General features: G+C 36.7%; 2 protein-coding genes and 1 long non-coding RNA gene across 5 annotated transcripts; all 3 read left to right on the forward strand.

The window, feature by feature from the left end:
- The first annotated feature begins 22,363 nt into the window (after positions 1-22,363).
- On the forward strand, positions 22,364-35,761 carry LOC107810824 (putative ethanolamine kinase). The gene is made up of 11 exons (XM_016635653.2): positions 22,364-22,523; positions 24,111-24,202; positions 24,409-24,515; positions 27,183-27,288; positions 32,497-32,619; positions 32,769-32,860; positions 33,640-33,724; positions 34,371-34,476; positions 34,603-34,669; positions 35,228-35,320; positions 35,411-35,761. Exons 1-11 carry the CDS (start codon positions 22,390-22,392, stop codon positions 35,537-35,539), a joined length of 1,134 nt encoding a protein of 377 aa, XP_016491139.1. The 5' UTR covers positions 22,364-22,389; the 3' UTR covers positions 35,540-35,761.
- Positions 35,762-50,808: 15,047 nt separating this feature from the next.
- LOC107814780 (protein PGR) lies at positions 50,809-55,063 on the forward strand. The gene is made up of 5 exons (XM_016640242.2): positions 50,809-51,071; positions 51,156-51,269; positions 52,925-53,147; positions 53,512-53,760; positions 54,849-55,063. The coding sequence occupies exons 1-5, from the start codon at positions 50,926-50,928 to the stop codon at positions 54,978-54,980; spliced, it is 864 nt and encodes a 287-aa protein (XP_016495728.1). The 5' UTR covers positions 50,809-50,925; the 3' UTR covers positions 54,981-55,063.
- Positions 55,064-68,211: 13,148 nt separating this feature from the next.
- On the forward strand, positions 68,212-71,384 carry LOC107804249 (uncharacterized). Of its 3 annotated transcripts, XR_001652226.2 has the most exons (3): positions 68,242-68,569; positions 69,425-70,470; positions 71,182-71,384. It is a non-coding gene; the product is annotated as an uncharacterized LOC107804249 (long non-coding RNA). The 3 variants fall into 3 exon arrangements; XR_012696680.1 differs by having other exon boundaries at positions 68,212-68,569; positions 69,363-71,384; XR_001652225.2 differs by having other exon boundaries at positions 68,212-68,569; positions 69,425-71,384.
- Positions 71,385-72,089: the final 705 nt, after the last annotated feature.

Raw genomic sequence — 72,089 nt, forward strand, 5'->3', positions numbered from 1 at the left:
AGGGGCAACACTCTGGTTCGAGCAAGAAGAACAAAAATAAATGAGAGAGTCTTATGGGTGAAAACCCTCACGGGCACAGTAAGGCGACGGGAGCTGAGAGAAAAATAAATGAGAGAGCCGTGTTGGTGAAAACCTTTACGGGCACCTCAAGGCGAAGGTGAGATAAGAAATGGAAAACTGAGAAAGGTCTGTTGATAGAAACCGTTTCGCGGTACCGCAGGGAAACAAGGTTAAGGTCGGGATAAATCAAACAAGTGATGGAAGTTCTGGGCAATGAGGTACGGCAATTGAGAGTTGTTTGGTTGGACGGATTGGGCTGATTAATCCAAAATGCATGTCATGACCATTGGTACTAGTTTGTCTCGCTCAGATAAGTTTCTTTTCCTTCTCTTTTCAAACAGTCATCTGGTTTTGGATTCTTCTTATCCTTAACTCAAGAATCATGGCATTTCATTTTCTTTTGAGGGTTTTATCTAGCTGAGATGTTTCAGTGCCAGTTTTTTCAATACAAGCAGAAAGGACTTCAAAGTTCACTACCAGCTTCTAGAATTGTAAAGCACAACGTGGTCAGAGCATGTCAAAAATAACTTGATGTCAAGTGGAATACAGGGAATTAACGGAAGTTTCATCGGTGAAATGATTGGGGAATGTCGTGGGAAAGGCGAAAGCTCAAACAAAAAGGTCAGAAAAGTGAAATAACAGCAGGGGTGTAAAACATTTAGGTCGCCAGAGGTTGGGAAATTTAAAAGTTGGTCAGAAAGTCAAGCGGTTCAGGGTCAGTGCATGGAAATTAGTCAACACAAAGCAAGGCAGTGGAAGGATTTTTCAGCAAGAATGCCATCAACTAACCACCGTTTCAAACTAACAAAATTTTCTTTGATTGAGCAGGGGGAGAAAAGTTAGTTGTTGAAGAGGAATTCTCCAGGAGGGAAAAACAAGCACTAATCAGGATAAATGCAAGTTGTCAGGAGTCCGCCTGGAGAACAGAGACCTACTTTTCAAGTTTGACGTCAGGAGTCCGCCTGAAGAACGGAGACATACAGTTTAAATTTCAAAAGTCAGGAGTCCGCCTGGAGAATAGAGACATTCAATTTCAAATTTAGCAATCAGGAGTCCGCCTGGAGAATAGAGACGTACTTTTCAAGTTTGACGTCAGGAGTCCGCCTGAAGAACGGAGACATACAGCTTAAATTTTAAAAGTCAGGAGTCCGCCTGGAGAACAGAGACATACTTTTCAAGTTTGATGTCAGGAGTCCGCCTGAAGAACAGAGACACACAGTTTAAATTTTAAAAGTCAGAAGTCTACCTGGAGAATAGAGATATTCCATTTCAAAGTTAGCAATTGGGAGCCCGCCCAGATAATAGAGGCATACATTTCAGTCTTTACATTTCAAGAGTTGAAGTTGGGAGCCCGCCTGAAGAGAGGAATGGCGCTTATTTTTAAAAGTTGTTGTTGATGTTGGGAGCCCGCCCAGATAACAGAGGCATACATTTCAGTCTTTACATTTCAGTTGTTGAAGTTGGGAGCCCGCCCATAGAACAGAGGCATACATTCAGTCTTTACATTTCAAGCATTGAAGTTGGGAGCCCGCCCAGATAACAGAGGCATACATTTCAGTATTTATATTTCAAGCGTCGAAGTTGGGAGCCCGCCCAGATAACAGAGGCATACATTTCAGTCTTTAATTTTCAAGTGTTGAAGTTGGGAGCCCGCCCAGATAACAGAGGCTTACATTTCAGTCTTTACATTTCAAGCATTGAAGTTGGGAGCCCGCCCAGATAACAGAGGCATACATTTCAGTCTTTAATTTTCAAGTATTGAAGTTGGGAGCCCGCCCATACAACAGAGGCATACATTTTAAGATCAAGTCAGAGGACAATAAAACAGAGGGTTACAATAGGAATCCCCAGCAGGAAACAATAAAAATCCCCAGCACCGGGAAGCAGAAGGTTGCAACAAGAGTTCATAGCACAAACTCAAGCGCATGTGTCAAAAAGAAGAAAAGCACCGGAGGAAACACAAGCCGACAAGAAAGCAAGGCAATAAGAACAAATTTCAGTCTAGCCTAGCTTCTTATTTTATTTTAAGCACGGTGTAACAAGGAGATCGGTAAGCAGTGATAACAGCATGCAACAGCAGTAACATTTTAGTCCTACGGTAGTCCCAGCTATCAAAACTTCCCGAACTACATTGACCTGATTCCTGTTTAGCCCAGGATATGTAGGAAACCTTTGAAGCAAAGGTTCGGTCAAATCTTTTTCAAAAAAAAATGTTTCACACGGAGTAGTCGGATGGGCAAAAATCGCTCGCTTTATCTTTGCACGAAAACCCTTCGTGTCTTCGGGCAAAGAGGGGCAGCTGTAAGCACGTGATTTTTTCCCTATATGAGAATTACTCCCAAAAAATTCAAAAATAAAATGATTTTTCTTTGGTGTGCAATTTTGTGATATTTTGAATAATTATTTGTATTTGTCTGTGCGTGTTTATTTGCTAAATTAATAAAAAATACAAAAATATGTCGCATTTTGCATGTAGGATTTAATTCTACAATTGTTAGTAATTAAATTTGTTTTACAAAAATTAAAATTACAAAAATAGGCATCGTTTGCATTTTTAGCATTTAATGTCCAAATATACAATTTTATGCTTAATTATTACTTAATTGTGCGTTAATTATTATTGGGGGTTAATTTGAGCTTTTATAACTTAATTTAATTCTTAATAATAGTTTAAGTATTTTTATAATTTAGTTTTAGAGAAATAAAAGAAGAAAGAGAGCGAAAATATAAAGAAAGTCGGAATTGGGCCTCTTTTTCGATTTCAAGCCATAGGCCCAAAAAATGGCCCAATCTTCCCTACAACCCAATCCATTTCGAACTGGGTCGACCCAGTCCATAACCCAACACCCCTATTATTTTACAAACAAAATAAAAAAAAATAAAAATAAAAAACCTAAAAATGACCTAAGTCATCCCCCCCCCACACTTTTGCTTCTTTCTTCTCCAAACTCTAAAACACACATCCATGGCTGCCATGGCTAAGCTCCAGTAGCTTCGTCTCCTTCGACACAACGTCACCACCATCCACGTCGACCTCCCCGTTGCATCGCCGGAAAACCCTCAACCAAAGAACTAGGAAACCCACCGTTGCCCGCTTCATCCCCGTCGTCTCTGAGCTTCGCCATCAACATCCATGGTTGTCCAAACTCAGTCACGTCCAAACAACCCCGTCGCGACCAGCCCGTTCCTCCATGGACGTCGTCGACCAGCTGCTCCTGTTCTGCGAGCTTCATCTGCTCCGAGTTGCTGCTCCGTTCCGTCGAGTTCGTCGTCGACCAGCTGCTCCTATTCTGTGAGCTTCATCTTCTCCGAGCTTCATCTGCTCCGAGCTTCTGCTCCGTTCCGTCGTCACGTCGTCGACCTCCGATAGCCCCACGCGTGCACAGTTTCTGCGTCACCTCCGAGCTACTGCTGTCCGCCATCGTCTTCTTCCCCAGCTGCCTTGTTCCTTCACTTTTGCCGCGACAACTGCTGCTGCTGCTTCGGCGCGGCTTCAGTTGACTTCTTAAGTTCGTTCGTCGTCGTGTGGTCGAGCTTTGGTCGAGGGTCGTCGAAACAGTCCGTATGTATGTTGTACGATTCGGTTAGTAGATCTTTTTTTGAGTTTTATTTTGTCCGTATTTTGTTTTGATATTTTTCGAATCTAAAATCGGCGAATGTTTGTTTTGTTCATGTCTATGGTTAGATATTTGATTTTTGGTTTTGTTCATGTTCATGTGCTTTGTTAAATTAATTTTCAGATTTCAAAATAGAAGTTTAATTAGTTGTTTTCATATTCATTTCATGTTTGTATTATTGTTTAAGTGAATATTTGTTAGTTTGATGTTTGTTAGATTCAAATTGAAATTTAATTAACTATTTCTTCAATTTGTTTCATGTGTTTATGTATTGTTAGAAATTGTTAATATTGTTAAGTTCAAGCTTAAGTTCATAATTGTTTATTCGTCGATCTTGTTATTTGTCTAAAAAGAATTTAGTTGTGTTAAAGGAAATATATTGATTTAATCGTTTTAATCTGTCATGTTTGTTGTGTTAAAATAGATTCATTCATATTCATACTTTGTTTGGATGATCTTGAATCCGAATTTTGTATAGTTTGATTTCTTGTTTATCATTTATGATTATTTCTTGAATTTGTCTCATAATCTTGTTTAAGTTTAATATAGGAATTGGTTGTTGTAATGTTGTTAGAGTAGTTGATTTTAAGTTCAATATTATTGAATTTAGAAATCTAAATATACTTGTTTGTTGTTGTTGTTGAATCCGAAAATAGGATTGTTTGTTGCTAAAATATTGTTCAATCAAATTTTAGTTGTTCTTCGTTGTTCAATTTGTGTTCATATGATTTGTTGTTGAAATGTTGAAGAAATCATGTTCATGAAATTTGTTGTTTGAACATTGTTAGAAATTAATCATATTGTCTATATTTTGGTTAAGTTTGATTAATTGATGTGTTATAGCTGATGGGTAGTTTGGTAATTTATAGTACTTTCGGGGGTAAAATAGTAATTTGCAATAGGGTCGGAGGGGTAGTTTAGGAATTGTACATTTTGTAATTGTTTATATGAAGCATGGGGGACAAAATGAAATGGGGTGGGTTGTGATATAGTTGTTTAATATAAAGGGAGACAAGACAAAATTTAGTGGGGGGAATCTTGTATTATTTTATGTTAGGCATGGGGGACAAAATATAATAAGGTGGTGTGATATGTTTATTTAATGTAATGGGGAGGAGTGGGAAGATAATAGGTTGGGTAGAGAAAAAGTATTGATTTTAATTAATTGAAAGATTTATGGGATGGGTTATAAGAAGTCTTGAAATCAGAATGGACAGATACGAGAGAAAATAGAAGAAAAAGAACGAATCTGAACAGAAAGAAAATAAGAGAGAGAGAGAGAGAGAGAGAGAGAGAGAGAGAGAGAGAGAGAAAGGCTGAACATTTAAGAGAGAGAAAATTCTGAAAAATATTTAAACTTTCAAAAAAAACTAAAAAAAAAATCTTTTGCTTTCTTTCATTGTTTGAAATCAGAATTAATTGTTGTTTCATCAAAGCTTGAAGCTTTTGTTTTTGGGATTACTACTTCACCGATTTGCAAATCCGGTTCCTGGGTTATTGTTGCTGGACTGTTTGTTGCTTCATTGTATTGTCATTACTACTGCTGATTCTTATCTTCATTTTCTTTTGCTTCCAATATCAGGTACACAACTGACACGCTGGTTATTGTAATCCGAAATATGAAGCATGAATACAAATGAAGAATAGAGTGTTAAATTTTTAATTTAGTTTTAATTTTTTTTTGTATTGTATTTAGATTATTCATGTATTATTATTCTGTCAATCACTGTCATTTGGCATAATTAGACATGTTATAGCGATATATTAAATAACGCCTTAACCGGATTATTAGGAAATATATTCAAGACGGATTACTAATTAAAACTGTTTAATAATCAAAATAGAAGAAATAACGTAAAAAATGGCGTTATTGAATCAGTTTGGCAAAAATTGATTAATTCCTTATTCATAAGGTTTTTTGTCAACATTAAGTTAATCGGAATCATGTAGTTAATTTCAGTTAAAACATGAATTAGTTTGTGAATCAAGTATTAGGACATGATGTGAATTAAAACAAGGTTAGTTAAGTTTAAATTGTTTAACTTTTAGAAATATGGTTTAGTAATCAAATTTTTTTTTTAATTTTCAGTATTTGTAAATAATTAATTTCAATAAGCTTAAGTCATACTAACAATATGAATTTTAATCCAACTATGGGATAATTAGTTTTTATTTTTATTTTTGACAATTCCATGTTGTTTGAAATTATAATTTTAGTAATATTACTTTCCATTAGTATTTGTTTTAAATTAGTAATTAATATGTTATTTTTAAGTATGTAGAGATTGACTTCATAATTATAGACAAACTTAGTAATAATAAAGACGTAGTCATTAAAGAGTATTCGTAAAATAAGGGAGGATCTCGCTAAAAAATAAATAAATATAAATAATACAAAAAATTGCAGTCCTCCAATCTTATTATTTTTTTTTTTAATATAAGAAAATATCTAGATTCTGAGATGGACGATTTAGTAAAATTCACAGTGTAAGCACGTGATTTTTGCCCTATATGAGAATTACTCCCAAAAAATTCAAAAAAATAAAATAATTTTTCTTGGTGTGCAATTTTTGTGATATTTTGTGTAACTATTTGTATGTTTGTCTATGCATGTTTATTTGTTAAATTAATAAAAAATACAAAAATAGGCATCTTTTGCATTTTTAGCATTTAATGTCCAAATGAACAATTTTATGCTTAATTATTACTTAATTGTGCGTTAATTGTTATTGGAAGTTAATTTGCGCTTTTATAACTTAATTTAGTTCTTAATAATAATTTAAGTACTTTTATAATTTAGTTTTAGAAAAATAAAAAAAGAAAAGAGAACAAAAATACAAAGAAAAATCGGATTGGGCCACTTCTTCAATTTCAAACCACAGGCCCAAATAATTGCCCAACTTTCCCCATGACCCGGTCCGTTTCAAACCAACTACATTTCTGGACTGAGGTGTTGAAGCTACTGTGTTGGGTTTTCTGCTGCTGTATGTTGCTGTGTTATATACTACTCTCCTACTTCTTTTCTTCTTGTACTGCCATTTCCAGGTACACATTTGTACACTCTTGGCTTGAAGCGAAAAAATGAAATATTAATCAGGCTTTGTTTCTGTTGAATTCCTCCTGTTTAGATTTGTGTTTGAATATTAATTTTCCTCTCTTTGTATAAAAATGTAGTTGATTGATTAATGAGTAATAAGGTTACATATGTATAACTTCTTCATATAATAATGTTAGTTTAAATTAATCGAAAAATAGTTAATCTGTTTTGATATTATGGTGTGTCAATCTCATGTTCTAGTATTATTGAATAAAAGAATATAGAATGAAAGCAGTTTTTCTTTGAACAAACTCGATCGCAATTTTCCATTCGCATTAACCGTAAACTAATAACTAATAAGTTACATCTTTTCAGCATGTAATTAATTGAGGTATTTTCTTTTGTTTTAGAGACAAACTTAATAGAAAAAATATAGTCACTGTAGGTTTATCCTTAAAAATAAAAATGAGATGAGCCTCGCCGAAAAATACAAAAATCGCGGGGCCCTCAGTAAATATTTGCTTTAAAATTACTTAGACTTCGGGATGGACCGTTTAACAAAATTCCACGGCCTTCCTAAAATAATGATACGCTAGTCACTTTAGGCGCGTATTTAATAAAGTTATCTCTTTAAACTCGGGTGCACATTGATGTGACCCAAATCCAAATCTCAACGGAGTCGAGATATGTCAATAACCACGGGTGCATTGATGTAACGTGGTTCGAGATATGTTTTCACGACGTTGCAATTCTCGTAAAATAATAATTATGAAATTGGTAAAAAGATAAAATTTGCACATAAGTTCACATTTGTATAAAATCAGATAATCAAGCCGAATATGACAGTTGAGCGACCGTGCTAGAACCACGGAACTCGGGAATGCCTAACACCTTCTCCCGGGTTAACAGAATTCCTTATCCAGATTTCTGGTACGCAGACCGTAATATAGAGTCATTCTTTTCCTCGATTCGGGATTAAATTGGTGACTTGGGACACCCTAAATCTCCCAAGTGGCGACTCTAAAATAAATAAATAAATCCCGTTTCGATTGTCCTTTAATTGGAAAAACTCCCTTGTACCCTCGCGGGTGCGGAAAAAGGAGGTGCGACAGCTCTGACGACTCTGCTGGGGATCAACACCCAGAACCACTGGTTCAGGGTTAGAAATTCGAGCTTAGATAAATTGTTATATTTGGCTTTATCTGATTTTTACATGTTTGAGCCTAATGTGCTAAATGTTGCTTTTACCACTTTGATATTATTTGAACTGTACATATAAACTGCGCCGAAACCTTTCTCTTCTTACCTCCGGGGAGAAGCTCGCTGGTCGAGACTCCCTATTCTGTTAGTGTCATACCCAAGTAGAAAGAGGCTCGGATAAGTTACAAAGCCGGACGACCCCGCGGGTCCCCGGTACGTAGCCCCCTCCTCGACTCGAGTTGTCCGCTCGGGTACACAGTCTAGAACAAATACCCATGTTATGAACCTAGAATAACTCAGCTTCAAACCGTTCTTGCCGAAATAGCCTTAGAGTATCTTTCAGTTGTCGAAAGGCTATTTTCGTAAAAGAACGGACAAGTTTGTAAAGTGTCATAAAATAATCCTCCCCGACCTCAAAATTCATGTGAAATTTGGAAGGGGCCACATTTGCAAAAATAACCATTTGGTTGCATTTGACAAACGGGGAAAGGAAGCTGGCCGTTTGTTTTTGAGTTTGTAAATCTTTTGATTAGAATATGCGGGTTGTTTGATTTTCAAGTTTGTAGGTCATCTTTAAACCTTTGAAACCCAGTTTGTTTTAATATGAAAATTAAAAAAAATAAAATGTTGAGTATTGTTTATCTTTATTGGTCCGAACTACGCAAGGTCTGATTCATGCGGGGTCATGATACGTAGGCAATCTCCATAAGATTCAACCACAAAAAAAATGAAAAAAAAAGACAGAAAAAAGAGAATGAAAAAAAAACGAAAAAAAAATGAAAAAATGAAAAATGAAAAATAGAAAAAAAAAGAAAAATGAAAAAATTTGAAGAAAAAAAAGATGTTGTCAATAATGAGGACCGACTGAGTCCATTCTAACCTGTTTTGTTTTGAATCACAAAGTTAAGGTGGTTGGTTTGTGGTAAGCCGGACAATGACACCCAGAACATCGCGAAGAATCCTATTGGGAACTTGTTGACGGGTGATGATATTGAAGTTGGCAACGGTCTGGCAATACTGATGCAAAGCAAAATGGCTAAGATGCCAGTTTCGCTAAGTGGGAGGACGCTCCGTTCCTTGGTTAACAAGAAAGAAGCAGTTGGTGGCTTATTTTGTTGTCATTTCTGTTTGTTCGGATTATTAGGATTGTAATTCGGATTTTGTTTTGTGTCAATATCTTTCCGCTTATCTTTCCGTTTTGTCATAGCGGTTTGTTTAAGTTTTGTCCAGGTTGTTTAGGATTTTATTTCGTTTGTTTTGTTATTCAAACCATTTCACCGGTAGTCTAGCACAAAATCCAGTCTTTTATTATTTCCATTCATCTTTTTGTTTAGTCTTTTTATCATTTTGTTCAGCGCCGATTCTAGTGATATGACATGCGCACACAATTTTGGGCCTAATCTTTAAAGTTAATCATAAAACCCCGAAAAGGTGATCAGAACATTTAAAGGAAATAAGAACGGTTTGAGATTATTCGGAGCTCGAGTCATGTGGAACTGGGGTAAGTAAAACATAAAGAAAACCGTTAAAGGCAAGATTCGCCAAATTGACATAAGGGTCTTCATGATAATGAGAAGTGAGAGTGTCGCCCAATGGTGCTTTAGAAATGGCAAATGAAAAAGCAAACGTGTGAATATAATTGTCAAGTCCAGCATCATCGGAAGAGACTATAAATCTTTATTGTGTTGTTTGCACTTGGCATGTTTTGAAGACTGGAATGACGAAGGCATTTTGTTCTGCTACCTAAACACTTTACCCTTCGTTACCCCTTTTGAGCCTTATTTATTTTCCTTCATACCCCTCGTTCGAAATTAGTAGCAATGAATAGAAAACGCAAGCGCGGCAGGTAAACAAAAGAAAAAAAAGGAGAAAGAAAAGAAAACAACACAACAAAAAAAAAGGAAAAGAAAAAAAAGAAAAAAGAAAAATGATAACAAAAAAACAAAAAAAAACAAAAGAAAGTCAAATGAAAAAGAGGAATTGGGAACTACGTTTGACCTGATTCCTCAAAGAGGATACGTAGGCGCTTCACGGCTCGGTCATAGTTTTGAAAAAAAAATATAAAGAAAAATCAATTAAAATATCCCCAAGCAAGAAACTAGGGCAAAGGTTGCGTTTGTTGTAAATAAATCTAATTCCGAAGGTTGTAACTAATAACCCAAAATTAATGCATTTTTTGAGCCTTTAATACCTTTTTTTCTAGCCATATCCAAAACCCACATTACGGTCCAAAGAACATGAATGTATTCCCGCATTTTACTGGTGGGCGACCTAGAACAGAAAGTATTCCCGCATTTTACTGGTGGGCGACCTAGAACAAAAAGTATTCCCGCATTTTACTGGTGGGCGACCTAGAACAGAAAGTATTCCCGCATTTTACTGGTGGGCGACCTAGAACATAATGTATTCCCGCATTTTACTGGTGGGCGACCTAGAACAGAATGTATTCCCGCATTTTACTGGTGGGCGACCTAGAACAGAAAGTATTCCCGCATTTTACTGGTGGGCGACCTAGAACATAATTTATTCCCGCATTTTACTGGTGGGCGACCTAGAACAGAATGTATTCCCGCATTTTACTGGTGGGCGACCTAGAACTGAAAGTATTCCCGCATTTTACTGGTGGGCGACCTAGAACATAATGTGAAAGGACAGAAATGTATGCCTCTGTTATATGGGCGGGCTCCCAACTTCAATACTAACCTAGGAGGAAATGTCTCTCCTATGGGAAAAACTAAACTTAGAAAGAAATGCATCTCCTATGGGTAAAACAAACTTAGGAGGAAATGCATCTCCTATGGGTGAAACTAAAACAAACTTAGGAGGAAATGCATCTCCTATGGGTAAAATAAACTTTAGGAAAGTATTCCACTCGTTATTCAGGTGGGCGCCTGGTTTCAAAAACAACTTTTAAAATAAACGTCATTCCTCTCTTCAGGCGGGCTCCTGATTTCAACAACTTTGAAAATAAAATGCCATTCCTTTCTTTAGGTTGGCGAGGTTTAAACAACTTTAAAAATAAACGCCACTCCTCTCTTCAGGCGGGCTCCTGATTTCAACAACTTTTAACAGTAAACGTCATTCCTCTCTTCAGGCGGGCTCCTGATTTTAACAACAACTTTTTAAAGTAAACGCCATTCCTTTCTTCAGGCGGGCTCCTGATTTTAACAACAACTTTAAAAATAAACGTCATTCCTCTCTTCAGGCGGGCTCCTGATTTTAACTACAACTTTAAAAATAAACGTCATTCCTCTCTTCAGGCGGGCTCCTGATTTTAACAACAACTTAGTTTTTACCCATAGGAGATGCATTTCCTCCTAAGTTAATTTTAGAGTTCTACCCATAGGAGATGCATTTCCTCCTAAGTTTGTTTTAGTTTTACCCATAGGAGAGGCATTTCATCCTAAACTTAGGAGGAAATGCGTCTCCTATGGGTGAAACTAAACTTTTAGGAGGAAATGCATCTCCTATGGGTAAAACTTAGGAAGTGCGTCTCCTATTGGTAAAACTTGACCTAGGAAGTGCGTCTCCTATTGGTAAAGGCATGGAATGTATCCCCTTGTTATACAGGTGGGCACCTAAAATATGCAATGGACAGACAAGAAAAGTATTCCTCTCGTTATTCAGGTGGGCGTCTGGTTTCAACAACAACTTTGAAAATAAAATCCTATTTGAGGGCGGATGAACCCAAAATATCCTATTCGAGGGCGGATGAACCCAAAATATCCTATTCGAGGGCGGATGAACCCAAAATATCCTATTCGAGGGCGGACGAACCCAAAATATCCTATTCGAGGGCGGACGAACCCAAAAGATCCTATTCGAGGTTTTCTCTGAGCATTTCCTCCGTTTCAAACCGGGTCGATCCGGTCCGCTCCATTAACCCAACACCCCTTCTTCATTTTTGTCCAACACAAAACAAAACCAAAAAAATAAAAAATAAAAAGTGAATTATCACTATTAATAGTTTTATTTTTTGTTTTTTTATATATAAAAAAAATCCGAAAATATTTTATTTTATTTATTATTTTTATTTTAAAAAATATATATATATATAGTAATTTCGGAAATGATTTTAAAAAAATAAAAAATAAAAAAATAAAAAAAGTAAAAGAATGTAAAAAATTTAAAAAAAATAAAAAGTTTTAAAAAATTTAAAAGTAAAATAAGGTTGGAATTAAAAAATAAATATAAAGGTATCTGAAAATTTAAAAAATTTAAAGTAATTGAAAGTAGCATTTTTAAAAGAAAAAGAAAAGATAGTGGTTTGTTTTTTAAAGAAAAGTTAAATAAAGTGAGATTCTCTTTTAAAAAAATAAAAAGTGGGATTTTAAATAAGATAAAGTAATTAAAGTTGGAATTTTAAAAATAAAAGTAAATAAAGGTGGGATTTCTTTTTCTAAAAAAATAAAAGTAATTTGTAAGTGGGATTTCAATTAATTAAAAATAATAATAAAATAATAAAAAAACAAATCTGAAAATTTCGAAAATTTTGCTATATTATAGAAGAGAAAATTTAGGAAGAAGTGGAAAAAAAGAGGAAAAACTAGATAGAGAGAAGAAGAAAAGAGGGGGCGGAGAGAGCAGTATACACTCGACATACACTCTGGATACACAGAATATACAGGGACAGAATTCATTTTGAAGAGAGTAAAAAAATATAGAAACAAATTTTCTGAAATATTGAGAGTGGAAGAACACCATAGAGAGTTCAAATCTAGAAATAAAAAAATAAAGAGAGATTTCCGCACTATTTGTCTTCTCCATTTTTACTAGTTTTCTCCGTGTTGTTGGGATTTCTGGACTGAGGTGTTGAAGCTACTGTGTTGGGTTTTCTGCTGCTGTATGTTGCTGTGTTATATACTACTCTCCTACTTCTTTTCTTCTTGTACTGCCATTTCCAGGTACACATTTGTACACTCTTGGCTTGAAGCGAAAAAAATGAAATATTAATCAGGCTTTGTTTCTGTTGAATTCCTCCTGTTTAGATTTGTGTTTGAATATTAATTTTCCTCTCTTTGTATAAAAATGTAGTTGATTGATTAATGAGTAATAAGGTTACATATGTATAACTTCTTCATATAATAATGTTAGTTTAAATTAATCGAAAAATAGTTAATCTGTTTTGATATTATGGTGTGTCAATCTCATGTTCTAGTATTATTGAATAAAAGAATATAGAATGAAAGCAGTTTTTCTTTGAACAAACTCGATCGCAATTTTCCATTCGCATTAACCGTAAACTAATAACTAATAAGTTACATCTTTTCAGCATGTAATTAATTGAGGTATTTTCTTTTGTTTTAGAGACAAACTTAATAGAAAAAATATAGTCACTGTAGGTTTATCCTTAAAAATAAAAATGAGATGAGCCTCGCCGAAAAATACAAAAATCGCGGGGCCCTCAGTAAATATTTGCTTTAAAATTACTTAGACTTCGGGATGGACCGTTTAACAAAATTCCACGGCCTTCCTAAAATAATGATACGCTAGTCACTTTAGGCGCGTATTTAATAAAGTTATCTCTTTAAACTCGGGTGCACATTGATGTGACCCAAATCCAAATCTCAACGGAGTCGAGATATGTCAATAACCACGGGTGCATTGATGTAACGTGGTTCGAGATATGTTTTCACGACGTTGCAATTCTCGTAAAATAATAATTATGAAATTGGTAAAAAGATAAAATTTGCACATAAGTTCACATTTGTATAAAATCAGATAATCAAGCCGAATATGACAGTTGAGCGACCGTGCTAGAACCACGGAACTCGGGAATGCCTAACACCTTCTCCCGGGTTAACAGAATTCCTTATCCAGATTTCTGGTACGCAGACCGTAATATAGAGTCATTCTTTTCCTCGATTCGGGATTAAATTGGTGACTTGGGACACCCTAAATCTCCCAAGTGACGACTCTAAAATAAATAAATAAATCCCGTTTCGATTGTCCTTTAATTGGAAAAACTCCCTTGTACCCTCGCGGGTGCGGAAAAAGGAGGTGCGACAGACAGTCCTACCTAATAGTACCATAATGCGTAGTATTTTGGCGCATATTTAATAAGGTTATTTTCTTATACGGGTGTACATTTATGTAACCCAAATCACGATCTTGACGAAGGCAAAATGCGTCAACAAATCACGTGTGCACTGGTTGTGGCGTGGTTCGAGATGCGTTTTCGCGATGTTGCAATTTTGTATAAAAATAAATAATGATAAAAGTAGTTTTAAAAGTTAAATTTGCATATAAGTTCTTAATTGTTTAAAAATCAGATAAATGAGCCAAATATGACAATTGAGCGACCGTGCTAGAACCACGGAACTCGGGAATGCCTAACACCTTCTCCCGGGTTAACAGAATTCCTTATCCGGATTTCTGGTTCGCGGATTGTAATACAGAGTCATTCTTTTCCTCGATTCGGGATTAAACTGGTGACTTGGGACACCCTAAATCTCCCAAGTGGCGACTCTGAAATAAATAAACAGATCCCGTTTCGACTGTCCTTTAATTGGAAAAAACTCTTTGTACCCTCGCGGGGCGGAAAAAGGAGGTGTGACAAGTAGGTCAATAGAAAACTCAATTTCTCGCTCTGGCGGGAGACCCGGAAGTTCATCAGGGAAGGTATCTGGAAACTCATTTACCACAGGGATGGACTGAATGGTTGGTGACTCTACTTCCATATCCTGAACCCGAACTAAGTGATAAATACAGCCCTTTCTGATCATCTTCCTTGCCTTGAGATAGGAAATAAATCTACCTCTCGGCGATGCCGTGTTACCTTTCCACTCCAAAATAGGCTCCCCCAGAAATTGAAATCGGACTACCTTCGATCTACAATCAACATTGGCATGACAAGAAGCCAACCAATCCATACCCATTATAACATCAAATTCTACCATATCTAACTCGATTAAGTCTGCTACGATAGGTCGACCATGAACCATTATTATACAACCCCTATATACCTGCTTAGCTATCACCGAGTCCCCAACAGGTGTAGACACCTCAAAAGGTTTAACCAATTCAGATTTTATTTCAAACTTACTAGCAATCAACGGAGTAACGTATGATAAGGTCGAACCTGGATCAATTAGTGCATATACATCGTAGGAGGAGACTGATAATATACCTGTAACAACATCAGGCGATGACTCTTGGTCCTATCGTCCTGCCAATGCATAAATGCGGTTCTGAGGGCTGCTCGAGCTAGATGCTCCGCCTCTGCCTCTACCACGACTCATTGGTGCTTGGGGACTTTGCCTAGGGGAGCGTACTGATGATGACGATCCAGCCACAGATCCCGCTGGTTGAGCTATGCTTGTATCACCTCTCATCGGACAATCCCTCATAATGTGGCCCGGATAACCACAAGTATAACAAACATCTAGTCCCATACGGCATTGCCCGGTATGCTGCTTACCACATTGAGTACATCGTGGCAAGGGTGGCCTCATCTGATTTGACTCACCCCTATACTGAGAACTTGAGGCCCTAAAATTCTGACCAGGCCTTGAATATGTAGAACGATCAAATCTCTTTCCTCCAAACTGAGGGTGCACGCTAGCCGAGGACTGGGATGGATATCTCAAATACTGATGCCTCTGACCATCTCGAAACTCACCAAAAGGGCCCGAAGACCTTGCTCTTTTATTCTGGGCCCTATCATGCTCATGATCGGCCCTCTATTTCTATTTACGCTCCTCTACACCCTGAGCATACGCCTGAATACGAGAAATATCCATGTCTGGATGAAGTGAAACCGACATACAATCGTTAAGCAAATAAGGCTCTAATCCCATCACAAACCGATGAATCCGATCCTCTATCTTAGATACAATAGTGGGAGCATACCTAGACAACGAATCAAACTGAAGACAGTACTCTCGAACACTCATGTTACCCTGCCGAAGGGTCAAGAACCTATCAACTCTGGCTCGCCTAAGCTCTGGTGGCAGATAATGGCGAAGAAAAGCTTATGTAAACTCCTGCCATACCGCTGGATGGGCATTCTCACCTCTGGACAATTTCCAAGACTCGTACCAATTAACTGTAACATCTCGGAGTCTATAGGAAGCTAGCTCAACTAACTCAGTCTCAGTGGCCTTTATTACCCGTAACGTCATCTGTACTCTATCAATAAATACCTGAGGGTCCTCATTCGGGTCTGCTCTAGTGAATATTAGAGGGTCTAAATTAATAAAGTCACGAACCCTCACGCTCACGGACCTATCTGCGTGACCAATACTTGTTTCCTGACGCCGAGCCTGTGCGGCTACTAATCGGGTCAATAACTGAACAGCATCTCTCATCTCTTGACCCAGCGTATCCTGCTGAGGTGCGGAATGTATAGGGGCGGGTGCTGGAGCTGGTGCCCTTCGGAACTCTTCTGGAAAAGGCGGGGTATGTGAAGTCTGAGATGGAACCTCACCATGAGATTCTCCTCGAGCCCTAGTAACTCGTGGTGCTCGACTAGTAGTCTTACCAGCCACGGACTTTCCCTTCTGGGCGGTCGTACTCTTTGGAGGTATTGCTGAAAATATAACGTATCGTTAGGAACAAGAATTCTTGTATTGCACAATCTTGAGATAAAAGAGAGGATAACATCCTATATGTCTTGTAGCCTCCTGTTTATAAGTGTGGTGCATGACACACCCATAAACAAGACTCTACTAGATACGATTTGTAGACAACCCTAGGACAGAACTGCTCTGATACCACTTTTGTCACAACCCAAACCGATGGGCCGCGACGGGCGCCTGAGTCTTACCTGTCAAACACCCCTAAGCATGCGTCTAAAATATGAACCTGAATAACATCTGCTGCATTACAAAATTAACCTACATGAAAGAAGCCTGCCATCAAGGAATATGTACGTATACAGGCAGAATACAGTGGGCGAGCCGGCAAGGCTACTATAGATAACTATACATCAAAAACTGAAAGCCGACAAGGCCACATACAACCCAACTAGACATACTGTCTACAGACCTCTAACAGAAGCATAACTGTACAAAGACGGGACTGAGCCACGTCATACTCATATACATATATATGTACAAATGTATCGTACCAATATCAAAAGCAGCTCCGGATCAAATGGAGCACGCCAACTCTCGCTGATTAGGGATCCTAAGAATGGGGACCGTCAGCTTGCCTACCTGTACCTGCGGGCATGAAACGCAGGCCCCGTGAAATAGGGCGTCAGTACGAAAAATGTACTGAGTATGTAAGGCATGGAAATTAGTACGTAAAAGACATAGATGAAACATGGAATACTGAAACACAATTTTAAATTTGAATAACTTTGTAAATACTGAAACATTTATAACGTCATGCACGTGCGTGTAAATGTCATGCCATGCATAGGTATATCATCAAGCCACTGGGGGCATCCCATCATATCATCTCGGCCACTGTGGGCAATATCATCAACATATACCAGCTGATCAGGTGGTGGTGCGTATATAATGCCATAACCTTTTCCATATCCCATATGCATATATATACATACATATATACGCGTATATAACGTCGTTTGAATACATACATATATACGCGTATATAACGCCGTTTGAATCCTATTTTAGCCACTGTGGGCAACATCATCATCATATACCAACTGATCAGGGGGTAATGCGTATATAACGACGTAACCTTTTCCCATATCCCATATACATATATTTACAAATATACGCGTATATAACGCCATCTGGTCATGGGTCAATGCACATGTACGAAATGCATGAAAAATACGTAATAATCTCAATATTCCTTCCGGATAAATTTTTCCAACTGTGTATTATTTTGAGACCCATGAACAGAAGAAAATAATAATTCTCATGGGGAATCAAGAATATAGACACCCCTACTACTTCTATAAATAGAATAATTTATATAAACCGTGTATTTGCTCGTTTCTTTCGTATAATCTAGACCATGCCAAAAGAAAGAAGGGAGGGCCTTAACATACCTGGTTCTTGAATTATTTAACTGAATCTGCTTCTTGCGAAATTTGCACTGGATATCCTTAGAATTTTGGAGCGATCTTGGCTTGGTTTTGAAATGTTTGGACGAAAGGATTCTTGTTCTTACGTTTTTTTGAAGCTATTGTTTCCAAATTATTGATTTCAATTCAAAGAGTGAATTGAATCTTCTGATTCTCGTTTTTCTATTTTCAGGAAGTATCCAATGGATCCTAAATTCTATATCATTCAAGACTTATGTTAAGTCAATGAGTCTTTCTACAAAATGACTCATTTTAATGGGTTATGGAGGGATTTACACGTGATATACCTATGACCAAGAGTCATATGTTTAATGATGGCACACTGCCACGTGGGGAGTAGGGTGGGTTATTTTATTAATTTTTTTATCCACTTATTAGTTAATCGGGTAATGTTTCGTTACCCGGTAATTAATCTATTACCCACATAATTTTAAAATACCACAAATTACTTAAAATTCTATTTATTTTCAAAATACTTCATATATACTTTATATATTATACTACCGTGGTCACATGGTACCTTGCATGGTACTAGTTTATAATTTTTGGGTATTATCGCTCGACCCGTATTTTATTCCAAATTGTCCACTTTCAACGAAACTTGTTTTCGTTAATCCACGTACCCCTTTATCCCTCATAACACTTATTTATTGCTTGTTAATACGTTAACATCAAGATGATCTCCTCCCCGATTCTACGTCAGTTGACCGAAGACGAAACTTTTAACGTACGAAAATGCGAGATGTAACATAATCCATCCACCATTTTGGGTTACTCTAACTCCAACCAGATCCTGATATCCCATATTTCTCTTAAATAATATTTGTTAGCTCCCATACGGCATAACTGAGATAGGTGTGGCCAATTGTATAGATATCTGTTATTGTTGAAATTAACTTATAATACTTATGTTTCTCTGCCTGAATTGTAAAAACTAATAATCTTCACTAACTGGATACCTCGTACCCTTCTTCACCTTGCTTCTTTTGCTTATTGAAATTTGTATCTACCTTCTGACTCTCTTATTGTTTTTTACCATATGGGTGGATAAATATTCATGCTTTAGGGCTCCTTATCAAGAAGCTCACACATCTTAGTACACACATGATCTGCTGAAGACCTTACATTTACTCATCATAAGCATGATACAAAATCGAGTTCTTCTAACTCAGCTCTTTCAGATCCACGTTCAATCTCTTACCAACTGTCTTTCTGGATATAGGTATTGTTGTATTACGACTAAAGTCGAATTTAGGAGTTTGAATTCTTACAACTGAGCTCTACCATACGATCTAGAATATGAAGAAAGAGTGATAGCCCTAAATGCCTTGTAGCCTCCTGCTTATAAGTATGGTGCACAACACACCCATAAACAAGACTCTACTCGACACGGCTTGTAGACTCCCTAGGAAAGAACTGCTCTGATACCACTTTTTTTCACGACCCAAATCGAAGGGGCCGCGACGGGCACCCGGTGCCCTACTCAACCGAGTACCAACGTAACATAACTTTCTTATCATACTATTATGGGTAAATGAGCCAGAAAACCCGTCATGAGATAACAAGAATAAAACATAAGGGAATACTCAACATATGACGACCCAACATGATATACAAACTTATACATGTGACATACGGGCCTATAAGACCGACATAACCATTTGTAAACTCATAATATAGGCCGATAAGGCCATACAAGCATCCATACACCTAACATTTGTCTACAAGCCTCTAAGAGTACATTAAATCATAAAGGTCGGGACTGGGTACCGCCATACCAATCAATACATATCCAAATCATACTGACCAAATAGGCAACTCCGGAGCAAGTGAAGTGCACCAACACCTTCCGTTGAGCTGATAGCCTACTTGGAGGACTGTCAACCTTCAACCGGGACCTGCGGGCATGAAATGCAGCGTCCCCAGGCAAAAGGGACGTCAGTATGAATAAAGTACCGAGTATGTAAAGCAGGAAAACATAAACAAGAACAGTAATGTAAAAAGATATAGAGGAGATACAACCTGTAACATCTGAGTGCCTTGGAGGCTACTGACATGAAATGTATAATACATATATATACATAAACTTTTAAAAACATATGCCTCTGTGGGCATCATCATCATTATATCATACCCGGCCTCAAAGATGACTCAGTAAAAATGTACCCGGCCATTATAAGGCTTGGTAGAATCATACCCGGCCACGTGGAGCTCGGTAAACCCAACTAATCAGTGGTTGCACAATAGGTGTCATACCCAGCCGACTATAGCGCGGCTCGGTAGAGTAAAATAGATACTATATAAAATGCATGCTAGACTCATGGAATCACTTCTAAACCTTTCAGAGTGACTTAAGGTCGTTGCACCTTCGATTAACATTATGGACATCCATACCCTTAATATGAACCTCAGTAGGATTCAAGGATCATACACACTTGCTTAGAATAACTTTATAAGGAAAGAACAACATGGACAACCTTGGTTGCTAGGAGTAGATCCATTATGAAATAGCGTATTCATTTCACTTTAGATCATGCCAAAAGAAAGAAGAAAGTGCCTTAACATACCTTATTACAATCTTTCCAATCACCAAGTTGAACTCGCCTCTTCGCACCTTAATCTAAAACAATGATAATAATACTATCATCAAGTTATGAAAGGTACAACTATCGCACAACGGACGACAAGCTTATTTTGTATAAAAACGGGCAACATCTCCCCTATAATCCTTATTTCCTCCAAATTCAAGATAACTCCAACAACACAATAACACAACAATAGCAATATATATAAATTATTTTCCAGCCTTATATTACACCATCAAATACTACAAAACAACCCAATACACTCCAATCTTTTCATACATAAAACGACCACTGTACTAGTGTCAAACGACCCGGAAATGTTACGACGAACGACCAACCCACCACCCTACATCTATATGGTGTTTTTCCACACCCTTCCTCCTCAAAAACTCCAAAAATAGTAGTAAAACACGCAGCCTAACAACAACACAAAATAGTCCACAAAACATTCCGCTACAAGTGAATAACTCGAACTCACTGCTTCCGATCACCATCTCGTGAGTTCTTACAAGTATAGAACGACTTACCATGAACTTACAGCAGAAAAAATGGATGAAAGAGAGCAGTAAACTTACCTTATTTGTTGGAGAACTCAACCCTTATCTTGGTTCTTCAAACTCGAGGTTTTACTCCCAATTAGAACTTGAAAGGGAGAGAAAATCAATTAGGGTTTGCAGGTAATTTTTGGGAGGAAGTTTGCAGGGGTTTAGGTCTGGTTATTTGTGATATATAATAAGGTTTATTTTGCAGGAGATAAGCCCTTAAATAGGCTCTTTTGCTTACCCGAAATTGCCTCTTTTTTGGCTCTCATTTAACCAAGTAGGTGACCCACCTACTTGTCACCTAATAGTCTACGCAGTCTAGCAAAACTGCATATATCTCTCTACTCTGATGTCGTATTGATAAACGGTTTAATGCGTTAGAAACTAGACTCGTAGATCTTCAATTTGATATGTAGATCATTCTTTGATTCCAAGTATATTGAGAGAAAAATGTAGCTACATTTGACCAAAATTTCAGCACATTATGAATGCAACTTGTGATGACCTTTGCCAACTTTTGTTCCACAACTTGCTTGACTTAAAAACATAACACACGACTCTCATACGACTAAAATAACTCATAATTTAACCTCCTTATGATGTTAATCACCCTAGTCTCACCCCAAAAGTATATGTTATACCATTCCAAACTTGTCGACTTTCGACGAAACTTATTTTCTTCAATTGGTTTAGCTTCTAAGCTTTCCAACCCTCTTGGTACTCGTTATTCATGATCTTAAATATTTGTAACCTCCAAGGTAACATGATTAACTTACTTTATTTACTTTCAAATATAATCTCATTTCCGAGCTTACATCAATGGCTTGGGGTGTAACATATTGATATTCAACGTACCATGGACGAAGATCACCATAAATATTTAGATAAAAAGAAAGGCGAGATAAGACTTCCATAAAAATCTCTAGCGATTTGAATATAAACAAAAAAAATAATGAAGGAGAACAAGGAAAAGAAGCGAAACAGTAGGAAAAAAGAATAAAGAAAAAAGAAAAAAGAAAAAAGAAGGAATGATGGGAAGGGAAAAAAATGTTAGAAGTAGGTCTTTAATACTAGGCTACGGAATGATTTTTTTTTTCAAGTTATATACAAAGTGGACTAAAATTGGATAATAAGGTAAAATATGAGCCAATTTTGATAGCAATATTGTCCCAACTCATATTCAAGATAAATTTTTCTTTAAAAAAAAAATTAATTTCAACTGATAATAAGTGATATGGGTAATACCCGCAAAGTGACCCAAGAAGAATTGAATTAGCGCATATTATATATACATATTATATATTATATTATATTATGTATAAATAATAGTATTAGCAAAGACATGGGGGCAGCGAAGATCTGGAACGCCATGGAAGTAGCAGAGGGAGCTCGCCACAGCGTTTCCTCCAAGATTCCATCTTCGCGCCTCACCGTCGATCACTCTCTCTCTATTCCTCTAATGAAGCCTAAAATCGTGTACGTTTTCGAAAAGTTTATTTTGTGCACATTTTCGTGGCTTTAGATCGGTTTTATATCCTTTTATGTTTCACCGGAGCTCATTAGCTGTATTTCAGGAAATATGATTCTAATTAGGTCCGCATCCTTAGGTTAAGAATTTTAGGTCGTCTACGCCACGCAAGATTGTTCGATATTGCCGTTATTAAAACGAAGAGAAAAAGGTCGAGAATTAAGATCGTCTATGTTGGTGTTGAAGTTTGATATTTGCTTTTGAGGCAGAAAGTCTTGTGAAGCTGAAGAAAAAGTTAATCAAGGTCTAGCGTTAATATCTTTCTATATTTAGTACTAATAAAATACTCCATCTCTCTCAAATTTTTGGGTACTATTTCAGTTTTGTATGTCCCAAAGTGGTTGATACCTTTCTGTATTTAGTACTAACAAATAATTTTTTTGCTTTTCCATTTTGCTATTGGCATAAATTGTTGTAAGCGCTGCTAGATACAAACTAAGGTTGCTAAAGGGTTTGTATTTATTTATGTTAATGTATGTGCAGAAGTCTTGTTCTGTTTTTTTTAACTGCGTGTCCAATTAAACCATGCCAAACAAATAGAGACGGACGGAGTAGCAGGATTGATGGAGGTCTTGTTAATTTCTTTCACTTTAAGAAAAGTTTAATATGAGTTGGATTGATATATCGGTTACAGATGTTATGGTCAATTAACATTAACTTTCTGTGACCAGTATAAAATGGTTGACTTTATCTAAGCCAGTATAAGGTTATTGTTCTCTTCAGTCTGTTATTGACACATAACACTGTTAGATATGATATAAAAACTTCATGATACTACATGTCGAAGTGATGTTTTATCATTTAGGGAGTAGATTTTTCATTATAAATCCTCATTTATGGTTTGAAAACCAGAATTCTAAGTGTTGGATGTATAGAATCAGTATTTGCTTATTTTGAAGTATTTCACTTGCTCCTAGAGCATCACACACCATTTTATCAATATATTGGAATCTGTTACCTTCTCAGAAAGAAATATTAGTGGAATGTTAATAATTTTAGCAAGCTTATACTATTAGCTATGAGTACATAACTTTATCTATTTTACTTAGCTTTAAAGGACTTATTATTCAAGGGTAGATTTTTGGTTTGAGAAGAATCAAAACACAAGATTATTCTCTTTTAGCGGCTTCTAGTTATGCCTCCAAGGGGGTGGTCTAGCAATCTGTGAGTTGGAAACAACCTGGGTAACCTAGGATCGAATCCTAGTGGAGGTGGCTCTAGGTGAATTCTTTCCATTTGTCTAAGCCATACATGGTAAATTACCTGCCACATGCGTTGTTAGGAGGCAGCAAGTGGTATCCACTGAACTAGTCTAGGTGCATAAGCTTGTATGGCCACCACTATGATATCTGTATGTGAAATTAAATGGTATATAGTTAACAGGCTGATGAAACAGGTATCTAAAGTGGATGCACTCTATATTTCTTCCCACACCACACTCAAACGTATATATAATACATAGGCCTGCACCTGTATATTGAGACTGATTGTTGTTCAGCCTCTTCTGTTTCTGAACTTGGTTGGAAACTGTGCAGAGAACTGTGCAAGGACCTGTTCAACCAGTGGTTAGATCTGGATGATTCTCACTTCTCTGTTGAGACAGTGTCTGGTGGCATCACAAATCTATGTGCGTATTTATTTTGTTAGAATTTGCTATTTGTAAGCATTCGTTTTCATTCCAAACTTATCATGCTAAAATTAAGTGCAGTTTGTAGTTTCCTATGAAAAAACTGATTCTTACTTTCAAAATCCTTATTGCTCGAAAAATTGTAAGACTTAACATATCAGTTAAGACTGTAGTATGTCCTAACAATACTCTATTTCCTTATGCAGTGCTAAAAGTATCTGTAAGAGAAGATAAAGGAAAGAATGGCAATATGACAATTAGGTTATATGGTCCTAATACTGAATATGTCATTAACCGTGAACGAGAATTACAGGTTAGTTTCTGAGGCTTCTATTGATTATATTGTTCCGTGCATTATTCCTATCATATGGAGAACTAACAGCTGACTTTTGAGTAACTTAAGTTAACCGTACTTGGATGACCTTTATTTCATTTTAAACTACAAGGATATTTGATCTGTCAAACTGGTGTTGCTTCATAAACTTCTGCTGATCTCCTCTAACCTGTAAGTATGATTGCTACCAGGAAGAGTATGCAGTAGACCTCACATGGAAGTCTTGTACTCCCAGTGTGCAAATAAGCTTGTCAACCTCCGAATCATTTTGAAAACTACTCCCTCTATCTTAAAAAAGAAGAAAGGTTTTCAGAGTACAATTCAAAGTATTTTACTGTTGGTATAGACATCGATTCCTTGATTACTTTTGAAATAAAGTGTCCATATCCAAAGACTACATAAAAGTGCTATAAATAATTTTTATTTAAGACTCCCATTTCGAAAAAAATTTATTTTTATTTAAGACTACATTTATACACAAAAACAACAAACCCAATATATTCCCACAAGTCGGGAAAAGAGGGATGCAACACGAGGACTTCTGGGGGGTCTATCGTACTTAGCCTTACCCAACCTTACCCTGCATTTTTGCAAGAAACAAACCCAGTATAAACTACATTTATAATGTTCGAAAACTATAAGCTAAGAAAAAATTGTTTACGCTCCAAATAGTAATAATGTAATAGAAGATGGAACAACTGGAGTATCTTATTTTGTCAAGTTAATTGGGCAGCACACCTTGGTTTTGCACTTTGGATTATGTATTGTTCAAGGTAAGGGGGACAAGAAGGGATGGAACTGGTTCAGTTATTTCATTCAGAGAAAGTATTTTTGACAAACAACTCCAAGTATCTGAGCACATTTATATCACGAAATCTACATGTCAATACCTAATTGTAATTTTTTTTCTCAATAACTAGTTTCAGACTACACGCGTTGTGCGTGTACTCATAATAATGACTATAAATTTTTTAAATTATACAAAAAATTATTGAACTATGTGATTGAGTTATAAAATACTTTCAAATACGCATAAGCTTTTGAAAATGATAAATATTGGTCACATTTAACCAATTAATAAAGAAAAAAAATATGTCATACAAAAGCATTCAAATGCCTTATCATACCTTCGATATATTAGTTGTGCATTTCCTTGAGTAGCTTAGACAAAATAGAATAATATGTTAACTTGTACAGTTGTACTCAATATCATGCAACGACATTATATTTTTTATGGCCTTAAAAAATGAATTCTATTTGCTCCATTATAATAAGAATTTCATTTTATTCCTATTGGAACTCAAATTAGAAAATACGAAAAACAAAAAGAGACTCTATATTGTGAGGCTTAGTTATCATATAAGAAATTTAATTGGAGTTAGTCGATGACTCCTTCATATTTATTAGGAGTATCAAGTATAATAGGTTCATGTTTCTTCCTTATTATCAACCTCTATATGTTTTGTTAAATTTGGATAATTTAATCTAACAAAATTTTCTTATGGGTTAATTTAGAATTAATTGAGTGGAAGGTGCCTATAATTGATCCTTTTTTGCTGCATGAACTTCAACAACAAATAAGAAAAGTCCTCTTGGTTTGTATTTAACATTAAATAGTTTAATAACTTCTCTCCTTCTCTCTTCATTCATTGCAATGGTACGATAAAAATTTGACAAAATTATGAAAAAGACTCATTGACCGCAAACCAAAATCCAGAAGAGGTATTTATTTAAAATTTTATTTCGCCTGATATTTCCTTTTTGCTTACCAGAATAGCCAATAAGCCTGTGGTGAAATTAGACTTATAAAGATATTGAACAAAGTTAGAGTTTTATTATCTTTAAGTTTGAGTTTAAGAATTATTAAATTGTTTCTAACAAAATAAAATAAGTTAAAGACTTGAAAATAAAAACTTCCCTAACGATACCAAAAATGTTTAGAATAAACTTGGAAACTTAGGAGGGTTCAAGAAAAACCCTAAATATTAGGACTTTTTACATAGTTTAAATAAGGAAGAATTTAATACCAAAAATTTAATTGATTTTAAAGTCCTAAATATTAGGAAAATAACTTAAATTACAAGTTTGTCCTATGTGAAATTTATTTTTAAAGGGTAAAAAGGCGAACGATATTTTGCTAAAGGGCATCATGCTTTTAATATAGTATAGATTATTGTCAAACCCTTGTGGTCCGATCCTTCCCCGGACTCTGCGCATAGCGGAAGCTTAGTGCATCGGGCTGCCCTTTATAGATTATTGTCAGAACTTGTACATATATCATTCTTCAGATTTTATGTAAGAAGGCGGTGAAGTCGGCTGTTTGATTCTAAATGTTCTGATTGATCTTATGCAGGTTTAATTTTCTCCTTCAAATATATTTCTTGTTAGATTTTGACTACTTTGTGCTAAACTTATTGTGATCAGTTAATACATTATTTCTTGCATAAGTTTAGCCCATAATTCCGCATCTTCGTTGGTGAAATCTGTATTTTTAGTGTATGTCTCTATTGAACTTTGAACTTAGAAGTTTTGTTGATTCAGTTCTTGTAACTACGACCATCTCCATGAATCATACACACTTTTATGGGATGTCTCCTAGGGGACATGGCGCATACACACTTTATGACTTTAAGTACTTGTCTTTAGGCGATTCAATACCTCTCAGCTGCTGGGTTTGGTGCCAAGTTGCTAGGAGTTTTTGGGAATGGCATGGTTCAGTCATTTATTGATGCACGAACTTTAACGCCCTCAGGTAGGCATTTAATCAAACTCCCGCTTGTAGCTTATATGTAGCATGTAGTGCACACTATGCATGGTTTAGTGTAAATGACTTTTGGCTACAACAACAACAACAACGTATCCAGTATAATCCCACAAAGACCCAAATAGGGTCTGGGAAGGGTAGAATGTACGCAGACCTTACCCTGACTTTTGGAAGGTAGAGATGCAATTTCTGATAGACCCCCAGCTCAAAGAAAAATTAAAAGAGGCAGAAATAACAAGTGGTAACAACATCAAGAATAAAGAGATAAGGTGATAGAATAATCAAAACGAATGAAACAACATATGTCAAAAGAAATGTGCGGATAGAAAGCTGCGAACATATGAGACTAATATTAATGTTATGGCATGAAAAGGAGACACGCATGCCTATCTACTAACTTTCTACCCTAGTTGCCAACCTCCACACCCCCTATCAAAGGTCCTCAGTAAGCTGGAGCAATTTCATGTCATGCCTAATCGCCGCTCCCAAATACTTTTTAGGCCTACCTTTATCTCTCCTCAGCCCCATTATGACCAACCTGTCACCCCTTCTCACTGGGGCATCTCTGCACTTCCTCTTCACATGTCCGTAACATTTCAGCCTTGCTTCACACATCTTGTCTTCCATGGGGGCCACTCCCACCTTGTCCCGAATATCTTTATTCCTAATCTTATCTCTCCTAGTATGTCCACACACAACCTCCTCATTTTTGCTACTTTCATCTTCTAGACATGTGTGTTCTTGATAGGCCAACATTTCGCCCCATACAATATAGTCGGTCTAACCACCATTATGTAGAATTTACCTTTTAGTCCAGGTGGCACCTTCTCACATAGAATTTTGGAAGCTAGCCTCCATTTCATCCACGCCGCTCCGGTCCAATGTGTGACATCCTTGTCCATCTCTCAATTACCTTGGATAATAGAACCGAGGTACTTGAAACTACCTTTCTTAGGGATGACTTGTGAACCTAGCCTCACTTCCACGTCCTCTTCAGGAGTGACGTTGCTAAACTTGCTATCCAAGTGATACGTTTTAGTCGTGCTCAACTTGAAACCTTTTGACTAAAGGGTTTGTCTCCAAACCTCCAGCCTCCTGTTAACACTACTTCGCATCTCGTCAATCATTACTATATCATCCGCAAATAACATGTACTATGGCACCTCCCTTGAATGTGCCGCATCAGAACATCTATCACCAAGGCAAATAAAACGGGCTAAGTGCGGATCCCTGATGCAATCCCATTATGATTGCACCCCTCTCACCGTCCTAACTCCGATCATAACGCCATCATACATGTGTTGGATCACTCTAATATATGCTATAAGCATCCCTCTAGCCTCCAAACTTCTCCAAAGAACCTTCCTCGGAAGTTTATCATAAGTTTTCTCTAGGTCAAAGAACACCATGTGCAAATCCCTCTTCCTATCCCTATATTGCTCCACAAGTCTCCTAATAAGGTGAATGGCTTTGGTAGTCGAATGCCCTGTATGAATCCGAACTGGTTCTCGAAAATAGGTACATATCTCCTTACTTTTACCTCCACCACCCTCTCCCAAATTTTCACAATGTGACTTAGCAGCTTGATTTCCCTATAGTTGTTTCAATTTTTGATATCACCCTTATTTTTGTATATCGAAACCATCCTACTCCACCTCCATTCTTTAGGCATCTTAGTCGTCTTATAAATGACATTAAACAACCTAGTAAGTCACTCCAAGCCTGTTATGTCCGCGTTTTTCCAAACCCCTGCCCATCTTGTGCATAGCCCCCACAACCTGTTCAACCTTGATACGTCTGCAATACCCAAAATCTCGACTACTCTCAGAATGCTCCAAGTCCCCCAACACAATATTCCTATCCTCCTCTTTGTTCAAGAGTCCATGAAAGTACGCTTGCCATCTTCGTCTAATGTGTGCTTCATCCGCCAAAACATTGCCATCCTTGTCTTTGATGCACTTCATTTGGCCTAGGTCACGGGCCTTCCTCTCCCTCACCTTGGCTAGCCTGTGCAACTTCTTGTCCCTGCCTTTGACAAGTCCTTCGTACAAACGTCCAAACGCCGGAGTCTTAGCCTCCGTAATGGCAAAATTCGCCTCCTTTTTAGCCTTATACCCGTCCCTATTCATACTCCTCTCCTCCTCGTCTTCGGCTACTCCGACTTTAATTTTCCGTTGTGATAAGTTCATGTGTTTACCTTTCCTATTCAGAATTATTTAGGGCTAGCATCAGAAGATCTGGGAAGAACTTTTTGAAAAACAAAACTAAAAAGTACACTATATTTTTTTTTTCTTAGAAAACAAATGCCAGAAAAAACAATTACCCTAAGTGTCTAGAGAATCTTCTGTGAATTGTAGTAGAGTTTCTGCACCCTTTACTATTTCTGAATTGCGCCAGAAAGCTATCAACATGATGCAGTCAGATCTGACTTTAAAAATAGTGTTTCTTGTCATTCGAATCATCTTCTATTGCTTTCTTTCCAAATGCACCACCTAATGCAAGCAGGTATTGGTGTTCCAAGTAGTGCTCAGTCAGCCCCTTCCTCTCCAGCTCAAAATAAATTCTGAAACTGTTCTCGGCATAACCAAATCCGTCCCAAAAGATTAAAAAGACATCGCCAAACCTGGGAAGAAAGAATAGTGAAGGAAAAAATGATTGTTTGATTCTGATTCTTCTCCATAGATGTAAAATCGGTTGACTAATTGTATCCCCCTTCTTTGTAAATTATTTTGAGCCAAGCAATGATTCTTTAGTTACTAGCGTCACAAATCACATCATTTTGACTGGTGCATCGGTTTTCCATACCTTCTTCCATGGTCCCCGAGTAATTTGATTGCTTCTTCTGAGAAGTATGCTGTAGCATGAACTAACTGTAAAGGAATCATTTGCCTGGCCCTTCCAAATTAGTTGATCTTCATAGCTAAAACCTTGGAATATAGATAAAAAGTTGAAAAAAATTCTTCAATCACTCTAATTATTTAGTCATTAAATTTTCTTCTAAAAGTGATGTTCCAAGTGTTGCCCTCCCTTCTTTGTGATAGTGTAATATTGGTGTCCTGTCTAAAATTTATAAAGAGTGAGAAACTGATCCCTAAAGGGAGAGTGCCCTCGCAATTATCTTGCTGGAAGGAGACTTTTCTTCAATTGCCTATCTTGACTCCTATATTATGAGAAATTTTTTGCTATAGAGCTCTAACATTTCTCTGCACACCTATTCCTTCTGGTGGGCCCATTTTGAACACTGCACGTTCTCTTGATCAAACTTCAGTATTTATAACCTTCCACCATAGAGCATTGTCTTCACCATTAAATCTCCAATGCCATTTCATCAAAAGGCTCCTGTTCTGTACTAATAATTTCTTGATGCGCAACCCTCCTTTCTTTACATTGATAATGCTCCACTTGACCAAGTTCCTCTCTGTTGCCTTGCCATAAGAAACCTCTCCTTAACTTGCCAATTCTCTTTTCTACCTTAACAGGCATTGGGAACAGACATAATTTCTGTTGGCATTGAATCCAATACACTATTAAAAAGAATCAAGTGTCCTCCTAGAGAAAGGTATTGTTTCTTCCAGTTGGATAATCTCTTTTCACATCTTTCCACCACCTCCTAATATATAGATTCTGACTTATGCTTTTCTGTTCGACAGTCAAGAATAGCTGCCAGGCCTTGTAAATCTTGCACTGAGTTGACTGGTAGTAGTTGATTTTTTTTTGGACCCAATTAACATGAAGTCTTTTGGACAGCCTCGAAACATTCAGAATCAATCTCAAGTACTTTATTTGACATGCTGCTGGTTCAGGAGAAGTGTGACTATCATCCGCACACTGAAGATGTGAAATGGATAGTACACGTTGTTGCCCTCTGTTCACATTGAAGTCCTTGAACAATCTTTCATTAACAGAAAACACAACATTCTACAAGTACACTATATTCTACTAGGTCGAACTCTCAATGTCAATTGTTCCAAAGGTTCTTGAGAAACAGAATACTTACTATTTATAGACCTCACAGAACCATAATTTAAAGAAATATATATTGAAGGAACTTCCTAAGTAGTTAAATTTGTTGAAGAGTGAAAGTGAAATAATTTATAGTTTCCAAACCTTCTTCATTCTATGCTGTGGTGTTCCCTATTGGTTTTCATTTTATGTAAAGAGAACTTCATGTATTTAGTCAAACCTTCAAAAGCAAATTTATTCCCTTCGGTTTAAGGTTTGATTTTCGGATGCTCTAGCTTCTTTTATACAAACAATCATCTAATAAAGAGTTCCCTTTTTTGATATAAATTATTTATTGATGTTATGGGGAAAACCCTGTATACTAGTTATTTACAAAAGTAAAAACCTACAGAAAAAGAATATTCTCTATGAATGAAGCCTAATTATCAATACTGACAGAACTTTGTGGTTGCACCAAAAATGGACCAAAAATAAAAGATATGCCCTACACTGTACTAGCTCATTTCCACCTCTTCAAATGTTCTCTTTTCCTCTCCCTCCAAAGAATCCACATAAGGGCTGAAGGAGCTACATCTGGTAATAAATACTCCATACCATATGCTTGACATGTTCTGTCCATGTTTCATGCTGTAGTAGTTGTTAGATCTCTTAAAGAATGTAATATTATTTGGTCCAATTTGAAGAAATAAAAAGATGCTTATTGCATAGGCTGGTATTGCTTTTATAACCAGCAACCAAAATGTGCATAAAAGATATGTAGTCTTTCGAGATAGTTAATTATCCTAAGCCTGTCTTTTTTGACCAGCCATCTTCATTTGTACAACCCTGTACTCTTCAAGATTCATCTCTCTTTGCCTGATCAACATCGTCACTTCGTCATCTTTCTGTGTCTGCCTCTCTTCTTCTTCTGAAGTAGTTTAATAGAAAAGAAGGCTGCGTTATGAATCCTATAAAACTTATGAACGGACTAGGTTGAGAAGAGCGCTTTAGAAAGGAAAGTTTTATAAGCCCGTGCGGCAGGACTAGAATACAAAAGTTGCCTTTTAAGTCATTTTGCAAGAGCTTTTGTTTGGCCTGTTGCACTTATGTGTTACTTTATGTGTATCTTGGGGTTGTCGAAATAATTTTCTGGCCCTCGGTTTTTCAGGGATACCTACAGTTTTCACTTCCCCCAACCTCAGTAGTTATTATAATTTGCAAATTGGTTGTCATTTTCTTGTAACTTCTTCACAGACATGAGAAATCCTAAGCTTGCTGCTGAAATAGCAAAGCAACTTCGAAAGTTCCATCAGGTGGAAATTCCAGGCTCCAAAGAACCTCAACTTTGGAATGATGTGCTCAAGTTCTTCAGAAAAGGTATGTCCTTCTTTACTGAACACTCCTTTACAAATATATATTCTGAGACATCATTTTTCCCAGTAGTCTCAATAACTGGAAAGCTTGTATCAGATTAACTGCTACCATGCAAGATCCATCTCATGCCTGAGCGTGTTTCCATTTTGCAGCATCAACTCTCCAATTTGATGATGGTGAGAAGAAGTCAAAGTATGAGACAATTTTGTTCCAGGAAGTTCATAATGAAATCACATCGCTCAAGGTAGTTCAAATTCCGAAGATCCTGCAGTTGGTTATTATTCTTTTTATTATTTGCTGTTACTTGGGGGAGGGGATTCTTTCTTTCTCTTCTTCATAACAGTGCAAATTTCAATCCTATAAGGAATTAAATTTTTTCGTGATCTGTATTATATCAGTTTGCTTTCACAGATATGCTAGTTTGAAACCATAAGCTAGCAATTTTCCGTTCACTCCCTTTTGGGGAAATCAATAGCGCTATAAGATGCCCAGTGCATCACTTTCTGAAGTCAACTATTGTTTTTTTTCTTTTTATCTCCTGAAGGGATCTAGGCATCTCCTATGGCAGCTACGACATTATGAACTTCAAAGATGTTTTTAGGTGTAGATTTATCTCCCATCATGCTTTGGTGCCGACTGCTTCAAATTGAATGACTTTGTATATATTTCCATCTTACATCTATCTTGTTGTTAAGCACTTCCAAAAGCTGGCACAGATCAAATGTTGTAGGTTTCTAAGTTAAGAGAACTAATTTTCCAAATAGGGTGTATATTTCTTGGCTTGTCTTACATCCCCAAAATTGTAAAATAGTTTTGAACTTAATAAACCTGATATATATGGAAGTTAACTTGAGGAGTTTTCTTTATGATTAAATTTATCTGCTTAAATACTTACATTGACGTAACACCGATGATAAAACAAAGTGTAATTTGGTATTGGGCTAGAATGGCATTGTATTAAAATAGCTTTGTATTGGATGATATATTCTTATGTTTCAAAAGTGATGTGCAATTCTGGAACAGGAATTGACTAACCGTCTTAACGCCCCAGTGGTTTTTGCCCACAATGACTTACTTTCTGGAAATCTGATGCTTAATGAGGATAAAGGTACTTATGATCCAGCTTTCCACTGTATTTACATCTTGATCTAGGTGATTTTTTCTGTTGTGACATTTTGTGTTAGAACTTCCTTTGTTCTCCCGCACTCTCCCCCCTCTCATGATAAAATTCTGAACCTCCATATGCTTTTCCGTCCATTGGAGAAGAAAACCCTATCTATATGACGTTTTTTGTTTATGCACATTGCAGACATCTTATTTGGTGATACTTCTGTTAATGTTTATGCCTACATGATCATATTTCTGGTCACTATTGCTTGTTCGTCTTTCTCAAGGTCATTTCTTTAGTAAGAGAACTAATTTTCTCCAATGCGAATCTTATACTCTTATGTTATAGACGCAGCATGAGTCTTTCAATGGATTACCGGGTCACTCCTGCTTCCATTTATGCGTTTCATTTGACAAATGATTAATATCATCAAGTAAATAGTCTATCCCATTAAGAAATATGTATGAAGGATCTTTTAAGTCTTTAACCTGGTTTTTAGGATTGCATCAAATGATTTACATTTCTAAATTTGATGTTGGTGTCTGTTATCATACTGGAATAATGCTTGATGAGTTTGCTCTTAGTTACGATTCAACGCTGAACTTTACTGTTTGTACTAACCTCATTTCTTTTTATCAAAAAACAGGAAAGCTGTATTTCATTGATTTTGAGTATGGATCCTACAATTATAGGGGTTTTGACCTAGGGAATCACTTCAATGAATATGCTGGCTATGACTGTGATTACAGCTTGTATGTTGCATCTCCGTCTCTCTATATCTTTTTCTCTATGTCCTCCAGTCCCCTTTTTTGTCCTCTTTTTTATGGTGATATTTTGTTGTAAATTGAGACTAATTTTGGAGATGGTTCAATGTGTAGATATCCAAGTAAGGATGAGCAGTTTCATTTCTTCAAGCACTATTTGGATCCTGACCAACCGAATGAGGTAAATGGGGAATGTTAGAACTTTTTATACTTGTGCATGTTGTATAGCTGAGTGGACATGTCTAGTGCTATTATTTCTGAAGTAACTATTTAGCCCCCCCCAAAAACAATTCAGAAACATTCGAAAGGCTACAGAGGAGGTTATAATATAGCAAAAGTGATGGAGAAGTTCCATGGATGGAAAGCTTGTGCAAAACAATTTCGGAGAAAGCCTAATCTAATTGACCAAAAATGAAGGTTTTATGACGGCGTCATAATTTAGTGTCCTACAAGTTTGAAAGACTTTCTTCTAATCAAGTTCGGAAGAATTAGTTTTCTTTCATCAGAGATCTTTACATGTCACCTAGTGATGTTTGTAAAATAATACTCTTAATGCATCTTTTACTCCCAAGAGCTAAAAGAGGGCAGCCCGGTGCACTAAGCTCCCGCTATGCGGGGGGTCCGGGGAAGGGCCGGACCACAAGGGTCTATTGTACGCTTACTCCCAAGAGCTACTCTTCAATAATTTGCAAATGTTGCACATTTGGCAAAGTACACCTGAAGTTGCCTTTGATTACAGGTATCTGACAAGGACCTTGAAGCTTTATATGCTGAGACCAGTAGTTACATGCTTGCTTCACACCTATACTGGGCTCTCTGGGCTTTGATCCAGGTACTATTATTATGCTATATTTGGATGCAGGCCAAAGAACATGCAAAGGAAACCTTACATTTTGTTCTATTTTATTTTTGCTACTCCCAGGCGAAAATGTCACCCATCGATTTTGATTACATCAGTTATTTCTTCCTGCGCTATAATGAGTACAAGAAGCAGAAGGAAAACTGTTTCTCTTTAGCCAAGTCGTATCTTTCAAAGCCCGAGCATGGTTAAAGTTTCATTTAGCACAGTTCCAGAAACTCTTAAAAGCTGTCAATTGACATATTTAGATCTCATTTGTTGCAAATTGGAAATTGTTGCTGCTGTAGCCAAGTAGGATAGTGCAAAATAATTCTTTTTTCGTTTCTATTTCTGCCAAAATCATGTAAAAGTTAACTGTTGTTTGTAATTCAAAGTTCGAACAAAGGGATACTATGACAAACAAATGAAGTACAATTCTTTCTCCGCAATTTCCGTATTTCTCCGTATTAGTGCTTGGTAATTCAGCATGATTAAATTTACAGATTGAACAACCCCCCTTCCCTCACCGGAAAAAAGTTAAACAGAAACTGCTATTCTTTAACCTGAATGGAACATGATAATTGTAGATGACTGTTGTGTCATGACCTGCCACATCATCATGCCACGTAGGTGCCACTTGGCATATATTTTTGCCATATTGAATGGTTATATAAGTTAGGGACAAGATCTTGGTGGAATATTCTAGAACTATGGAGAATTTCCTTAGAAAATTTCTAGATAATTATGTATTTGTAGGAAGGTTCTAGAAAAATATAGAGGTTTCCTTAGGAAGACCCTAGAACCCTATAGAATTGTTAGGAAAGACCTTAGAAGAATTTAGCTGTATAGAATATTCTAGAGAAGGGACTTAGTTGTAAATATGAAAGGACTTGTAAAACAATTATAATTTACATACTAGCCCCTAGGAGATTAGTATAAATAGGGAGCATTCATTTGTAATTCATCAACCAAGCAAAACAATCAAGTTCTCTCTAATACAAAAGCTTCCTTTGTCAATTCTCATGTGTTCTAACATTTCTTAGCGATCATGAGTGTAGTAGGGCTGACTTGACATAGCAAGAACATGAGCAAGTTATGCAAGATCGTGAGTGAGTTGCCAAGTGACGCACGTGCACTTAGTTTAAGACTAAGGACGTGACAACGTGGTATCAGAGCAAAGGTTATAACTAAGGAATGTTAGTAAGAATACAAGAGATTGCTATAAGTAAGTTTTGTAGAGAACCATGGTCGGAATTACCAAGGGCTTGGTACTTGCAGAAGGGACCAACGTGAAGGTCCCTAAGCGAAAGCAGTATGGCGGTGCACGGGATGCACGGGAGGTAGCAGACTGGTGGAAGCTAAGGGAGCTCCGACAGAGGCCACAATTCTGGAGTATGTGCGCGAGTTCACTACCTTAAGCTGTAGATCTCGTCATTGTCCGAGGAAGATTTCCTCTTCTACTTCATGGACAGGTTGCAAAATTGGGCAAAGCAGGAGTTAAAAAGACATCAAATAGCCAATGTGAACGGGGCCATCGGAGTAGCCTAGTCACTTGTTACTTCAAGATGGAGCCTGCCAAGTCCAAAGAAGGCAACGCCGAGAGGGATGAGGGAGATCATGATGAGGACAACGAGAAATGCATAGCCGAGGTATACAAGGGTAATGGCAAGGGGACATCCCATAACGAATAGGGGTCCAAGAGAAACGGCAAGGGGCAGGGAAAATGGTAGGGAGTACGTGCCTAAATGAGGGTGCTACTTCTGTGAAGGATCACATCGGGCAAGTGAATGCTCAGAGTTGGGGAAGCTTGCAGCAATGATCGGGAACTTTGCTCAAGCACATAAGGGTGACATAGGAGAAACTGCAAGGATGGCGAGCTACAAAGTGATGGTATGCTATCGGACTCAGATGATGCACCAAGCAGTGGGGTTCAAGTTTGCCAGTAAGGATGGACCACGGAAGGCAGCCAAATAGGGAGTGAAAGCATGGACTCGATGCTTGAGAAGCTGCTAGACTTGGTTGAGTCATGGGAAGATTCAGGCCAAGAGCAAGGAGGGGCATCCGATGGGCGGAGGATGGAGGCCATCATTGCTAGCCATCCAAAGTACAAATGCGTAAGAAGAAAGGTAGCCAGTACCTTGTGAAATAGGAAGGAGAACTGCTTCATAGGGCATCATGGCTAATGGACAAAGATTTCCGATGATGCCAAGGCGATGTGCGCGCGTACGTGTCGATGTTTTGTGCCGAGGGCGGCACAAAATTGGGTGGGGGGAGAGTATCATGACCCGCCACATCATCTTGCCACGTAGGTGCCACTTGGCATATATTTTTGTCATATGGAATGGTTACATAAGTTAGGGACAAGATCTTGGTGGAATATTCTAGAACTATGGAGAATTTCCTTAGAAAAGTTCTAGATATTTATGCATTTGTAGGAAGGTTCTAGAGAAATATAGAGGTTTTCTTAGGAAGACCCTAGAACCCTATAGAATTGTTAGGAAAATCCTTAGAAGAATCTAGTTATATAGAATATTCTAGAGAAGGGACTTAGTTGTAAATATGAAAGGACTTGTAGAACAATTATAATTTACATACTAGCCCCTAGGTGATTAGTATAAGGGGGCATTCATTTGTAATTCATCAACCAAGCAAAACAATCAAGTTCTCTCTAATATAAAAGTTTCCTTTGGCAATTCTCAAGTGTTCTAACATTCCTTAGCGATCTTGAGTGTACTAAGGCTGACTTGGCATAGCAAGAACGTGAGCAGGGTGTGCAAGATCGTGAGCGAGTTGACAAGTGCCGCACGTGCGCTTAGTTTAAGACTAAGGACGTGACAATTGTCTACTTTATTCTCAAGTATTGTATCTTCTGCTCTACTTACTGTGCAAGAAACTAGGTATAACGTGGAAAAGTAAAAAGAAAAAAGTTACAAAAAATAGTAGATAAAACTGTGAGCATTATTTAAAGCTGATATATCACCGGGTGTTGGTGGAGTATATTTTATTAATAATAAAAATCTCAAAAAGAAGAGTACAAATAAGAGGACTCAACCTTACCTGGCTAGTTTTAATGTGGGGGGAAGTGCACGGTTAGCCACTAATAACACATGTATTTACTTTTAAACCATTGTTTAAAATGTCTTTAGTCTTTAGCCACTGTTTTAATAAACTTTACTTGCCTGGACGAAAACACCCTTCTGCTCATAAAGTTCAGGACCAAGTGTCCTTAACTTTTAAACTTACAACTCTAAGTTCAGGACTTCAGGACTACGTGTCCTTAACTTTTGAACTTACAACTCTAAGTTCAGGACTTCAGGACTACATGTCCTTAACTTTTGAACTTGCAACTCTAAGTTCAGGACTTCAGGACTACGTGTCCTTAACTTTTGAACTTGCAACTCTAAGTTCAGGACTATATGTCCTTTACTTTTGAACTTGTAACTCTAAGTTTAGGACCATCTGTCTTTAAGTTCTGTTTTTGTAACTCTAAGTTAAGGACTACTTGTCCTTAACTTTTGAACTTGTATGTCTAAGTTGAAGACCTATTGTCCTTAACTTTGAGCTTGTTAGTCTAAGTTCAGGACTTCAGGACCTATTGTCCTTAACTTTTGAACTTGTAACTGTAAGTTCAGGACCTATTGTCCTTAACTTTTGAGCTTGTTAGTTTAAGTTTAGGACCAAGTGTCCTTAACTTTTGAACTTGTAATTCTAAGTTCAGGGGTGTTGGTTATGTCTATGGCGGTTATCTCCAATTCCTTCGCTAGCTGAAATGGACTACAAAAGGTTTTCCTTTTTTGTTTCTGTTTAATTTCATTTTTTTGTGAACGTATATTGATGTGGAGAATAGTAGTTTACAAATATGTTTGTAGTTCTAACTGAGTATTTTGATGTGGGGTTCACTTTTCTAGAAAAAGAAAATGCAAGTTTTGTTGTTTATATTGTGTTTCTTCTTAAAACAATAAACTTCTCACAGACGGCGGCACAGTTCTTCTCCCTAACATGAAAGAGATAGAAAAAGGGTAACACAACTTTTTCATATTAGTTTTAATAGACTAGTGACTACTATTGCTAAGCATTTTAGGATAAAAAATAAATACCACTTTAAAAAGTGGCTATCCCACGCATTTTTTACTCTAATGTGAGCGCAAGACAAATCTTACCCTTAGCATGCATGTAACTAGGGGTGAAATTCAAAAATAGCCAGATTTACAACTGGTCGTTCAAAAACAGCCCAGTTTCAAAAGTAATCGAAATTTAGCCACTTTTCATGTAAAGATAAATCTGAGCGAAAACACTGTTCAAAACTCGAAAAATATACCAGTATATTATGCTGGAGTTCCAGCATAAGTATACTTGAACTCCAGTATATTATACTGGAGTTCCAAGATAAGTATGCTGAAACTCCAGCATAATATGATGGAGTTCCAGCATAAGTACAATAGAACTCCAGCATAATATACTGGAGTTCCAGCAAGTATACCAATCCAACATAATATACTGGAGCCAGCAAAGTATACCGGTCCAGCATAATATGTTGGAGTTCATACACAGGTGCACCGAACTCTAGTATATTATGCTGGACCGGTCTCTGTTGCAGCAAAATAATGACTATTTTTCATTAACTTGGTAAACGCTGGCTATTTTTGAATGACCAGTCCGAAAACTGGCTATACCGTGCTATTTTTACTGTAACTAGCTGTCAAATATGCTATGTACTCTGGCAATATTACATAGATGCCTCTATGATAATAATATTACATAGATGCTTATATAATGCTATGAAATAAAAACAAAAAAGAGGAATTTGTGAATCAACTTGTGCTTTTTGGTCCTCATTACTAACTTTGTCCCATATCGCACCGAGATACAACACTACAGCTACAAACAACTACAACACAATATAATCTATTGTGCCACGCAACCCGATCCCAACATTTATAACAATATCTGTTGCGACATGCAACTCGATTCCATTATCATTTCACCATATCTGTTGCGGTGGAACCCATTTCCATTATCAATTCATTTCAATACTATTGCGGTGTGCAACCCGTTCCCAATACCAATTCATTAGCATGAACAACTCAAGACAATCCAATTCTGTAATCTCAACACAAAGGAAATAAATCGTATACAACCTCAAGGAACTACATGTACAAATAGAGAATATCCAATATCTCGTATTCACAAACCTCGAAAATCATGAATTGCTAAATGACTCACATAATCGGAATAACATAATGAAGTGCAATGTAAAGACAATAAAAATAGGTAAAAATATGAGACAATGTAGATATACAATTAATACAGGTAGGAACATGTAGAAAGTAACCAGGTATTGAGTGAGGAATGAATAAATCAAAACATGTAGCAATTAAATAACAAATAGAGAGATTCAGAGCTTCCTGGGTTTGGCGGGCTACTATCGTCGGTTCGTGGAGGGGTTTTCATCTATCTCAACCCCATTAACTAAGTTGACTTAGAAAGACACTCTTTTCAAATTGCCTAATGAGTGTGAGGAGAACTTTCAGAAGCTCAAGACTGCCTTGACTACAACCCCAGTGTTGGTGTTGCCCACAGGTTTGGGGTCTTACACTATATGTTGTGATGCATTATGTATCGAACTTGGCGCGGTATTGATGCAGGATGGTAGGGTGATTGCTTAGCATCTCGTCAGTTGAAGGTTCATGAGAAGAACTACCTTGTGCATGATTTGGAGTTACCAGCCATTGTTCACGCGCTCAAGATTTGGAGGCACTCTCTATATGGCATGCCATGTGAGGTCTATATCGACCATCGGAATCTCCAACATATATTCAAGCAAAATGATCTTACTATTAGGCAGGGTAGATAGTTGGGGTTATTGAAAGACTATGATATCACCATATTATATCATCAGGGGAAGACCAATATGGTGTCCAATGCCTTGAGTAGGAAGGCGAAGAACATGGGCAGTTTGGCATTTATGTCGGCATTGGTAAGTCCATTAACCATGGATGTTCAGGCTTTGGCTACAGGTTAGTGAGGTTGGATATTTCGGAGCATAGTAGAGTTCTTGCTTACGTTGTGGTACAGTCATCTTTACGGAAGACATTAAGACATTAAGACTACAGGTTAGTGAGGTTGGATGATCCTTGTGAAAGAGCATAACTCTTACGGAAGACATTTGGTCCGTGATGCCGTGGAGAAGGTGAAAATAATTTAGGAACGGCTTCGAACAACACTGTCCAGGCAAAAGAGTTATGATTATAGGAAGGTTCGCGATGTGGCTTACATGGAGGGTGTCACACCTCCTTTATGCGCGCGCGCCCCGAAGGGTAAAATGCGCGAGGGAGTTTTTCCAATTTAAGTGACAATATTCGAAATGAGATTATTTATTTAATTCAAAGTCGCCACTTGGGAAAGGTTTGGCTTTTGGTGTCCCAAGTCACCGGTTTATCTTGAATCCCAAATCGAGGAAAATATTCGACTTTCCAAATGAAGTCTGCGAACTAGAAATTCTAAGTAAGGAATTCTGTTGACCCGAGGGAAGGTGTTAGGTACCCTCGAATCCCGTGGTTCTAGCACGGTCGCTTAAATTGTTATAATGGCTAGATATCTGATTTAATACATGTTATTACTTATGTGCTTTCATTAAGTTTAAACCGCTTTTATTATTATCATTTTTATAGAATTGCAACGTCGTGAAAATGCGTCTCGAACCATGTCACAGTCAATGCACCCATGGTTGTTAATACATTCCGACTCCGTTGAGATTTGAATTTGGGTCACATAAATGCGCACCCGAGTTTAAGAATGTAATTTAATTAAGTCGCGCCTAAAGAGTCTAACGCGTTTATTGTCTTTGGGGAAGGCAGTGAAATTCACTAAACAGTCCATCCCAAATTCTAAGTATTTTATTGCGACCAGTTATTGAGGGCCCCGCAATTTGCATTGTTTTATTTGGTGAGGCTCGTCTCATTTTATGAAAGGATAAACCTACAATGACTACATTTTTCTATTATGTCTCTATAAAATGAAAGAGAAAAGGTCTTAATTTATTTACATGCTTGAGTTGTTATAGTTGGGTTTCGAATATGATTCATAAATTCTGAAAATGATGCAAGCAGGGCAGTCCATTGCCAATGCGGGCCCAGGCCCAACGTATATGGCATAAAACTAGACCCGGGCCGTCTTATTCACATGTTACTACCTAGTTACATTATACTAGGCATGTTCTCAGTTTGTCAAATTAAAAAAAAACTTAACAATCTAATTTTAATCCTAAACCATTTACATGTTGAAATTAACCAATATTATTTAACTAAACAATATTCCTACAAGTTCCGAAATGGCCTATTCGTTTGATTTTTAACTAGACGGAGTTGCTACACCATTCATTTATTTTTAGGCAATATATATAGATAGTTCATTCGTTAAGCTATCGTCAGATGTTCCACTATATATATTAAATAGCTACATGATTCTGATTTTTGTAAGCTAAATAATTTATATATACAAATAAAATTTAGAATATAATTAAAATAAATTTAGAACTTCAACTCTTCATTTTTTCGTATTCATGCTTCCTGTTTCAGTTTATAATAATCAGCGTGTCAGTTGTGTACCTGATATTGGAAGCAAAAGAAAAGAGAGATCAGCAGAAATTCAGTAGCATACAACAACAACAACCCCAACAACCAGTAACAACCAGCAACGAGAAACTTAGTGACAGATTTTAAAATCAAGACAAAAATCCAGAAACAACAACAACAACAATCAACGGACAGAAGCAAAGGGAATCTTTTCAGATTTTGAAAGACTAGTTAGTGTTTAACCCTTAATTTCTGAATCCGTATATCAGAATATTTGGATTGTATATCAGGTGTATACTCTTCTTCTTTTGAATTTCCAGAATGTTTTTCTTTTTATTTTCTAAAGTCTTAGTATTTTTCGGAATTTCCTCTCTCTTAAAATTTTCTTCTGTATTCTGTCCTCTTCTTAAATCTGATTCAAGTCTCTCTATTTATTTCTCATCCCAAACCCTTTTCAATTAATAAAACAACCACTTTCTCCTTACCAAACCCACTACTAGTTAAAAAATACAATTATTATTTATTTAAACAAACTTTTCTTGAGCCCCGCAATCCCACTATGTCTTGTTCCCCACTTTTGATTAAACAAATACATTATTCCCCACCATTATGTCTTGTCCCCCATGCTTACATTAAACAAATACATTATCTCCCCCTATTATGTGTTGTCCCCCATGCATATATTATTTTAATATTATTAACAAATTATTTAATTTTAATGGACAGAGCACTCAAAATAAATATTTGTTCAGAATTTTAATTCCAAAAATACCCCTCCGACCTTACTGAAATTACCATATTACCCCTGAACGTACTGCAAATTACCAAACTACCCCAGTCAGCTATAACCAATTCACCTAATCAATTTCAACCAAAATACAGCAAATATGACCAATTTCTAAACAATTTTCAACAACAAATTCAAACTAAATGATGAACAACAAAGAACAACTAAAATTATTTTGATTGAACAATATTTTTTAACAACAAACAAACCTACTTTCAGATTCAAAAAAAAAAAACAAGTATATTCAGATTTCTAAATTCAATAATCATTTGAACTTAAAATTAAATCTAACAACATTACAACCAACAATTTCTATATTAAAACTAAACAAAATCATGAAGCAAACTGAAGAAATAATCAAAAATGATAATCAACAAACAAGAAGATCAAACTTATACTAATTTCGGATTCAAGAACAATCAAACAAAGTATGGACATAAATGAAAAGATTCATCAACAATAACAAGCAAGTTTTATTCAAATTTGAATTAAATTCGAATTAAGTTTAAACAAAACAAATAAACATATTCAAATCACTAAACTTCAAATAATCAATTGATCTTTTTAAATTAACTCCAACAAAATTATAACAAAGATACATGATTCAAAAAATTAAAAACCAAAACATAACTTCACATTAAATCACTGAATTAAAAACGAACTTTAAACAAAATGAACACGAATTTAATCTACAACAAACAACGGATTCAAGCGATTTAAACTAACATTCTTTTATATTAACATTAAATCCTTTTAAATTAATAAAACAAACTGAAAAATAATCAAATGAATCTTCAATTTAAATCTAGCAACATTATAATTAACTAATCAATTTCTACCTAAAATAAACAAGAAAAATGAATGAAATAAACTGAAGAAAAAAAAAACAAAAAAAAACGATGAACATGAAGTTAATATCAAACATATTTGATTTCAAATCCGAAAAATATCAAACAAATTACGGACAGAAACGAAACTTAAACCAACTAACCTGATCGGAACGACGATGAACTCGAGCCAAGTCTGCCAATGACCTAACGGATCTCGATTTCAACGAAACCCACCTTCCTTTTAAACTCGACGAACTCAAAACGACAAAAGACGACCTCGACGGATTGAAACTGAGGAACGACGAGCAGCAGCCATGAGAGCTCGAGCTCGATCTATAATCAAACTGACGACGATGAAGGGCGAAGCAACAACAGCAACGAAGCAGTTAGCAACGCTGCTCAACTGTAGCAGCAACACGAACAGTAGCAGCGGTATGAATTCATGCTGTCGTCCGACATGGAAGCAGTAGTTCGTCGGAGCAGCAGCAGGTGGGCGAAGCAGCAATAGCAACGCTGCTCAACTGGTGGCAGCGAGCTCGTTTGGACGAAGCCATGGTCGAAGTCGGCAACCATGAAAGCTTGAGCTCGAGATCGTTCATGGCTGCTCGGAGATGAAGAAACATCGAAGGTGGTCGACGATGCGACGGACTGTGTGTGACTGGCTGGACGGAGCAGCAGCTGCGCGATGACAGTAGGGTCATTTGGTCGTTTGGACGAAGAACGAAGAAGAAGCAGCAGCCATGAACGGCTGCTGCGTGTGTGCGTTTTCCATTATGTATGTGTGTGTATGTGTTGACGTGTATGTGTGTGAGTGTGACGGGGTGAGGGTGTGTGTGTGTGTGGAGATGGTGAAGAGGGTAGCCATTGATGACTTGCTTGGAGCTTGAGGAAGAAGAAGGAAAGAGGGGGGGCTTCAACAGTGAAAGAAAAGACTGTTAGGTTTTTTTTTTTTGAAAGATAGGGAAATAGGGGTGTTGGGTTATGGACTGGGTCGACCCGGTTTGAAATGGACCGGGTCATGGGGAAGGTTGGGTATTTTTTGGGCCTGTGGCTTGAATTTGAAGAAGAGGCCTAATTCCGATTTTCTTTATTTTTTTGCTCTCTTTTCTTCTTTTATTTTTTCTAAAACTAAATTCTAAAAATCCTTAAACTATCATATAGAACTAAATTAATTTATAAAAGCGCAAATTAACTCCCAATAATAATTAACACACAATTAAGTAATAATTAAGCATAAAATTGTACAATTGGACATTAAATGCTAAAAAATGCAAAAGATGCCTATTTTTGTGATTTTCATTTTTGTAAAACAAACTTAATTACTAACAATTGTAGGATTAAATCCTAAATTCAAATGCGACATATTTTTGTATTTTTATTAATTTAACAAATAAACATGCGCAGACAAAAATGCAAAAAATACCACAAAAATTCAAAAATTGCACACCAAGGAAAAGTATTTTATTTTGAATTTTTTGGGAGTAATTCTTTCATAGGTCAAGAATCACGTTCTTACAGAGGGTGAGAAGGTTCTTCTCTGAGTTTCCCCTATGAAGGGCGTGATGCGATTTAGGAAGAAAGGCAAGTTGAGCCCGAAGTTTATTGGCCCATTTGAGATCTTAGAGAGAGTTGGAGAGGTTGTTTATAGGCTTGCATTGCCTCCTAGCCTAGTGGGGGTACATCCAATATTTCACATTTCTATGATTTGGAAGCACCATGAGGATATATCACATATTTTAGACTTCGGTACGGTGCAACTTAATGAGAATTTGACTTATGAGGAAGAGCCGGTGGCTATTCTAGATAGGCAGGTTTGAAAGTTGAGATCTATAGATATTCCTGATGTGAAAGTGCATTGGAGAGGTCAACTGATTGAGGATGATACTGGGAGTCCGATTCCGATATGAGGAGTAGATACCTGTATCTTTTTGCCAGTACAAGTACATTTCTATGTCTGTTCGAGGACGAACATTTCTTTTAGAGGTGGAGAATGTAACCACCCCATAGGTTATTTTGAGTACTAGCTTCCCTTTTTGTATTTTGAGTTCTTTCATAGATTTATTTGATGATTTATGATGTATTTGTGTGGTTAGTGTCAATTTACGGAAAGTCCAAATGTGAATATCTAAAAATGAATGTGATTTTTTTACTTTGAAAGTGGTTAGTGTTGACCACAGTCAATATTTTTGGTAAACAATCTTGGATCGATATTTTGACGGATTCGGATAGGTTCATATGATGATTTTGGACTTGTAGGCATATTTGGTTCAGATCCCGGGTAACCTGAGGCCATTTCAACGCTTTATGTAAAAGGTTGGAAATTTGAGTTTGAACTTTGAAAATCTTGAGTTTTGGTGAGTGATTCTTTATTTTTATGTTATTTTGTTGATTTGAGCTTGAGAACAAGTTTGTATGATGTTAATATACTTGTATGAATGTTTGAATTAGAGCTCGAGGGGTTCGGGTGAGTTTAGATTAGTTGCAGACTGTTTTCACATAGTTGAAGGATTGTTGGTGTGCTGGGCTGCAGGTCTCGCATTTGCGAAGATTGGAAAAGGGCGGGCACTTTGCTTTTTGCGAAGTTATATCCGCTTTTGTCAATGGACGGGTATCGCAAATGCGATTGATAGGTCGCAATTATGACACTGGGGACCTAGGAACAGCTTTGCAATTGTGAAGCTTGGTTCGCTTTTGCGAGGTGTTGGACCTCGCAAATGCGAAAGATCAGTCGGATTTGTGACATCTAGGTTGCGATCAGTGGTTCACTTTTGCGTACATCGCAATTGCGAATAAGAGTTTGCGATTGTGATATTTGCAGCTGTGTAAAAGAATGAGATTTCGGGACTTAGTTCATTTTAAACAACTTTTTAGACCTACATTCCATATAGGTAGTTTTTTGAGAGAAATTTCTTCCCAACTTCATAGGTTAGTAACTTTAACTTGTTTTTATTCAATTTTCATTATTTTTTCATGACCAAATCTAAGATTTATACAGTTGAAATTGAGGTTTTGGGTAGAAACTAGGGATTTTGTAAAATTGAGATTTAAACCTCAAATTGAAGTCGAATCTTGAAACAAATTGCATATTTGGACTCTGAAATGAATGGGTAATCATGATGTGGTCTTAACTTCGGATTTCGACCATGTAGCCATGTGTTGACGTTTTGTTGACTTTTTCTAAATATGTTAATGATTGGACTTTTTTCATACGAAGGTAGTTCTAAAGCTTGTTTAAATAATATTTGACTAGATTCAGGTGGTTTGAAGGCTTATTCTAAAGGAAAAGCCGTGTTGGATTGTTGATCTCTGAAAAAAGGTAAGTATCTTGGTTAACCTTGATTGAGGAAATTAGGGTATAATTGAGTCTTATTGCTACATGATCTATGTGTTGGGGCATCGTATATACAAGGTGCCGAGTGTATATGGCGTTGTCTATGGGATAAACGTACAGGTAGAATTAACCTTATTTGTGCCATGTTACTTTGTATATTATGTCTTCCATGCTTTAGATAGATTGTATAATTCTTTAATTTCTCGTATTCATGTTATTTCCTATGTTGAGCTTAATGAGATATTGGGTGTTGAGATCGTTGAATTGTTGATTTGGTTGTTGGTACAAAGGTGTTGGTAAATTCTCATATGACGAGTTATGTTCAAATGTTACCCTTGATGTTATTTATGTTTCCCACCTTTCTTGGTATTGTGTTACATGTGATGCTTGGTGAGGAAGAGTGAAATGCACGAAGGGCATTGTCGTGCTTGTGAAGAAGAGTGATTGTGCATGAAAGGTGTTTTCGTACTTTAATTATATTATTGCATGAATGATGTTTTCGTGCTTGAGAGAAAGTGAGGTTATACGCAAAGGGTATTTTTGTGCTTGCTACTATATTATGATGTGAGTATGAGAGTAAAACCACGAAGGGTGATGTCGTCCCATTAGTTGGTTTTATTGTCCCTTTCTTGTTATCCGGATTGTGGACTTGACTTTGAGGTTCCGTATTTCGGTTTGATAAGTTGATCAAAGTTGTTGTAAAAGCATGAGTTGTGGTCTACTCAGTAACACCTTCCTTTACTTTTCTATTTTACGTTCCTTTACTTATGTATTTATTATTCTCTCACATTTTGGTAACCTATTATTGTACTTGATACTTTACTTGTCACCCTGTTATTTCTTGGTATATATAACTGTACATATTTATTTATAAGTGTCTTGCTTAGCCTCGTCACTACCTCATCAAGGCTAGGCTCGGCATTTATGGAGTACATTGGGTCGGTTGTACTTATACTATACTTCTGCACTTCTTATGCCGATTCATACGTTGGTCCCAACAGTCGCGAGAGGCGCTTAGCGGATACCACATAGACAACTCAAGGTGGAGCTGCATCCCTTTCACATGCCTTAGAGTCATCTTTCTATTTCTGTTGTATTATTTCTACTTTCCAAACAGTATTATAATTCTTTCAAGACAATGTATTTAGCAAACTCTAAAAGCTCATGTACTTGTGACTCCACGACTTGGGATGGTTGAACATTAATGTTGATCTTAGACTTATCATATACACCTCTGAGTTGCTTTTACACTATATTATTATCTTGTTGTTAGTATATAATTGCAGTTCTTTCGTATTTTACTGGTGTGTGTTGGCTTGCCTATCCAGCGGTGTACGCGCCATCACGACCCTTTTAATTGGAATTTTGGATCGTAATATTATTATAAATCAACTTAAATAATTCAAACTCTCAATTTGCCTCTAAATCGACACATTTTGCTTATGAGAATCTAGCCTTCTATGGTGACCTTGGTGCGTTTGGATCCTCCTTTTGTACTGAAGCGAGTCCTAACCTTAGAATTTTAGAACTTTGAGACTAAGGGTGCGTCTGACACGATGTTTTTCAATTTTTTCATGTTTGGTTGGCTTAAATATTTTAGAATTTTTTTCCTCATGAACTCATTTTCCTCCAATTACTTTATCAAATGGAAAAATATTTTCCAGAACTCTTTCTCAATCTTCCCCACTCAATTCTCCATCACCATCCTCACCGCCACCTCTCCACCCCAACCTCCCCCCACCTTCGTGCCCCACTTCCTACCCCACCCTACCCCTCCAACATCGCCACCGCACTCCGGCCCCTAACATCTTCCATTACCCTTACCCATTTTTTATCATGTGTTGTTCGCTTATTTTTCAAGCATACCAATGCAGACCTTGAATTTTTTATAATGATCAGCTAATGGTGGATTTTAAAGTTATTGAATTTATGTAAAATAAAACTGTTTTAAATTTGCATTAATATTTTGAATTGTTATTATAAAATAAAGATAAAAGTGGCACACAAACTAAGACCAGGTAAAAGTTGGAACGGAACGGAAAAGGTCCAATAATATCCTTAAACTATTGGATATACCTCAATTTTGTCCTCCGTTAGCAAATTGGGCCATTAATATCCCTCACGTTAGCAAACTGGACCAATAATGCCTTCATTTTAACGGCAGTCTACATAAGCCTTCTCAAAGGCATTAATTAGCTGATGTGGCATCCACGTGACATCCACATAAGCGGATCTCACTTAAGCCTGCTTCAATAACCCATTAGCCCATAAAACAAATACCCAGTTATCAATCAAATATTATTGGACCTTTTCCCATTTTTCCCATCATGAAATATAAGATCAAATATAACAAATAAGCCTGATCATGAAATCGCAAACCAAAATTGCAGAAAAAAAGAATGAAAAACAACAACAAGAAGAAGAACAATCAATCAAAATGCAGAGAAAAACAAGAATAAAAATTTCAAATCCAGATGCTACAGTATCATCATCTTCAGAAGAAGATGAACAAGAAAAGAGACCATAAAAAAAAGAAGCCAAAGTTCACTGTTCATGAAAACTTTCAAGGTAAGGTAAAAATTGGGTTCGAAAAAGAAAATGGGGAGAATATTGTGCTGAATATAGAAACCCATTTAACAATTGGAAAAGGTCCAATAATATTTGATTGATAACTGGGTATTTTATGGGCTAATGAGTTATTGGAGCAGGCTTAAGAGAGATCCGCTTATATGGATGCCATATCAGCTAATTAATGTCTTTGAGAAAGCTTATGTGGACTGTCGCTAAAATGAAGGCATTATTGGGCCAATTTGCTAACGTGAGAGATATTAATGGCCCAGTTTGCTAACGGAGGATAAAATTGAGCTATATCCAATAGTTTAAGTTTATTATTGAACCTTTTCCGAAAATACCACCGATTATGATAATTGAAGAGTTGATTATAGAGACTGAGCAGCCAAGTGAATATTAGAGAATCAAGTCAAAATAAGCCAACTCAACAACTAACATAAGTTCTCCACTTACTATCTCTCTAAATTCATAGATCAGCCGAAAGCGTAGCAGTTGCCGGCGAAAAAATGGAAAAACATTTAATTCAACCGGCAGTGGCTGCACTTGTTTCATCGGTAATCGCCATTAGAGCTCACAAACGGAAGTCTCTCAACTTGTCCGGCGCCATTTCTGGATTCATTGTCATGTTTATTCACCTTGCCGTTAATTACAGGTTTGCAACAGTCGCATAAACACTCTATTGTTAGTTGTTGATTTCTGATTTTTGATCTGAAATTCGTATGTTTGGAGTTATAAGGTTTGGAGCAATGTTGCTGGTGTTCTTTTTTACTTGTTCAAAGTTTACCCGATTTGGAGAAGATAGAAAGAGGAAACTTGATGCTGATTTTAAAGAGGGTGGTCAACGCGATTGGTAATATTCTCGTTTCTCTCATTGTATGACTATTGTGTACATAGTTCTATCATGAAATTGAAACAATAAATTAACTAGTTGAAGTAATACTTTATGTATGCGAATATGATTTTCTAACAGTAGAGGTTCTTCAATTCTCAAACTTACATATTGGTCTCTATGCGCTGACACTGGACCTATACAAGAACCATAATTACTCATAACATATTGATAAGTCTATCAACATGTTAGAAAATTTTGAAAAAGAAAATATGAGAAATTTAGGGCGGTGATATATGATTCATTTTCCATGATTTTTGCTATTTCTCTTGAATTTAGTGTTTGATTGATGGCAAAAAGGTTCTGTTGAAATTTAGTGTTGTTGAATTATGTCTAAGCTGAAAGCACGAGCGAAGTGTAAATTTTACATTATATTCACCTTATAGTGTTGCTTAATCTTCATACTTTGCGGTAATCCATGAAAACCACTCATAGATTCCTTGGGTTATGATGTTACGTGATTAATGCCAGTTTTATTGTGGATCCGATGCCATACTACTCTAACCATCCAAGCACTATTGCACTACGCCTAGATGTCGATGTGGCATGACTAACTTCTTTACCCATACTCATTCTTGATGTAGGAACCTTTGCTTACACTCCCTCATGTCGAGGTTGTGATGTGATAGAACCCCTTTACTAATTTTTATCACACCCAAGTACTAATGTAACCTGTGTCTACGTGAGCACGTCCCGATGTATACATTGTGAGAATTCATCACAATTTGATTTGTTTTACGCTAGCTATTGACCTACCACAACCTTCAGCTCCTTCCGGGCTTGAAACCGGTATTGTGAGCAAGATCACATAGGCGGTGCTTAGAAGCACCATGTTAAATTACAAAATTATAACTGGTGCCTTCATCTTATCTCATACCTTTCAATAGGTGCAAAGGAAGGACTGAGATGAGATGAAGATACCAGTTAATAATTTTGAAATTTAACATGGCGCTTGTATCCTTTGCCTGTATGAGGTACTACTTTCTGAAAAATGTTGTTTACTTGCTTGTCAAGTTATTTTAATAAGGGCTTATCTAACATTTATTACAGTTTTGACTAAAAATTTAAAATTGAAGTTTTCTTGAAGCAGTAAGAACTTTGACAATGTAGTGTTTTCTGATTTCTAAATAGAGAATGTGAACAGTTATTTGAATGCCGGAATTAAGTCTTTTGTAGAAGTTTTCTCAATTAGTCTGTGCTTTTTTGGATTGAGAATGAGGACAGTTAAGTGAATGTGAATATTTAGTCTTTCGTAGAAGTTCTGTACATTAATCTGTGTTTTCAAAGCACGTTATGTGCTTTGTGCTTAAAACCAATATTATCAACCAAATTTGTCGGTGTTGCAAACTTTCAGAAAAGTTCATTGTAGCCCTTTTATTTGCCAAAAGAAAATGATATCTTGACATCGTAAAATTGACAACTCACCTAGTCATTATGAGATAGGAATAAGAAGGAAGAGTAACATTTTGACACTTTATTCAAGACGAGTGTAATTTCAGCAGAATGTATTTTTAAATTTGTGTGATTGGATACCAAGTAACCTTGTAGAAAGCCCACAGGTAATTGTGTGAGAGAGTTGTTAGCTTTCTTCATTAGATTTTACTTTGCGTTTACAGGATTCAAGTCTTCTTCAACAGTGGCATTGCTACCCTTTTGGTCCTGACTACATGGATGTTGATTGGGTCACAGGACAAATGTCTGGATTCAAAAGAGTCAGGCATAATAACATCTTTAATTGGTGGTATCATTGGTCAGTATTGCTGCTGCAATGGGGACACATGGTCTTCAGAGCTTGGGATACTTAGTAATGAGGAGCCTCGGCTTATTACAACCTACAAGGTGGGAATTTAAAGCTTTGACATCTGCTTAATCCTTTAGTCTGACCCTTCATACATAGGAGAAAACAATGCACAGTGCCTTTTCTCTTCAATGATGAATAGGTATCAAATGCTGATTAAGCTTTTCCTTTTTTATTTTTTGTCCTTACAAATTTTGATTAGTTTATGGATAGTCAACTATGAGCTAGTCTCATGATAAACTGAGTTCTTCCCAGCTTAAGCCTGGAAACATGATAACTACCTTAAAAAATTTCATGATAATCAGTTTAAAATGATGCTTTATGTCAACCCTTTTTAAACTATTATCAGAAGGTAAAAGATTTAAGACATTATGTTTCTCATTTCTCCCTTATACTTAAAATCAGCCCGTTCGAAGGGGTACAAATGGTGGAGTGACAAAAGCAGGACTCTTGGCTGCAGCAGCAGCAGGCGCTGTCATTGGATTCACATTTGTAGTCCTGGGATTTTTCACTACAAAATGCACATCTGATGTGACTGTAAAGCAGCTTTTGGTGATACCACTTTCTGCACTGGCTGGAGTATGCGGTAGTGTTATTGATTCTTTATTGGGAGCAACACTGCAATTCAGTGGATTCTGTACTGTTCGGAAGAAGGTTAGTCGTAATTAATATCTTAAAATAACTAATTGATTTGTTTATGCAAGAAATAGTAGAGAGTAGCCAATCAGCCCACCCCCTCTTCTCTGGAAATGAAAACCAAAAATGTAGAAGACGTCCGTCAGTGCATTTTCTAAAACCATAAAAGCAATCCGTGTCATTTTTTGCTGAGATGGTTGAAGTCCATATCTGAGTTGCAACGTGTAATGTATTGCTAAGGTGCAGTCTGGCTAAAAATAATTCAAAAAAAATAACAACAACAACAAACCCAGTTCTGGAATTCAAAAAAAAAAAATCTCTAAAATATGCAAATTTTGTGGAACACTTACGTATAGCTTGCAAAGTGTGAATTTCTTTTTTATTCTTAAGTTGTAGATAAGTAAATGATTGATTTCCTAGATAAGTTATGCTATTTTCTTCAAATTTACCCTAGTTTTGGTTCTGATTTTGGGAATCAAATTCTATCTCGTCTCGTCGTGGTCAAAGTACCCAAAATTGTTTGACCAAATACGCTACGAATCTCATGCCCACACCCATTAGTGCTGTGTCGACACGGATGCGGCACCTAAACTGTCGTGTCGGAGCAACTTAGGTTATAATTTTATAAGTATTTCAGAAGATCTAGTTGATTAATATTCTTTGTGCTCTAATATCCAATCAAACGTTCTTTTAGCAATTGAAAGGTAAATGGAAGTGTCTCTTTTGCATACCTAAACTAAAGGATTATAACTTATTGAACCAAAAGAAGAGATATAGCCAGTCTACTGTATGTTTAGGAAATCATTTCTCAAAAACAAATTGCCGGTAGTTGTTCTTTTTTGCTAAGGAGATTTATTGAAAATATCTTAGAAGTATTGTTAAAAAAAAATCTGTTGATTCTAAGTGGTATCGTGATATTTAAAGCGAAGATATACCCCAGAAAAGATTTGGAGAGAAAAAGGATACCGAGTTCATTATGAAAGGAGCAAATGACTAAACAACAAGAAACAAGATTTTGGAATTTGGGACACTTGATATTCCTCTACCCTGTTGGTTATTGATGCTTCATAATTCGGAGTTTAATATGGTGATTTCTTAACTTGCAGGTGGTTGGGAAGCCAGGGCCAACTGTGAAGAGAATATCTGGTCTTACTGTCCTTGACAATAATACCGTGAACCTCGTTTCGATATTGCTGACAACAGCTATAACCTCATTTGCCTTCTTATGCATTTTCTGAGTGTATCCACTGACTCAACATAAATTCTGCAGAATTTTGTACCCATCGTTCAACAATGTAGAGGATTCTGTTCATGCAATAAATGCTACTTACTTTCAGAATCCATATCGAGATTAAGGGTGTGTTTGTTATGAAAGAAGACGTTTTCCTGAAAATGAGTGATTTTATCACTTATTTTTGCATGTTTGGTTGGTGAGTGGAACATTTTTTGCGAAAAATATTTTCTAGTTTTAGATTAGTGGAAAAAGTGGGGGTGGGGGCAAGTGGGGGATGAGAGAGAGGGTGGGGATGGGGGGTAGGGCAGGGTGAGGATAGGGGCGAGGGTGGGATGTGGAGGGTGGGGGTGGAGAATAGGATGAGAAGGTTGAAAAAGAATTTTGGAAAATGTTTTTCCTCCTCTTGATGGTGAAAATATTTTTTTCCAATTGATCAAAAATGAGTTCATGAAGAAAAATATTTTTCACAACATTTTATCAAACATGAAAAAATTGGTCATACCAAACACACCCTCATAAATGATAATGAATTTTTGTGCAATGCTGCCATTTTGATCTTAAAAATGCTGGGCGTTTCTTCTCTCTCGTTCTGTTTGTTGCACCATTTGCCCCTTTAGTTTAGAGACAATGACAAATGTGTGTGGGGCTAACCGTTAGAGGCGATGGCTACATGCATCAGAGACAGGGCCACTATAGAATTCACAATAGATAGGACTGTCCAAAAGATCCTGGCCTCCATGTATATACCGAGGAATAACCATGTCCAAGAACAGCAATGTCAAAAGAAGTAGAATTCAAAAATTAAGGTTGTTCTAAATATCTGAAATATACATTAAACTGTTACCGTGAACTTGTCTTGCATAATTCTAATACAAAGTACTTCCTACGTTTTTTATGTGACACGTTTTCCTTTTTAGTTTGTACAAAAACGGTCACATTTTTATATTTGGAACTATTTTAAATTTAACCTTTCAATTTGACACTTAGACATGATTTTATTGCCACACAAATGTCTGTAGCCTATTTTTAATCACAAGCTTTAAAAATATTTCATTTTTTCTTTAAAAAAATTATAATAGCTTTTGAGAATATAGCTTACTGAAATGGAATTGACTTTTTATAGTCCTCCTCTTCAACCCCCCCCCCCCTCAAACCTCCTCCCCAAGCACACACAAAAAGAAAAGAAGGAGAAAGGAGTTACTTTTTTTAGCCAGTGATTAGCACCCAAAATATGTATCGTATGAATTGTTTAGTAATTTAGGAGTAAGGGTGTTCACAGTTTGATTGAGTCAATTTTTCTTTAAAAGATAAACTAAATCAATTAAGTTAGTCTTTTAAATATTAGAACTAAAACAAATCACTCATGTCTGTATTTTATCGTTGGATTCTTGTCAGTATTCTGATGTTTTTTGACTTTCCATGTATTTTCTAAAAAATATGTACTAATGGGTACATTGCCACCATCCAATTTACCTAAGCCGTGATAATACCCAACTCCTCACAAATTGGGGGCAACCATAACCAAAATAACCATAAAAAAATCTCAATAAAGGATAACAAAGTCTAAAAGATTATAATAACGTAGATAATAATATCTAATACAATGGAAGACTAACAAAATCCTATAAACTAGTGTTAAAAATCACGAGCAACTAAGAATCGAACTAACTGTCTTAAAATACAAGTCTGTCTGAATATGAATAAAAAAGACTAAAATTCTAGGCTACCACGAACAAGCTGGCAGCTCATTGCTGGAATCTCAAAGAGATCTCCTAATCTCACTCTCTAATAGTACTGGTGGTCGCCTCCGTATATGCACTCACAATGCAAAACTGTAGGGTGAGTATAGAAGTATTCAGTATGTATCATTGGTCATTCCCAACAAGGTAGTGGCTAGAGTTGTATCGAAAACTCATTATATATATATATATATATATATATATATATATATATATATATATATATATATATATATATATATATATATGTGTGTGTGTGCCAGGTAAGAACAACATAATTAATTATATGCACAATCAACACTTATATGAAATGCATCGATAAGAGCTAGCCATATATCATATAATGTGATAAAGTTAACCTTTCCATCAAACCAACACGCCTAAGTGTCCAACAACATGCTAATAAGTCCCTTGCATAAATGCATCCAAGTAATTACCGGTATAAATTATAGTAACTAACATATTATCGTCATAGGTTAAACTATATTATGCAAAAACAATTTTAACCGCCAGTATGTAACTTAAGTCCATCTCATATATACTATATATATATATATATATATATATATATATATATATATATATATATATATATACTTACTGCGCAGTCCAGGTTAATAGAATAAAGGAGATGAAGGATAACCTCGTCATTTAGCGGGATTTAGTGGTGCCTCATTTTGAGGCAGGGGACATTTTGGTAGAGGCTATTCTGGTAAGCCAGTTTACTCAGTACTTCTGACTTCTCACGGTGCTCCAGTCAGTTATGGTTCCTATGGCACTTTTTTGGGCAGGCATCCTATAGCACACCTCAAGCTTATAGTTTATACCGTGGTTATTTTGGTTGTTAGGGAAAGACTCAGTGTCACGACCCCGAATCCCAGCCTCGAGGTCGTGATAACGTCTAACATTTCACTTGATAGGCAAGCCAACGTTAGCTAATTACTTGACCAGTTTTATCAAACTATGAAACTATAATAATAATAATAATAATAATAATAATAATAATAATAATAATAATAATAATAATAATAATAATAATAATAATAATAATAATAATAATAATAATGAACCGCGATAGTCTGAGATAGATATAATAAGTAACATGTGGCGTAACTAAACATATCCCAGAAATATGGTGTCACGAATATATGAGCATCTAGAGTACTACATATAAAGTCTGAATAAAATACAACTGTTTGAAACTAAATAAATAGTAGAGTCAGAATGGAAGGGGACTTCAGGTGTAACGACCCGGCCGGTTATTTTGAGAATATACGCCCTGATCCCCTATTTACTGCTTTTTCCGTGTCTATTTATGTTGTTGTGACTTGCTGGGATGGTTCATCTTGAGTTTCGGAGTATTTTGGGCCACTTAGTCCCTAAATAAGAGCTTAAGTCTTAGAATTTGGACCATAGTCGGAGCTGTATGAAGACAGCTCTAGAATGAAATTCCGTCGATTCCGTTAACTCCGTTGGGTGATTTCGGGCTTAGGTGTGTGTCCGGATTGTGTTTTGGAGGTCCAAGATTATTTAGGCTTGAAATGGCGAAAGTTGAATTTTTGGAGTTTCGGACCGATGGTGAAATTTTAATATTGGGGTCGGAATTCGATTTCGGAAGTTGGAATAGTTCCGTAGTGTTGAATATGACTTGTGTGCAAAATTTGGGGTCAATAAGGCATGGTTTGATTAGTTTCAGCATCGGTTGTAGATTTTTGGAAAATTCAAGTTCATTAGGTTTGGATTGGAGGGTGATTCGTGGTGTTAGCGTTGTTTGATGTGATTTGAGGGATCGACTAAGTTCGTATGCTGTTTTAGGATTGGTTGGTATGTTTGGTTGAGGTCTCGGGGGCCTCGGGTGAGTTTCAAATGCTTAACTGATTTGAATTTGGGCTTAGGTATTTTCTGATATTGATGAACCTGCCATAATCGCACTTGTGTATGTGGGACCGCAGGTGCGGTGCCGCAAAAGCGACTTGGTAATCGCAAAAGCGGATAAGGTCCAAGGCATCAGGGACCGCAGTGCGGAACCGCAAATGCGGCCAAGTGATCGCAGATGCGACCCCAGCCCGAATAAGTTGTTTTCGCACCTGCGATGCTTTTTGCGCAGGTGCGGGACCGCAAGTGCGTCCCCATGACCGCAAATGCGGTAATCGTTGGGCAGAAATATGAAATTTCGAGGGTTTGAAGTTCATAACATCAAATTCGATTTTGAACTCGGGAGAAGGCGATTTTGTGAGGTTTTTGAAGAGGAAATCAGTGGGTAACGATTCCAAACCCTATTTCGTTTATATTTCATCAATCTATTACTGTTTTACTCATCTAATCAAGGAATTTGAGTGGAAAAGTGGGATATTGGGGGAAAAGTTCCCCAATCGAATTTTTGGGTTTTGATCAGTTTTTTGGTGTCGGAATTGAATACTTTTTGGACGAGTAATCTCGTGAGTGAATAGGTGTTCTAAATTGGTAACTTTTACCAATTCCGAGACATGGGCTCGGGGAATTTTTTTGGGTATTTTTCTATTTTCTCGTCTTAGCTTTAAATTCATTAGCTAAACTAGTTGCTTGTAGTTTTATTTACGTTATGTAATTGATTTGATTAGATTTGGGACACTCGGAGTTGGTACTCATGGCAAGAGCGTGATATCAGATTGATTTGAGCTTGGTTCGAGGTAAGTGGCTTGCCTAACCTTGTGTGGGGGAATTTTCCTTAGGATTTTGGTACTGTTGTTATATGAATGTCGTGTACGTGAGGTGACGACTGCGTACATGTGCTAATTGTTGAAAACCCCCATTTTCATGAAGCAAATATGTTTTCCTTTAAATTGAGCAAATACTAGTATATGAAGTCTCCTGTTTAGCTTGGGAAAGCATGTTTATGTGACATAACTGCCTTACCTGCTTTAATTGCTTACTTTGATTCTGTGTAGCATGTTTAGGATAGAAATTACATGTTTAATTATACAAACTTGAATAGAACTGTAGATTTCCTTCTTGAGATTGTTGTGTATATTGATTTGGTTGTGTATTTACTTTGGGACTATGGAACGGTATTCCAGGAGATCCCCCTGCACATTTATATTTGGGACTACGGGACGATATCCCGGGAAATCCCCCCATACTGAATATTTATTTTGGGACTACGAAATGGTATTTCGGGAGATCCCCCTACACATTTATGATTTGGACTACGGGACGGTATCTTAGGAGATCCTCTGCACATTTACGTTTGGGACTACGGGACGTTATCCTGGGAGATCCCTTGTTGCTATCTCTATGTACTGAGTTATTTCTTTCTGTGATTTCATCTTTATTTATTGTTAGTATCTTAATTATACTGTCACTTTTCATACTCTTTTACCTTGTTATATATATATATATATAACCAGTAGGTCCCTGACCTGATCTCGTCACTACTCGACTGAGGTTAGGCTTGCCACTTACTGGGTACCGTTGTGGTGTACTCATGCCCTTTCCTGCACATGTTTTTCGTGTGCAGATCCAGGTTCTTCTACTCAGCCATACTATCCGTGAGGCGAGGCGATCCAGACACTTCAAGGTATATCTTTCGTGTCTGCAGACCTAGAAGTCCCTCTCTATTCTCCTTTCAGTTATAGACTTCTTGTATTTTCCTTTGTTTAGACTTCTGGAGTTAGAACATTATGTATTTTCTTTAGCTTGTGATTTATGAGATTACGGGTTTTGGGAGTGCTATGTTCAGTCGAGAGTGTTATTATTGTATTTGCCGAGTGACATTTTAAACTCTTTTATCATACTTACCCGTTAGTTGGCTAGTTTTGTATCTTTAATTCATTTTTTCGGAAATTGTTAGGCTTACCTAGTCGCAGAGACTAGGTGCCATCACGACAGTTTACGGAGGGAGAACTGGGGTTGTGACATCAGGGATGCGGACGTCGTGCAGCTATACCTCAAATCTCTAAAAGCAGTTGAATACGAGCAGTCTCGCTATGCACCGCTGGGTCTAGCACCGGTATATGCACAAGAAGTACAGAAGTGTAGCATGAGTACAATCAATCCCATGTACTCTGTAAGTACCAAGCCTAACCTTGACGAAGTAGTGATGAGGCTAAGACAAGACACTCACAATAAACTTGTCTGAAACAATAATAACAGGAAGCATGAATATAAATAAAACAATAAATTCAAATAAAAGAACCTGTAAGCCAACTACCAAAAAGGTCCCCACAACAACAGAATCTCAAGTCTCATATTACAACACCGAGAGCAATCTATATAGCCACAAACAACTTATAATACATTAAGTCCATTGCGGCGCACAGCCCCATCACACCATATCATCATCTCATATCACATTTCGTTCTTATTCTTTCGTATCATATCATATCACTTCAATACCATTGCAGCGTGTAACCCGATCCCCAACAATTTCAAATCATTAACATAAACAACTCAACAAAAATATTTATAAAATATCAACACAAAAGAAGTGAAATGTACGGAACAGTAAAGAACCACAGAATAAACAGAGCACATCTAACATCTCGGAATATCAAACATTACCGATTCATCAGTACAAAATAGCTAAACGGCTCACATAAGCGAAAACAACATAATAGAGAGCATCAAATATTGTAAGGACATTAAAAGCAGGTAAACATGTGACAATTAGAATATGCAATTAAGGCAAGTATAAACAGGTAGCAAATAAGCAGAAATCGTGTGAGAAATGAACAAATTAAAGCAAGTAACAATTAAATAACAATTAACAAGTATAGCATATATTCCAAGTAAGAACATGTAATATTTAAAGCATATAATAGGAAGTAACACGGAATAACTGAAGACATGGAAATAAATAGCTCAATCTTGCATGCTAAGCCCCATAATGGCACATATACACTCGTCACTTTGCATATACGTCGTTTCCCCACATAATTCATATAATAAATAGTTCAACAAGGCCTAATTCCCTCAAGTCAAAGTTAGATACAACACTTACCTCACTCTGGGAATAAAGCAATTAATCAACCACGGTCTTGCCTTTTGAACAAGCCTCCAAACCAACAAAATCTAGCAAATCATCGATCAAACAATTCAAAATAAGCTTTAGAAACTACCCATTAATGAAAAAGGTTCAATTTTGATCATTTTTTAAAAAGTCAACCTCAGGCCCATTTGGTTAAAACCCGAGATTCAGACCAGAACCTAATTACTCAGTCACCCCCGAGCCCAGTTATATAATTTGTTTTGAAATTCGACCTCAATTTGAGGTCTAAATATCAATTTTGCAAAATCCCTAATTCTACTCAAATCCCTAATTTCCACCATGAAATTTCTAGATTTTGATGTTGAGATCTCATGAAAAGTAATGGGGAATTGAAATAAAGTGGATTATATTTGCTTACCAATGAATTTGGGAAGAAGAAACTCTTGAAAAATCGTATCTAGAGTGTTTAGGGTTGTGAAATGATGTAAAATGAACTAAGTCCCATTTTCCCCACTTTTACCCAGTTGCATGTGTCGCAATTGCGATGTCTTGTTTGCATTGCGAACACAACAAATGTGAAGCACGTGTCGGAAATGCGAACTGTGCAATAGAAGCACAAAGGTCGCAAATGCAAAGAGTCCCCCCCCTTCGCAAATGCGTCAAAAGCTTCGAAAATGCGAAGCTGATTCAAGTCGCTTGTGATCGCAAATGCAACTAATATCTTCATAAAAGCGACCAACGACAGTTCGCAAAACGAACCTATTCCTCGCAAATGCGAGGTTACCCATCCCAGGCCCTGCTTGAAAATGAGAACTTTTGTTCGCAAAAGCGAGGCTCGCAATTGCGAGCTAGACCTTGCAATTGCAAGATCCGCATCAGACACTAGAAGCAAACACTGCACCAACAGACCTCAAACTATCCAAACTCATTCGTAGCACCTTCAAAACTCCCCATGAGTCCCTCGAACTCCAAACCAAACATGCACACAAGTCTAAAAATATCATACGGACTCACTCACGCAATAAAAACACCAAAATAACATCTAAAACCATGACTCGGACATCAAAATGCATGAAATTCAAAAGAAAATTCAAGAACCTCTACAATCACAACTAAGCGTCTGAATCCTACCAAACCAACTGTGAATTGCATCAAATTTTGGAGAAGAGTTTCAAATAGCACAACGGATCTATATCAAGTTTCAAAACCAAAATCTGAACTCGTTAACATAAAGTCAACCTACGGTCAAACCTAGGAAATTTCAAACTTTAAAATTGCTAACTTTCGACAAAATAAGTCTAATCAATCTAGGGACTTCCGATTTTAATTCTGGGCATACGCCCAAGTCCAAAATCACAATACGAGCCTATCAGAATCAACAAAACACCGATACGAGTTCGTTCATACAAAATATTGACCATAGTCAACTCAAGTTATTTTTAAAACCAAAAATCATATGTTCTTCAAATTCTTACGTAAAAGCTTTTCAAAAAAGGTACGGACCATGCACGCAAAACAAGAAATATCAAATGAAGCTAATGAAGGTATCGGAACACGGAAATAAAATATAGTACACAAAACAACCTACTGATTCATCACATTCTCTACCTCTAAAAGAACCGCTCGTCCTCAAACAGATATAGAAAAGTACTTGGGCTGGTGAAAAGGTGTAAGTATCTACTCCGCATATCGGACTCGGACTCCCAAGTAGCTACCTCGATCGGCTGACCTCTTCACTGCACTTTTACAGAAGGAAAACTCTTAGACCTTAACTTCCGGACCTACCGGGCTAGAATAGCCACCATCTCCTCCTCATAGGCTAAATTCTCATCAAGCTTAACCATGCTGAAGTCCAAAACATGCGAGATGTCCTCATGGTACTTCTAAAGCATGGAAAAATGGAATACCAGATGTACTCCCGATAGGTTGGGTGGTAATGTGAGTCTGTAGGCCACCTTACCAACTCTCACAAGGAACACAAAAGGACCAATATACCTAGGGCTCAACTTGCCCTTCTTCCAGAACCTCATCACACCCTTCATGGATGAAAATCTAAGCAAAACACTCTCTTCCACATATAAGCTACATCCTGAACCTTCCGATCAACATAACTCTTCTGCCTAGACTGTGTTGTAGGCGGCGATCCTAAATCAACTTAACCTTCTCCATAACATCACAGACTAAATTGGTGCCTAACAACCTAGCGTCTCTCCAGGCTCAAACCAACCAATCGGCGAACGACATCCCCTACCATATAAGGCCTAATATGACGCCATATAAATACTCGACGGGTAACTGTTATTGTAGGCAAACTCTGTAAGAGGTAAGAACTAGTCCCATGAACCTCCAAAATCCAAAACACAAGCACATAACATAACCTCCAAGATCTGAATAGTGCGTTCAGACTGTATGTCCGTCTGAGGATGAAACGTTGTGCTCAGCTAAACCTGTGTGCCCAACTTACGTTGTACGACCCTCCCAAAAAACAATGTGAACTGTGTGCCTTGATAAGATATGATGGAAATGGGCACGTCGTGCAGGCGAATAATCTCTTCCATTCCGTAGAATACGAAGTCACCACCAGAATGAAGTGCGTGGACTTACTCAACCGATCCGCAATAACCCAGACTGCGTCATATTTCTTCAAGGTTTGTGGCAAGCCTACCACAAAATCCATAGTGATAGGTTCCCACTTCCACTTCGGCGTCTCCAATTTCTGAGTCAACCTACCCGATTTCTGTTGTTCATACTTCAACTGTTGATAATTCAAACACCGAGATACATAAGCAACAATGTCTTTCTGTATTCTTCGCCACTAATAATGCTATTTCAAGTTACCGTACATCTTCGTGACACCTGGGTGAATTGAATAGTGTGAGTTATGCGACTCTTTAAGGATCAAATCTCTCAACCCATCAACATTTGTAACACAAATCCGGCCTTAAAGCTGCATAACACCATCATCACCAATCACAACATCCTTGGCACCACCCGACTGCACCGTATCCTTCAACATCAACAAGTGAGGATCATCATACTGACGAGCCTTAATACCCTCCAATAACGAAGACTGTGCCACCACACAAGCTAGCACCCGACTGGGCTTCGAAACATCCAATCTCACAAACTGGTTGGCCAAGGCCTGAACATCCATGGCTAGTGGCATCTCTGCTACCAGTAAGTATGCCAAACTGCCCATTCTCTATGCCTTTCTACTCAAGGCATCGACCACCACGTTGGCCTTCCTCAGATGATACAATATGATGATATCATAGTCTTTCAGCAACTCTAACTATCTCTGTTGCTGCAAATTAAGGTCTTTCTGCTTCAATAGGTGCTGGAGACTCTGATGGTCGATATCGAACTCACATTGAACTTTGTATAGATAGTGCCTTCAAATCTTTAGCGCGTGAACAATGGCTTCCAATTCTAAGTCATTAACAAGGTAATTATTCTCTTGAATCTTCAACTATCGAGACACATAAGCAATCACCCTACCATCCTACATTAAAACTGCACCAAACCCAATATGCAATACATCACAATGCATGGTGTAATATCTCGAATTTGTAGGCAACACCAACACCGGGGCTGTAGTCAAAGCAGTCTTGAGCTTCTAAAAGCTCAACTCACACTCGTCAGATCATCTGAAAAGAGAACCCTTCTTGGTAAACTTGGTCAATGGGACTGAGATAGATGAAAACACTTCCATGAACCGTCTATAATAACTAGGCAAACCCAAGAAACTCCGGATCTCTGTAACTGAAGTAGGTCTAGGCCAATTCTGAACAACCTCTATCTTCTTAGGATCCACCTTTATGTCTTCTGCCGATACAACATGCCCAAAAAGGCAACCGAGTCTAACCAAAACTCACATTTTGAAAATTTGGCATATAACAAATTATTCTTCAAAGTATGAAGCACACTCCGAAGATGTTGCTCATGCTCCTCTCGACTGCGGGAGTAGACCAAAATATAATCAATGAAGATGATCACAAAAGTATCCAAATGGGGCTTGAACTCCTGGTGTTGCGGCCAAACGCACACTCAAGTATACGCGGTCATCAAGTAATAAAGTGACTAAAAGTCGGATGTCGAACCCACGAGGACTTGTAATTAACTATTAACCAAATTAGACGATCCTAATTATCTAAACAAGAATTAAACCTAGAAGTATTTGATTCTAAACTAATTAAATAAAGAAACATAAATAATGAACTTTGAACAGAGAAAGAGCAGATTTTTATGATATCAATGTAATGAAAACGATCTAGGGTCATGGGCTATCTAACATTCCTATTGTATTTTTCAATTGAATTGACTAACTAATTTATCCAGTTTATTGGTTAACAGGGTTAATATTGCTCATAAGAATCTGTCGAGTTCTTACTCACCTATTCAAGCTAACCTAACGCCTATATGTATATGGAGTTAGAATCAACAAGAACACATTTATAATTCCTGTAAATCAACCAAGCAAGGCAATTAGGTATATGTCTATCCTAACTGCGAATACGTTCCCTGATGCCCAGGTTCAAGAACTTGCTCTACTCAATCCTATATGCAATCTAGAATTCCCACTTTCGAGTTCAACTCTAGATTCGTAGATAGTATTCAATTGATGATCAAACAATCAAATAATTAAGTGCAGGATTGAATAAATAAACCAATATGATAAACTAAGAAATCAAAATCAATATCTGAATAACAATATTCATGAAAGAACCACAACCCTAGAACGTGAAGTTTAGCTCCACATAGACATGGTAGCAAAACAACAAATCGTACAAAGAACCATAAAAATTGCTAAGTTTGATGAAAGAAAAGATGGAACTTGATGAATTCCGGCCTCCACGGCGGCTCTATTCTTGTGTTTTCTCTAAAAAACGTCCTCCTCTCCAAATTAGGTTTAGGATCCCTGTTATATGAGTTGGGATCGTGTAGGGCTGAAATAACATTGTCCCAGATGAAATAGGAAAATTTCCGCTTCAAGCGTCTAGGGCAGCGCCTCGCGCTGGCCCTAGCGCACAACACAGTAGCGTTTTTGCAATTTCAATTTCTACTGCCAATTTACTTTCCTCCAAAGTGACTTTTCCCTAACCTTTCTTTTCCAATGTCTTATTCAGTTTGCTGCTTCAATTTAATTGGAAGATCTCAACTGAACTCCAATGCCACATAATCAAGTCTCGTTACATCATCCAAGATACCATCAAAATACTTTCATTCTTTATTGCACTTGATTTCCTCCACAGTGAATGACTTTGGTCTTCAACTTAAAGACTCTATTAAATATTTATTTACTATATACTCCAAATTCATCATTTTGTTCAAAATTCATCTCCAATGTACCTACATTATTCATTAACACCCAAATAAGTATAAAACTTTATAATCAAACTAAGTTGGGTGTATTCAATATCAAATATAACCAAAAAGCGGTAAAAATGCAAGTAAATTAATATCGAAACATATGAAAATATGCCCAATATCACCTGGATCATCAAATTCATAAATGTTGCTAGGCATTTGTCAAGCCAAATGACATCACTAAGAACTCATAGTGACCATACCGAGTCCGAAAAGCTGTCTTAGAGACATCTGATGCCCTAATTTTCAACTGATGGCAGCCAGATCCAATCTTCAAAAACACTTTGGCACCCTGAAGCTGATCAAATAGGTCATCAACACTTGACAACGAATACTTGTTCTTGATAGTGACCTTGTTCAACTGCCGATAATCTACACACATCCTCATCGGACCATTCTTCTTCATGAACAATACTGGTGCACCCCATGGTGAGACAATCACTACCGGAAACTGGACCTATGGCAACGCTTTTTCCGGCAACGGTTGTATAACCGTTGCCATAGCCATTCTTTTGCAACAGTTACAACCGTTGCGATAGAATTATGACCTTATTGAAACACTTTTGCAAGAAAACCGTTGCATTAGGGGATAACGTTGCTATAGACGTGGGGTCGTTTGGTAGGGTGTATAAGAATAGTGCGGAATAATGTGTATTAGTAATGCATGTATTAGTAATGCAAGCATTAGCTATGCAAATATTATTTCTTATCTATTGTTTGGTGTGGTGTATTAAAATTATAATGCATTGCATAATTTTTAAAAAAAATAGTTGCTTACAAAAATGTCCTCCATATTCTCTAGCTTTAAAGAAGGACAATTTTCTCTTTAACCATGCTAATGCATGCATTAAAGCCTTGGTATTACTAATGTCATAGTTTTCTATGCATTACTTATGCATATGATAATGTCAAGTATGATATTAGTTATACACAAGTTAAAAAAAGTACCAAACAAGGTATTAATAATGCATAGAACTAATGCTTGCATTATTTTTTCTAATAACTCCTACCAAACGACCCCGTACTTGTCACAACGGTTAAGATAAACGTTGCAATATATTATTGTACGGCAACGGTTCTTTGGAAAAAAAAAAAATCTACTCGGACGGTTTTCATTTTCCCTCTCTTTATTTCTCGAAAATGCAACCTCGTTTTAAGCGGTTTTCATTATTCTTTTTTTATTATTATAATTTTAGTTCTTTTTCTTTTACTAAAATGCTGAACACATGTGCTCATATTTCTAAAACATCGAAGCTCTACAGAGTGGGGACTCTGAGATAAACCCTAAAAATCTCAATAGATCTATTAGAAATCGGAACGATTTATCTTTGCAAAACAGAGAAAGGAAGCTCTCGAGTCTGATGTTCAAAGGCCAGAATAAGGCAAAGGAATCTCTGAACTCTAATGCTTAAAGTTTTAACTGTGTTCCTTCTTCAACTTTCTTTGTCAGTAGCCTGAATCGGAAGGAAGAGAACCCAGAGCCAGATCTTTCCTTCTTTCTTGATTTTCAACCTTTTTGAGGTATATCTAATTTCTTGTCTTGTGAATGATTGTTTGTTGAAATTTTTGTATATATTTTTGAAGTTAGGATTTTGAATTTATATATGTGTTGAAAGTTTCTGGAGATGATTTTCAATCTTCTAATTTATGTCTCTCTCTTGTAGTTAGGGTTTGGAATTTTATATCCCTGTTGATGTGAGTGTATATTTTTGTGTAGGTATATATGTGTTTTTCTCTCTTTTTTATTGTGTTGGTTATCTGCTTGTCCATTCTATTATTTGTGTTTGTGCCAATGTTGCTCTATTTTTTAAGGAAAAGATTAGTGTTTGTTCCATTAATTTGCTCGTGCGTCCATGAGTAATTTAAATTTCCTGTATACGGAATCCAATTTGACAAAACAGAAAATATGGATTTGAAATGACTGAGACTACAAGTTTGGATTTAAAAAAATATTTGAGAAAAGAAATTTTAGTTTGGCTGCAATGAACGACAATAAAGCTCCAACCATTTGAGTGAACTTGGAAATTAAGGAGTAAATTCTAAGAATGCAGAATTAACGACAGAATATTTTATTGCAGAAATGCATTAAACTTTTTAATAAGATAACAAATGTAACCCTACGGTAAAGGGAGGATGATGAGCTTATTCAGTTGATAATGTTTACATTGTTGTGCACAAGTTTGAAAATCTTAAGATAATAAGAAAGAGATAACAAAAGTAAAATATAATCAGTAGGAGATCTAGGTGGACTGTGCTCCTTGCTACTTCACTTCCATAAACATAGATAAATATTTTTTTAAAAATGTATTTGCAGTATCAATGTGTCATGCTTAACCGAGTTGATTTCTTGATACATGTTCGATGAATCAACTACAGGCGAAATGTCATCAACAAAACATTTCCATTTCATGCGACATGCCTCATAAGATGCAAAGCAAGTGGATGCAATAGTGGGAATTGGTTGAGTCATTAGCAGTGCATTACAGTTTTCTCATGTGCATAAGGTGTCCAATGTGTTCTCGTTTTGTACTGTTTGTTCTCTCTACCTCTTTTACTTCTTTTCTATTTCAACTTAAGTTTGTTGTAACTTCTTCAACAGGGATAAGGTAATATGGGGTTTAGGATATACTTTCTTTAGAAATTTTTTCCGATTATCTTCTTCTAAAGAAAGATGACCATTACATTCTTTGCGCATCTACAGCAACGTGCAGAGTGTCAACCATGTTATTTTTTGCTGCATTGAGAATGTCCTCTTGGTTAGTTTGGATGCCATGGTACTGTCATAGACACTTAACTAACTTTCCTGCCTTTTATCTTCCTTGTGCATTGTTATGGTAGCTACTGCCTCATGTTATTTTTTTCCAGAAATTTGAATGTGTAACCATTTGGAAATTGTAAACCTAGAGTTTTTAGAATACCTACTGGAGCGTTAGCTATTGTCTTTTCTTATATCTGCTAAACGCTGTTATTATTGGAAAAAATTGTGCCTCTATTTTCAGTTTATAACATGTCTGAGCTGCAGAATTATGTTCTCATTTTAGATTAGTATAGAGTTTCTTTCACCCAAATTGTCCACATACAAATTCTAGGTTCTACTATTTGAATGATACTCGAGAGGCTTTGTCCAGTCGCGCACTAGCAGGTTTGCCTTTCCGAATTTTTGGAAATTTTGGGGTTGTGGATGTTCTCTAACCTTGTTTCTCTATGCTCTTCCTGCTTTTAGATATCCCTTGTTCTTCCTTTTTGCGTTCTGTCCAACGGTACGCTTCTAGATTTCTCTTTTGTAATTAATCTATTATCTTAGCTTAATCGAGCCAATGATTTACTTTGTAGCAATCAAAGAAAATTTTGAGGCTGATAAGAAACAAGTAGACCAAAAATGTGGTACTGATTCTGCAAGTTAAGACTATCAATCTTTAGAGGTTGAGACTTTCTACTCCAATAAGCTCTTCTTGTCTCTTGTTTGCTTTATGTACTGATCAATATATTTGTTTCATTTACGAGACTATTTTATCTCGTTATTTACTTGTTATGGGGTTATTTATTTCTTTTATTCAATAGGGATATCCGTTGTGACTTGCATTTTGCATATACAATTGAAATCCAGTAGAAACTAGAGGCTGGAAAATGCCTCACTTTCAAATGGCCTTTCTTTTCTTTTTTTGCTGATCTGGATAGTTCTTCCTACAGAGGACTCTTTTTCTTGATGTCACAACTATAGTTTCTACCTTTATGTTTTTTTTTTGTTCTGGTTGGGCATTCAACTTTGTTGAAGTTTCAATTTTGGATTGTTAGTAGTTCAACATTTAGATCATTACATTTTGAAGTGAAAAGGTAAATTATATTGAGAAATGGAGTTTCTTGTTGGTACCTTTTTAGGTGAAAAACCTTGAACCATTACAGGTGAATGACTTATGCTTTGGTGGATTTATACATCTAGCATTCTTTCATAATGAATTTGTTTTGCTACTCCAGAAAAATATTGGTTGGATGAGTACTTAAACTATAATCCTATTCTATAAGAGCAATGGTTATCCAGAACCTTACTGATTTGTATTTTAGCATTCAACTTTGTGATTTTTAGTCAATTCTATGTAACCAAATTTGATAAGATTATTTTGATGATTTTGCAGTTGAAGCAATTAAACAAATGGTAGATAAAAGCAGTGAAGATCTACTTAAGAGTATTGAATGAAAGTTGCTAGACCTTTAGATATTCTAGAAATCCTTTATTATCGAACTTTTGCAAACTTATGTATGGTAACTCTTGAATTGTCAAACGATATTGTATATTTTGTTTTCACATATGGTAATACTAGTTGGATGTTTAGAATTATAATTTCATTCTTATATAGGCAAATTATTATTGTAATAGACCACCGGAAAGTTGCAATAGCCTCAAAAAACTGTTGCGATAGCTTTTATAACCGTTGTGATAGCCTCAAAACTGTTGCGATAGCTCTTAATAACCGTTGTGATAGCTCATGCCAACCGTTGCAATAGCTCCTGATAACCGTCACAACAGATCTTATTAACCGTAGGAACAACTTAAAAATCGTTGCATGAAATGATATTGCAACGGTTTTTAACCGTTGTATATAACTAGATAACCGTTGCAACAGCTAGGCAAATGGCAACGCTTCAAAACCGTTGTATCAAATGCTATTTCAACGGTTAATAACCGTCCCATTTGGCTAAAATAAGCATTACAATAGATAAGTGGAAAATCGTTACAATAGACCTATCTAATGCAACAATTGTGTGACCGTTGCAAATAACCGTTGCAGTAGTTCTATTAATAATAGGTCTAATGAACCCCTTATCAAGCAAATCTTGCAATTGCTCCTTTAGTTCCTTCAACTCAGCTGGGGCCATACAGTATGATGGAATAGAAATGGGCTGAGTGCTCGGAGCTAAGTCAATACAGAAGTTGATATCTCTGTTGGGTGGCATCCCTACCAAATCTGTAGGAAACACCTCTGGAAACTCGCACACAAATAGTACTGAATCCATGGAAGGAACCTCCGCACTAGGATCACGT

This window comes from Nicotiana tabacum, chromosome 11 (assembly GCF_000715075.1).
Source record: "Nicotiana tabacum cultivar K326 chromosome 11, ASM71507v2, whole genome shotgun sequence".
In the NCBI taxonomy this organism is placed as follows: domain Eukaryota; kingdom Viridiplantae; phylum Streptophyta; class Magnoliopsida; order Solanales; family Solanaceae; genus Nicotiana; species Nicotiana tabacum.

What these genes read in the sequence shown, in the direction of transcription:
- LOC107814780 (XM_016640242.2), top strand. Translation starts at nt 50,926, where the DNA reads ATGGAAAAACATTTAATTCAACCGGCAGTGGCTGCACTTGTTTCATCG. An exon ending in CACCTTGCCGTTAATTACAG is followed by an intron (nt 51,072 to 51,155) that starts GTTTGCAACAGT and finishes TGGAGTTATAAG; the next exon opens with GTTTGGAGCAATGTTGCTGG. An exon ending in GAGGGTGGTCAACGCGATTG is followed by an intron (nt 51,270 to 52,924) that starts GTAATATTCTCG and finishes TTGCGTTTACAG; the next exon opens with GATTCAAGTCTTCTTCAACA.
- LOC107810824 (XM_016635653.2), top strand. Translation starts at nt 22,390, where the DNA reads ATGGGGGCAGCGAAGATCTGGAACGCCATGGAAGTAGCAGAGGGAGCT. An exon ending in CTAATGAAGCCTAAAATCGT is followed by an intron (nt 22,524 to 24,110) that starts GTACGTTTTCGA and finishes GAAACTGTGCAG; the next exon opens with AGAACTGTGCAAGGACCTGT. An exon ending in CTCTCTGGGCTTTGATCCAG is followed by an intron (nt 35,321 to 35,410) that starts GTACTATTATTA and finishes TGCTACTCCCAG; the next exon opens with GCGAAAATGTCACCCATCGA.